Genomic DNA, 59439 nt, shown 5'->3' on the forward strand with positions numbered 1-59439 from the left:
TTGCCGGTCCGTAGGTGAAGAAACGAAACAAAAGGCAGTTAAATAAGTTCTCGTGGTTCGCAACAAGTGAGCAGCAGGGATGGGATTTGTCTGCCAGCGCCCGGTTCTTCCTACTACATTGAGTCTTCAGTGCCCTTATATGCTAATGAAGGGGAACACCAATAAGTCCTGCGTTAACTGCAGTGCCCTCAGTTTGCCCTCAAGCTGCAGAAACTCGAATTCCACAGTCTTGGGGGTCATTTTGATCATCTGCACGTTGTGGTTCCTGGGGGTGGGGGGCTTCTCTGCAGCCTACAGCCTGTAGGTCCCTTTGTTTCGGAGCCTTCTTTCAGCTTCTCCACCATTCAGCCATCCTCCTTCAGAGATTGGTTAGATTGTGCTAATTATCTCCTATTTTCTTCTTCATTATCCTCAGATTTGCCAAACGTTTAAATGTGTATGTACCATCAGCACTCTTTAAGCAGAATCTGAAGATATCATAATAGGTGTGTTTGGTCCTGCCAGATCTCCAGCTAATGCAGGATTTTGTTTCTGAAAATTACTGGAAACAGATGTGTAAGGAAAAGAATAATAAGGCAAAAATGTGATGATACTTCACTGGTATATGCTGAGCATCTGGTGATTTGCAGGTTAAGGGCTTCCTGGTCTAGGATAGAGATCTAACAGCAAATTATTATTTTGGTTCAGTTTCCATGGTATCGTTTTTTTCCACTTGATTTCAGCATGGTGTCTTCATAGTGCTAGAGGTGCTAAATCATCATTTTCTTAGCTCCTTTTCTCTTTGTTTCCCATAAGTAGGAGTAGATAGTAGGTGCCTGTAATGGAAGCTAATCCTTTTCCTTAGTCTTGAGGCTTTGATGATGTGTGCTATTCTTTTGCTTATCACAGTAATGGAGTTGGCAAGCACTAAATATGATATGGTGGCCAGATTAATAAATATGTTTCTATCTCCACAGAAAGTCTTAATGTTGGAGGACATGTCACTGATCCATATTGCCAAGAACAGCGACTGCACATTTTTAGGAAGTCTAACAGGGGGAAAAAGCAAAACAAATAGTCGTCCAAATGATCTTGTTGCTGTTCTGCATGACTAGGAGAGCTTAAACAGCAATACTGGAATAAGAAATAAGGAAGCTCTAGTTTTTAACATTAGAGCCATGATAGACTACTCTTTCCGCTCCATTTTGTATTCCCTACAGAAGTTCTTAACAAAGTAAATGGAGTTTGCAATTGCCATTCAGCACACCAGGGTTAACAGCAACATACCTTGCATGATATGTCCTCACATGTCAGTGCATTAAATTTTATACTGGAAAATTATTAAAAACCTTTGCAATTGATTCTAAGTCTGTATTTTCAGGTTTGCATTTTCTAGGATATGTCTTTCATTAAATGTTAGATTGAAATGCTTTGAATATACTTTGCAAAACACAGTACTCCTGGTTTGTGCTGTGTTCAGAGATGCTTTTGTGATAAAATTTTCTCCTTGTATCTGGCGCTGTGAATGCTGGGAGAGAGGTTTCACAGCTGAAAGCTGGGAAAGGGAGCTGGGGGAATTACAGTGCCTAGTTGTAGCAGAATGAAGTGCTTTCCCACTGACAACAACAGTGTTTCTGGCTGGGCAGCTTGCATTCAGAGTGGAGGAATACAGAATTTATTTGCCTGCATCCATCTAGAACAGCAAGATCCAAATATACAGTTTGTACGGCATTTATCATAGGAGGTAACGCCAGTTTCTTAAAACACAAGCGGACAGAGTGGGTCAAAAGATGGGTGCTTTTACTGCTTAAAGGCTGTAAGGCTGAAAGCCGACTGCAGGATTTTTAGGCTCGTCATGAGGACAGCTCTACTTCAGTGTATTTTAAGCATCAGACCTGCCTCTTGTGTTTTAAAGTGGTCCTGTCTCTTACACAGTTTCTCATGGATCCTGGAGTCCCTCTAATGTTAGGAACATACGATGTTGTAATTTATCACCATTCCATGGTGGTACGTGGTGAACAGCTTGAGTCAAGGTTCCCCAAACATACAGGTAACAAAAGTTACGTGGCTTGGGTTTGGTTTTGTTTTTAACTTTCTCATAGGAAATTCTCAGATTCATCCTTTTGATTTGCCATTGCAGCTGCAGTGCTACCTCTCCTTCTTTCATCTGTGGAAAAAAAATGTCTTTATTGTGCTGTTTCCTCGCAAGCATTTTCTTAATACTCATCTCTCCCTAGAGAGCAAGGTTGTCCGGCTGCTGCACTGGGGAGGCGCACCATGCACGTTGCTGCAGCGTAATGCGTCCTCGTCAGTGACTCGGTGCGTAATTGCAGTGGACTGATCCTGTCATCAGAAGTGCAGAGCGAGAGAGGTCAAGTGAGAGCAATGCCAGGCAGTGTGAGGTGGTTGCCACAGGACGCCCCCCCCCAATACTCCCTTCTGCAAAGAGCACGCGTTAATGCAGCAGGACTTAATGCAAGCTAAAACATGCCGTGTTGAGCAAAGAAATCCCTTACAAGGGTCGTAGCATTTTTGCTTGTCTTGTTGGCTTTCATGGGGGAGAATGGAGAGCAGAGGACGTACAGTGGAACAGAGGCTGTCCATTTCTTATGTCTCTGCTCAGCAGCTAGTATAATAGGTGTTGAATTTTAGATGCTGTTTCAAGACAAATAATTTATTTAAGAATTACAGTGGTTGTTTTGATATGTTCTATTTTCAAGCTCGTTTATCCTCCCTTCCCTGCTCAAACAGTGCCTTCCCCTCTGTCCGATTAGTCAGAACTTGCACTCACATACCCTGTGAATAGGTGCAGCTAGAGAAATAAACAAATAATGTATTTTGAATCGTGCAGGATGTTTTCTGTGCTTTGGGAAAATAAACTTCATTGTCATCACTTATATGCGTACAAGTATTCACAACAAAAGGGTTTCTAAGATCCGGAAAAAATTTGAAAACGATTGGAAGGGAGCCATCTTCAGTCATCAGACTATCACAAGCAATGCATAAACCACATCCTCGCGAGCTGCAAACACCCTAAACTGGTGTTTTGTTTCTGTTATCTTAGCAACGGCAAGTATGAACGGCAGGATATGTGCTCACGATATGCGCTCGTTATTTCTCATGGTGACTCTGTAACAAAGCATTTGTTATATAAAACCTTTCACCTCTTTCAAAATCTGATTGCTCTGATAAAAAAAAGCCAAGTACACAAAACCAAAAATGCATACGCATGTACAGATATGCACTTCACAGAACAGTTTCTTTTAATTATTTGTAGTCTTCATTATCATAATTTCAGTGTTTCCCTAGCACTAACAAAGAGATGAAAACAAGTCTCTCTGTCTCTTGTGTTCCTCCCCAGCCCATAGGATAAATAGCTTGAGTCATCTATAGGGTGTGTGCATGGCCGGGGGAGTGGTGCCTTTGTGTAAAACGAAATTGCTGACAACGAGAAGATGGAAAAACTGAGCGGGCGGGTGCGTGTGATACTTCAGAGTTGACTTTGCAACTCACGTTCCCCTCGAGTGCAACACATAGCAGGCCTTGGTGCGAGAGCAGCAACTTCTGTAGCTTCACAGCAAATCCTTACTGCTGCTCGCTCTGTAAAACGGGCAAAACTTAGTAACAGCTGAAAAAGTTTGTGTTTCTTCCATTTTTTTTTTTTTTGAATGTGGAATTCTCCCTCTTCCAGGAAAATTAAACGTCTTCCCTAGCTCTGCCGTGTTTTGTTGAAGGTCTGTGCATCTTCTACAGTCTCATTTTCTTCTCTTCACACTTGCAGGGGCCATAGCTGAGAAACGTTGGCCCAGCTAAGACTGCCCGCACAGATTCTGCAGTCTTGCAGAGTTTGCTGGAGAAAGAAAAATAAAAGCAACGTTCATTGAATCCCGAGAGACAAATTGTCCAATTTCACAGAGAAAGATAAAAGACCGAATTGAGAAGGAGCGTTATGATGATTGTGCAGTGAGGAGTGGATGCTCTTTCACGTACACCAGTTGTGGACACAGACCTGCGAGCCTTTGAAAGAAGTCCTGACTCGCCCATGCGAGCAACATCAACACACCAGGAGCTGTTACCTGCAGCAAAGATGGCATAGGTTTGTCTTAATTTTCTCAAATCTCCAGGGACAGACACATGAGCAGAGAAAGGAGAGAGATCTGGCAGATTTACCAGTAGTTTAGGAAACATTTTAATCAGAACTATTCCTGTTCTCGAGCATTTTTATTTGTAAAATGATGGTGGCACCTCCAGAAGTAATTTGGACTTTTGGAATGAGTTAAAGCTAGGTCTCTGGTGCGGAAAGACTGTCCTGGAAAAAGAAGAGGGATGGAGGAGACGTGGGGCAGGGTTCCTCACTGAGACAGCGTGGGGAGAAGGCACAACATGCCATGCAGAAGGAGAAAGCCATAAATAGTTATTTGTACATCGCAAGCCCAGCGATGGGAAACATGAACTTGAAGCAGTGGAAGGGGGGATGACCCGGAGGACGGGGAGGCAGCAGGGGAGCATTACGATCAAACTGACTGCTGGAAAAAGTGCTTTGGCAGAGACAGGTTTGTCTTTGCGGATTAATATGAACTGGGAAGGAGAAACAGCATGAGGAGCAAAGCAGCGTTGGTCTTGAATCCTAACAATGGAAAGAAGAAGAATCTTAGGGGGGGATTACGATGCTGAGTATATTAGCATTTAAAAAATATGAATGGTCTGATTTTTATTTTTTTTCATTTTATTACATTTTATGGGGGTTTTGTGCAGTTCCAGTGGTTTTTTTGGGAGGGGTTTTTTTTTTTTTTTTTGTGTGGTTATGAAACTGACCAGTAAAAGCAGCATTATTTCAGCTGAGGGAAACATCACGTATCTTTAAGAAGCTAGCAGTGAACTTGAGTGCACTTACAGGGGCACGTCTAGTAATTAATCAAGGAATGACACAGTTGGTCAGAAATATTTTCTTTTTTAGTCAAATACGGGAATAGGCTTCCAGGCCTCTACACGTTAGAAAGAAATAAAATGTAGAAAACTATTTACAAAAAAAACCCCTCTGTAGGTCTGTATAATTATCTGCAAGTATTCTATGTCATAATTTAAAAGAGTTAAAGTTTTCCAGTATCAAAAAAATCCCTAAATTGCAAAATGACTGTAGTTTATTGGAATGGTTTTAGATAAGACGACAAGCTTCTTAACCTAGATGAAATGCAGCAAGAAGTAAGAGGACACATAATACTACTAAAAATTGAAGCTTAATTGTTATCTCCAGCTACACATCCACAAGCATTCATTCATCTGAAAACCAGCATTCCTTAGAGAGAAAGTAGGTGCAAGCCGGGAAAGAAAGGAAGATTCGCAGAATGACAATGCACTATTTTCCACCTCTAATTGCATCCCATATTTCTGTGCATAGATCAGCACTAAAATGAAATTTGGTATCACGATCTGCCCGGGGTGCTTACGCTTCTCCTCGTTAGGAGCCACTATATATGATAAATAAACCGGCAATGCCACCAGAAGCAGGGTATTTGCAAAAGTTGGACACCAACAAGTAGGGATTAACAACCACATCGGAAATAATGAGCCTTGACAGATCTAGGGTTAAATACTTTAAAATTAGATCCTGCTGAAAGCCGAATCTTGTTGCCTAGCAACGGCTGCATGGGATGCTGCTGTCACTCAGCGGATGCTTCTCGAGGGAGTTAACATTATGCTCGCAGAAAATGGGTTATGATTGGGTCAAGGTGACATCATGCAGCATGGCGCCATCGTTTTGTTTTGTTTTTTTTTTTTTAAGGTAGCGTTACAACACCATCACACTCGAGTTAATACCCAGAATTGTGTAGCCGCTCGGAGATTTAAGGCAACATCATCTCTTTTGAAACAGCTCAGCGCTGCCTACACCTTACCTGCCTGGCGGAAGGTCTCGCAGGGTCCGCGCCAAACAGCAGGTCGTTTCAGCCAGCACACACCAGAGTCAAACCCAACAGGTGGATTTTTCATCTTTTCAAATTGCTCAGAGACAAAAGGAAAAGCAAAATACGTGTAATTTGTGGAGGTCTGACTGCGTTTTCAGAGCATGGAGACCTCCACCAGCAGTTTGGAAAACACGCACAAAGCTCATGAGAGAGAATAAAATGTACCCTTACTGAAAATAACTGAAAATTTATCTTGCTAAGCTGATTTTAGCATTTAAAACAGCTACTGGATCTTAGTAAGAAACCAAGATACCAAGTTAATTAAATCAAAAAAAGCCTTTGAGGCATGAAATCTATTTTTAAAAGCGACGCTGTGTAAAGGTTGATACAGGCACCTACAGAGGATTTTCTGAACACCTGCCTGCCAACTGCAAAGCACATCAGCGCTTCTGAGGTTGGTCTGATAGGAACCAACTTGCATCTCCAGGCGTGAAAACACCCAAGTGCTTAACCCTGCACCTTTGGAATGGATACAGAAATTAGGTATTCAGTCCAATCTAGTGTGCTGCTCGTTAGGGCTCGGAAAGTCAAGATACTACAGAAACGGAGATTACGGCAACCAGCATAAACGCCACACTCAGGTAGATGTACGTAGTTTAGGAAACTGGTTGTCCTTCTCTGAAGTTTGAAAGAGCACAGACAAGTACTTGGTTGAGGGTAGTCATTCCCATGGCTCAAATGAAGCGTGACAATGGCAAACGTAGCATCTCCTATTAAGACATGAGGCAAAGATACCTTTGATCTGTCCCCACTGTTTTAAAGAAAAAACCCCTCAACCCTGTGGATAACTGCAAAATGAGCTGACGAGCAACATGCAGTGATGAAATACGTATCACAGCTCACAAATCTTGCCGTTCTTCCTTTATTTGGGCAGGCTGCATCAGAAGGGAGTTCCTGGTGAGCAGGAAGGTTACTAGGAGAGATCATGAAGAGTCCGGATCAGGACAGATATCATTAAATCAAGTTGCAGGGTACAAACTACCAACTTTTTTGGCTGACTGGGGCCTCACTGTTTGGCAGTGATGGGAAGAGGACAGAGACGTGGACATACTGGGTGATAACAGGATCAGTCGACTGTATGTGACCGTGGTAAAGGCCAGGACAAGCCTAGGACATACACGCAAGAGTGGTGCTGCAAAGTCCAGGAAGGGATTAAGGCCAGGTTACAAAAAGCATCAGTGTTCTACAAGAGTGCCTGTAACTCTTCTCATGCACGTGCCAGCAGGCCGAATTCAAACTGGAATTGACGTACAGACAAGTGGTTAAGAGGAGCGAAGATCATGTCTTCCAAACGAAAACCAAATAATCTTGGTTTGTTTAATAAGTCAAGAGCCTAAGGAGGGAAATGATTGCTTTTGTACTGATGCAATAGGAAAACAAACACTCTGATGTTTAACGACGAGCTGTTTAAACTAACACTGGCAGAGGGTAGTTAATAATCTTACGTTAGCTGGAAGTGTTTATAGCTGTAAAAGCAGGTGGCTTTCAGGAGAGCTTTCTGGAAGAAAAGGGAGAAAAAGAAACCCAGCTGATCTGAAGACACACACACACAAAAAAAAAAAAAAAGGATCAGACGGGATATTGCTTTGCTTTGCTGTCTCAGTCTTTACCTGTGAATGACTCTCACAGGTAAAAACAGGGAAGAGAGTTTCTATGTCCAAATACGCTGGGAAGCTTCACAGGAACACTGCTGGACTAACACTCACATGCGATTACCCTGAAGCACCCCAGGTCGTATATTTACTCAGACTGTGCAAACTAAGAACACTTCCAGCTATCTGGATGCTCAAGATCCCTGAAAAATATAACCGTATTCTGTGTCAAATTTAGACAGCCATTTTTTCAAAATAAATCTAATCCATTAAGTATTTCCTCAACAAATGTCCTTAAAATACAGCTGGTATAAGTGGGTAATTGCTTCAGTTAATGCTTTATTTTGAGAGTTATGGCTCCATACAGAGGGTAATTTCCAGCAAAGTCGTAACAGAGGAAAACACTCTTGGGAAATTTAACAACGAACTTAAGGCTCTCTTAGCACAATATAGCTAATAACAATTAGAAAGATATCATTAACATATGATACAAAGCTGTGATTTTGTCCAAACTAATTAGAACAGTTGTTCTTTTATCAGTGTATGAAGATGAACACTAAATCAAAGATATTAATAGCACATATATATTCTGTAATTTGCGATTTAACTATTATTCAATATGGTGATGAAGGCAAGTCTCTGCTAAAATCTACTGTATCACTTCGAGTATTGCAAAGGAAACTGTTGTATTTCCATCAGATCCTACAGTGATACTGGTAGGTTAAAAAAATAAAAATAGAAGGGATAGACTAACGTCTGCTTTTAAGAGAGAGAAGCGTCGTGTCATACCTTGTTTCCCTCTTCTGGTACTTCTGCCTCTCAGGCACCGGAAGGGTGCGTTTGTGTGCATGCACTCGAGGGGAAAGCTGGCCCGGAAAAGCGGGATGGGGAGTATTTAATTCCCGCTAGCCAAGAGGGGACTTCCATAATAAGGCCTTTCCGTAAGGCCTTATGTATAAAGACCCAAGAGACGCCGTAAATCATATCTAAAGAAAGTAAACGCTGAACAAAACACCAGACAAGATCTATGCAGCTTTTATCCAGGGACACATTTTTTTAAATTACCTGTCCTGTATTATGCTGTCGATCTTTGAGTATCATACAAGCAACTTGGCCGCAGCGATAGGGATACAGAACTGTAAATAATCACGGACGTTTCATCAGAAAAAGATTCGAGTTATTTCTGTTGAAACAAATGCTTTGCACAGGGCAAAAGGCACGCGGTAGTATTTCAGCAATTTCCAAGATGCCAAAACATTCCTGGAGGTCCAAGTTAAAAGGGTGAAGTTTTGGCCTTAGTAAGATGCTCTTCAAATATCATGGGCCAGCTGTGGATGAACCTGACCGTGAGCAAACCCTGCTGTGGATTGGTAGGGTTCTGTTACTGTACAGATGACTTCCACACGCGTGCAACAAGCCTTAACCAAGCCGAGACGTACAACAAATTACACATTTAGCTTTTTTACACTGACTCAGTCTTGTGGAAGAGATTTAAATGGCAAGGGAAGGGACTTGGAGCACCATCACAGACCAGGGTCTGTAGATAAAGAGAGAACACAGCGCTTTTCTGTTTGCAATGCTGTTTATTTTAGAAAAGCCCCTTTGATCATCTGAATGAAAAATGTGGGCAGAAAAGTCACAAATGTTATAAAACAAAGTTTATTCTGCAATATTTTGTCATAATGAATTGCATCTCTTTGGTAAAAATAAACTTTATAAACATTTTAATTAACAGAGATTAGCATACAAAAAACTAAACTTCTGTAAATTGTCTTTAAAACGGATAAAGGACTAAACTGGAGGAATAAGGGTTAGAATTGGTCACCTACTGGCAAAATTATTCTAAACAAACCCAAGGACATTGCTTATGCTACATTAGAAACAAGCTAACGGGAACGGTTTAAAAACAACTCTGGTTCATTTGATCAGAAAGCATTCTTACAATTCACTTTTAAATAAATAATAGTTACAATGACTTGGCAATTATAAAATGTTTTATATCACTATATGGCAGTAACATAATACTTTTAATTATGCACTTTTTAGTTTGAAGAAATGTACACTTATAAAACAGACTTGATAATGGCACTGGCAGTTAGGTGTGAAGAATGTGCTTTAAGATATAATGGCAGGTGCAACATTTAAATTATTCTACCTTTTTCTTTTCAATAAATATTTTGACTACACCGTTATTAACGTGTATGAGAGTACTTTGCTCTAACTGAAGCTTGTACTTACTTTTCAGGCTGATGAAAAGTTGCAAACCATACAACTTCCATTTTACAGTCGGATTTTAAAAACATTTGATGTGACTTTTGCAAAAGCAGTAATTTAGTATTGGAATCCGAAAGGCCAATACAGGTTGGTACAGTATTCACATCAGATTTATCCTCAGCAGAGCAGCCTCTCCCGCGTACATGAGTCTCATACACTTCTTCACTGTTTTTAAAGAATCGAATGTGGTTCATTAATACTTTTCTTGCCAAAATATATCCGAGTCAACCATTGGCATGAACGTTTTACATATGTCACTAAAAAAAAAAAAAACCAAAACAAAACCAAAACCAACCCAAAACCCAACAATCAAAATAACTTTTAATTATACTCCATTTATACTATATACACCAGGGTCTCTAACTGAGGTGGCAAACAAACCCAAACCCAATGCCAGGTACGTAAGTGAAAGGCGGGCTCTTCTCCCACTACCGAGAGGCTGCTCCGCACTCACCTGGCCGCCTTTGCCAGCCAAAACGCACGGGCAGAGGCGTGGGATGACGCGGTGGCACAGGTCAGGGGCACACATCGGCCACCTTCTCCTTCGCAAAGGGGAGACGGAAGGCGGCAAAGCGTGGAGAGCGCGGCCCTGCTTCCCCCCTTCCACAATTCCAGTTCTCCCAGGCTGAAAGCTGTGAGGATGGATGCAGCTTTCACCGTTAACTTCTAGTTAGTATGGTTTTATTGCTCGTTGCATATGGTAATTAAATGCATTGTTAGCATCCCAACCCCATCCCTTCAAGAAATGCTGAAGTCATTATCACCAACTTCAGGGTTAACAGCGGCACAGCCACACTCCTAATAAGTACTAACCTTCTCAAACTTTATCCAAGGCAAAAAAATAATTCAGAACCAAACCAAACCATGGAGCCAACTATGACCGCAATTTCTACAACACTTGGACCTCAATCCAGTTTTCCCTGGAAGCTACAGAGAAGCTGCAACCACCTTCAGTGGGAGGCGGGCAGCAGCCCTCTTCAACAGCGTGCAACAAAATCATGGCACCGAGCAAAATCCCTGATGGCTAACAATATTTCCGCATAGCTGAATCCTCGTTTTTCCGTTGACACAAACTCTGCCCTTTGCAGTTTTCCATCCAAGGTACAAAAGCGACCCATGAGCAAAAAAACCAGTTCCACCAAGCATTCGCATCTCCACATCCCAAAAATCCTAAGAACCACTGCATTGGTACTTAATTTTCCTTTAAATAGCGAGTTTTACCCCTACTATCCATCAGTAACACATCCGGTATCAGGCCTAATTGGCTAATGCACCACTTGTGATATCCAGAAGACATACACGTCTGCATGCACGTTGCCCTGTTACGGGTGTAGGCTAACGGGTGTTCACACACAAAGCAGGAACGCAGCAGAGTATTTTTCTTCCCTTTCAAGAAATTAAACAAATCACGCTTAAAACTGAAATAATTAGAAAAAGGGAAAAAAAAAAACCCAAAACCACTTTTTTTTTTTTTCCTCTCCTAGTGTTTGTGCTTTAAAACAAAACAAAAAAAAATGTTGGCTTTAAATTCCAAAACACAAAGAAGCTCAAATATTTCAGGCTTGATCCAACAGCCATTGAGTCAGCGGGAGCACCACCGTTGTCTTCAAGAGGCACTGGAAGAGGCCCTCAGAGCAACAGACCTTCAGCAGCATGGCTGTGTTCGTATTTAGAGTAGACAGTTTATGGCAGTATTCATGAAGAGACTGACAAATAAGGAAAAAAAAAAAAAAACACAATACAAAAAAAACCCCAAACCCCACACTGAGTGAAGAAAGGCCTCCAGATAGCCAGAAAAATACCCTGTCAGGGAAAGGTTAACTTTTGGCTCAATCCAGCACTGTTTTCAACAACCAGAACAGTAGACATTGGTTTCCTAGGTGGCTCTGCTCCTAATATTCAACCAGCCTGCCCAACACCTGCTGGAAGCAATAGCTTAACGTGTTAGCGAGAACATTTATGGCACATCATGCTACCTTTCTAAAACAGGAAAGATGACCTTTGATAGTTGTATACGATTCGGCAACATACTTAAGGCATCCTTATACTTACAGTACTGTTAAAACCCACTCTAACAGAACTGCTTACTCATTTTTGAACAGAAAACTTTAAAAAAAAAAAAAGCCGTCATCTACAAGAAGATGTAAGCAATCACCACTGATTTTAAAAAAAAAAAAAAAAAAGGGAAAAAAAAGTTCACCATACCACTAAAACATTTTTGGCCAAAGGATGTCTGGGAACTATAGAGAGATTCTTTTATTGCAAAAATGAGTTGTGAAGCATTTTCTTCCCTAAACAGAGAGGTCCTCCTGAGCTACGGTGTACGTCCAAAGGCTAAAGCCTCGCCTTGCCCATTAGATGCCCCGTATGCAGCAGAAGGCTGGTGGGACTCACACAGACAAGGCACAGTGATCTGGGAAACAAAAGGTACAGACAGCCCACGGGACACAAAACAACACGTGTTGAGGGGAAGGGACAAAAAAAAAAAACAACAAAAAACCAAAAAAAAAACCCAAGGCAATTCAGGGTTCACTGATCCAAAAGGAAGCTATTCTATTTTGTTTCAGATTATGGGGTAAGGCGTTCCGTTTTCAGCAGATGTTCACTACCTAAAGCTTCCACCTCGTCCATGTTGTCACCACCATCAACTGTGGCGTTCTTTTCCGCCCCTGAATGGGTACAGGGGAGCAGAAGGGTAGATGTTGCAGGACTGTGCAGGTACTACATGTTCAACAGTGGTGGTAACATGAGGACAACAGCAAACTTGGCAAGTGGCAGCTTTCACTGTTGGCTACATCCAGCTGGTGTGTACGCATGCGTGCATCTGCATGAAAAGGACACCACCACCCCCCGCCTCAAAAAAAGAGACAATTTGTCTTAAGATGAAAAAAACCCAACCCTGTTTTCCTTCAGGAATCTGACCTGCACACAACGTTTTTTGGGGGGGAAGAAGGGGGGAAAAAAAAGAAACCTGCTGGTGGTACCCACCTCAGCTCCTCCTTATCCCCAACTCTTCCAGGGGGCGCTTTGCATCTCGCTGAAGCAGCTCCTGGAGTGCTACAGATTTTCCACCACTGTGTCGGGCTGAAAACTGCAGCCACTTGGGAGCTGCTTCACCGGTGTTTCCACCAGAACCTGTCTCAGAACAGCAAAGAGAGGACAGGTAGGAGGCAACCGAGGCCAGGACCCTTTTTTCCCCCCCTTTCTTTCTTTTTTCTCCTCCTTTTTAATCCTTTACATGGAAGTCAGAGCCCTCAGACAGGGCAAAATTCACCTCTGCAGATGGGGCCAGCAGAGATCCACAATGTGCATCTGAATGAACATATCTCTGGGGAAAAAAAATAAAATCAACTATTAAAAAGAAAAAAAAAAGCGATCATCGAGAAGTATGCTTTCAGGTTTTCACAAGTCATGCATCTCTTCTAATTTGAGAAGATTAAATAATTTTTTTTCTTTTAGGCAGTGATTTAAAAATAAATGGCTAAATTATAGTTAGCGCCAAAAATAAAAAAGCAATGAGTCCTCTTATGGCTTTGATCTCCCTTGTGAAGGGTAAAAGTAGAAGAGTATTGCCACAATTAAAAAAAATATATGTATATATTCAACACTGACAAACACACTATTTTTTCCTTTGCTTGTGACAGTGGGTCTTTGCAGTACTTATTAAGGAACTCAAGCACGTTTGGATGCCAGCAAGGTGGAGCAGAGACCCCGCTGCTTCTTTCAACTCCTCATCGATTTCTTGACATAACTCCTTGAGTGCTTTGTTGCTAGGCTGACTTTCCTCAGAGGTATCTACACAAGGTTGCGATGCATAGCCACTGTCTCCAAGAGGATCATCTTCAGAGTCAACGTCTGTATCCACTTCGCTGTGAAATCCTTCGCTGCCATCGCTTCCGTCGTGGCTGGTCTTGGAGATAAATTCATAGACCTCGTCAAGGGAGGACAAGGAAGACACGCTGGACCTGGATGCGCAGCGCTGGGCGCCCATGCTGCTGGCACTGTAGTTGTGATCCTCCTTCGGATCGATGTTGGTGGCTGTGGAATCGTTTTCCTGCAGATTTATGGAACTGGGAGGATTGAATGCACTGCCATAACTCCTCTTCTTAGGTGTCTTCAGAGGCTGAGGTTTCTCACCTATTAAAAAAAAGATTGTCAGTAAGCAAATACTCTAATGAGATCACGTGCAAAATGAGCACGCTACAACTGGCTGACTGCAAAGCAAGCTGAACGTCAGCGTTTAAGAGTCATAATATCTTGTGCACATTCACTGTCATCCACAGAGGACAACAGTCTTCAGCTAATCACAACTAAGAGCTGGAGAAACAGAGAAGTAGCTAAGAAACCCTTCTCCCAGCTAGCATAAAGAGGGCAGGGGAAGAACTTTGCAGAAAAACAAAATTAACTGGGGGGGGGGTGTGAGGGGTGGGGGAAAGAAGGTGGTTCTCTAAAACTCTAATGCTTGCAGAAGGAATAATCAAACCAGGATTGCTTCCTGACTGCTCTTACTATTTGGAAACTAGACGATACTCATTTCCCAAAACTTTATAAAGAAAACATTTAGCTACTGGGTAGAGAAGAAAAAGCAGAGTAAAATGGCTCATGCTTACAGTCCAACATCCCTTGTTGAATGGAAGTATTTAACAGCATCATTGCAGTAGCAGCATCAATATCAGATTCTGTGAAGGAGAAGCAGCAAAACGTTAGATCTCAGGGAAGCCTGACAAAATGAGGTCCCTAGAACATACGAAGAATATATATCTGCATATATTGTCCTACGATAAGGAGACGGGGGGGGGGGGGAACGTACAAATTTAGACAGAGCAAGACTCTTATACAGTGCAAGCTGGTTACAGAACAGTCTCATATCTTAACTATGATATTCAAAAGCTGAATTCTCACATTGCACTTACCAAAGCTGAAGCCAAGAATCAGCAACATTAATAATGCACTCATACGACGACGCTGTTGCTATACTTATCAACAAGTAGCTTTTGTTTGTACCGGTTGAGAGATTATACATATGGCACAGCAAAGCACGGCAGCAGCTTCATACCCTGGCTATGTGCAGATGCAAGGCTGAGGGACGAAGGTGCCCGCTAACGCAGCACTAATTCGGCACACCTCCCTCCTCCAGCAGCAGTTTTCACACCAACAACAAGCCAAACAAAAGAAATGGAGAAGATGAGGGGAGAAAGGGCACTGAACTGAAAGCAGGAGGATCTAAATAGTAAACAGGCACTTTAAAAGCCTTAGGCAAACGGCGGCGCTTTTAGTGATGGTGGCAAACTCCATCCTTTGGCACGCAGAGTGGATTGCTTACATCTCAAAAAGGGCACCTTGAAGATATTATGGCAAAGAGTGACATTTCCAACCAGAGTCAGATGAAAAGGAAAAGAAACAAGCACACACTTTCCACTTGTTTCAGGACACACTCATGCGTTTTCCAAAAAAAAAAAAAAAACAAAAACAAAAAAAAAAAAAAAAACCAAAAAAAACCCCCAGGAAATCCAAGGTCTTGCTTTGCTCACTTCAGGTATGGATGATGGAAAGACAGGCTAAATAGTCTTCTCCTTATGCAGGAGAGAAATACGTAAGACTATATATATATACACATATGGTGGACTAACCAGGCAAAAGAGAAGCAGACAGACAGTGAGCTCTCACATCAAGAACCTTGGTGTCTCAGAGCAAGAGACCACATCCGAGGTGTGCATATGGATGGATGTGAGTGAGTGGAGACACGGGGCTGGAAGACAACGCGTGGAAGACGCCAGCAGTGAGCACAACAGGCTTTCAGTCCCGCTGAACTGGAACTGGGGTGGGAATTGCTGAAGTTGAAACACCAGCAATGTCATTTTTGATGGCATTTCTTCCCCCACCCCCCCATCTGTCAGTTTGGCTTCCTTATCTTATACAGTTTTCCCCAACGTCATCCCTGGTCAAGGAGGAATTTGAAGAAGGTGTCACCTTGGGAATGTTGTACCAACATGGAAAGGAGACTGAGCTGCTGCTTCCAACACAACTTATAAAACATACACATTCCCCCTTGTTTTCACTGTCATTTTAAAACCAGCACACTTCAAGGTCTATCCCCATTGCACTTATAAGACTTTTATTTTTAATTCTGTCTTGTCTTTCTTGGCAGCAATAGAGCCCCTGAATTTACAAGTCGTATGTATCTCACTGACAAAAAAGAAATTAAAAAAAAAGCATAGAGTTAACTTTCCTCCACTATCATAATCAGAAAGTGAAATATTCCCATTCCTTACTTGCTATCACAGACGTTTTATTTTAACATCTGATGTTGGTATATAAGCACCACCTTGTTAAAATGACAAGCAATTGGAGGCATTAATGCAACACAGAATTACTACCTGCAGATAGCGTTTCTGCATGTTAGTACCCTCAAAGAAACAGGAGAGACACTTCTGCAGCAACTTCTTAGCAGTGCTCCGTGTCACCATTGATGTGCTTTGGTTTCATTTGGCATTGCTCTCCTCAACAGAGCAGTATTTCCCAAATTTATCCTTCCCCAGCAGAATGGCTGAGGAAGCACATTATTACAAGGAATTCTTTCACCTGCACAATGACTGACCTACGCGACCCTGGGAACATTAATGATTTGCCTCTAATGCCAGGGAGATGCTGAAGAGGTTCACCAACATGCGGAAATTAAATGAGAGCAGATATATTTCATTATTTCAGCACCTTCGGTGTAGCAAAATGGAACAGTCAGCATCAGACTGGCAATCTCCAAACCAAAGAATCCTGTCAAAACAGGACACACCAGCAAAATCATTTAAGAGGAGGGGGATTTCTTGTATTCTCTAACAAGCCCTAAGAATCCCAGATCTAGCAGCCCTGCAGCAGCCAGACAAGGATGCTTCCTTGCCACCTGGGTACCGCCAGAAAACCTCTGTCTGGATGCGTGGTAATTATCACCTGCGGATAAGGCAGCTGTCTTTAAAAAAAAGAAAAACCTTGGTTTTGCTGCCTAACTGATGTTTCTGGTTTGTGGCCAAAAACTAAAAATCAAGCTTCTCACCTCAAAGCCTATCGCGCTAGCAAAACCGGAGAGCTAGACGTCTGCTGGGCTGCTCAGGTCCTGCTTCATCGGTGGCCATTTATTACCCTTTTGAAAGAGCTTTAGCAATACTCCTCTACAACAAATTAACACATGCTCACTTTGTCTCAGAATCAGCCCTTTAAAAAAAGTAAGCGTGATTCACTTTTCAGCACTTTTAAAAAAAATTACTATTTTTGATGAGGATAAGCCTTCAGGGGGTTAAACTTTGCTACTGAGGTACAAGACCTGTGCTCAACAGGCTTCTTCAAAAGAAATGCTGGGATACCCCAGCACGCTGTTTAGCCCCCTTTGGATACCAAGGCCCACAAAAAGGTTTTAAAATGAATAAAATTTTTCTAAAAGTACGTATGAGAAAATGAAGTAACCATCTTCTGTTCAACAGAAAAAACAAAAAAAAAAAAAAAGAGAAGAGGTTTCCATCTTAATTTTTTTTTATATTTTTTTTTCTTTAAATCCGAACATTGCCGGCTCTTTTTCCTCATGGAAAGCAAAAGTACAAAGCCACAGGACAGAACTATGGTCGGGTTTGACGCTCATTCCAACCTGTAAGAACAGATATACCCCAGTGGTCTGAGGAAGGGGACGCCAGAAAGACAGCAGTGCTGCTTCAGCAGGGATTCCCCCAATCATCTACAGACAACTACGTTTAACTTGCTAAACGGGGAAGTGTGTCCCGCTACGGGCTTCCTGCCATGGCTAGAAGAGATCACTCACCCGCAGTAATACCCTGAGCGTGACTTGGTGTAATCCAATCTTTCTCCACCAAGTTTTGATGACTACCGTTAAAATAACATTTACGCAACATAAAAGCTTTTGTTGTGGATGCGACTTGTTTTCTCCTGCACCTACTTCATTATTAGTGCAGGAAACACAGAGGGATGTAAACTTGATTGAGGACCAGCACTGCAGCCTACGGTATCAAGACCTGTATTTGGAGTCCACATATTAAATAAACCCAATAAACCCATCCTATCCCCCTCTCCCAAGAGTTAAAATGAAAATTTTGCCATTTTTAAGGCGGTACCTTAAACTAAACAGACATCATGAGGCTGTTCTGTTAACTGGGTTAATATCCAGAACTTGGGTCTTCCTCCATAACTGCGCTGGCAATAACACCGGCTGGTGCCCAATTTTTTGCCAAGTGAGTGAGAAGTACCACACAGCTGTGAAATACTCATCTGAAGTATACGCGTTGTTCCGCGTTCCCCTGCAAATCCTGTCATGCTCTCCCACCCACCTGTATCAAACAACCACCTTTAAGGCACTTCTGTGGCCACATCCCCATGTTTTATACATTAAAATTTGTTGCCTTTTGTTTTTGGTTCTTGGTAACCAATAAAACTGGTGTAGAGATTTGTAGCTTTGAGACTGGCTTTCTACTGAACTATTCATTTTTTAAGTAGGTCATATTTGGGAGTGTCTGCTAAATACCTTGCTGGCAGAACAAGATGGCCCCTATTACATCTTGAAATTAATTTTATGATTTAAATTTAATACACAAGTGGCTAATATAATGAGCATGGTTTCTGCTACATGAGTTTTTTCCATAATCTAGCAGACCCTTCAGAGCAGGTCCCCACACAACATCATCTGGGCTTCAGTACACGCTTGCAACTCAAACCAGGGGAGCAGAGCGAAAGAAAATTAAATGTTTACCTTTGAGAGACCGGCCATGGTTCTGCTGAAGGACTGAAGTTAGGTAGTGAGGGGACGCTGACCTACTGAAAAGAAATTCAACAGGTCAAAGCCAAGCCCAAATTAGCCAAATGATTTGTACAAAATATAGCAGACACAACACTATGATCATAGAAAGGTAAAACCAAAACCAACCCAAACACCAGAGTTTGGTGGACAAGCAATTTCTATTGCCCTCAGTAGATGGTTTGACACATTGGTTGATGGTTTACGTAGCACTGTAAGACATCATTAGCACTTGGAGAACACCTCGAAACACACGCTTTAAGCAAAAGTCTTGTTGGCAAGAGATGATAACTTCTGCAGATTTTATATACCCTCCTAAAGGCTGGATTTTAAATAGAGATAAGTGTTTTTTTAGTAAGTAAAACCTACATGTGAACAAGACATTAGCTTATATAGGGATGCTTGAAGCCCAGGAGCAACAGAATAGGTAAGGACCAGTTGTGTCCGTCCACTCTTCAAAACGGTGGCAGGAGATTAACAAAAACGAAAGGCAGTGTTGTGCGAAAAGCTAGGGAGGAAGAACAACAACAACAACAAAAAAAACCCCAAACCCAAACCAAGATATCTGCTGATTTTAAAGTTATCTGAAGCTGGGCTGTTTTGGTGATGCTGTCTGCTTTTTTGCATTACCAGACCAGCTTTGCACCTGGCAAAGTACCACTTAATACCCTACAGAATGCAGGGCAAGTTAAAGCTTTCACACAGTTTTCTGCCACGCACCCAGTCCTAATTAATCAGTTCATTATAAAGGTACTAGCAAACAGTTTGAAATAAATACAACAGAAATTGTACACAGCTATTAAAATTGCAGGAAACAGAGCAATAGGCATCTTTTATAGTATCGCTAGAAGAATTCAAAGGGGGGACGAGCAGAAGTTTCAAGCCCAACCTGTAACAACCACCTCACGGGATTAATGGGGTGACTTCTACCATTAAGGTATGTTTACCTTTTATAGTCATCATATTTAGGCAGCTTTAATTTCCAAAATAAGGCACAGCCACAAATCCTCCGAAAATCAAAAAGCTGCTAAGTGCTTAATATTTTTATTTTTTTTTTTAATTACTTATTGTCATGGTTTAACCCCAGCCAGCAACTAGAACCACACAGCCGCTTGGTCACATCCCCCCTTCTCTTCCCCAACAAGAAGTGGGGGGTGGGGGGATGTGGGTGAGAGAAAAAGGGGGTTAAAGGGAGGAAAAAACCTTGTGTGTTGAGATAAAGACAATTTAACAGAAACAGTAAGAGAAAAGGAAAAATAACAATAATAAAAGTGACACAGGTCACTCTCAGCACCCGGTGAACTGGCACCATCCCGAGCAGTGATTCTGGATTCTCGCCCCCCCCTTGCCCCAGCTAACTCCCACTTAAACACTTAGCATGACACCTATGGCATGGAATATTCCATTGGCCATTCCATCGTTCTGTCTGTGCTTCTATGGGAAGCTGAAAAAGTCCTTGAATATGGTAAACATCACTTAGCAACAACTAAAAACAATACGTATTATTGACATTCCTTCCACAGCAATCGCTGGAAAGAAAGTTAACTCCTTCCCTGCTGAAACCAGGACAGTTGTCCAGATCATTAACTAAAACCCAGACAATGACTTCAGTTTTTAAAATACCTTTTTAAAACTAAAATCTTACTACATTAGGTTGAATTTTGTCAAAAATATTTTTCTCTGGTCACTGGCCGGTGCTGTGGCTGCATACATCTCAACCACCCTGAGATCAGCTGCTCCGCACAGCTGTTAATGAGGGATGCCCATTTAATACTCTTGCTGCTCCAACTTGCTGTCCTATCACCTAAACTCAGCTGGCCAGTGCTAACAGCTCCATAGTTGGTATAGTGCAGGAGGAAAAAAAGAAAAATCAAAGCAAGGTGGCTTGAAATGCATCATCCGAGCTATGTAAGGAGCTCTTGCAGCACCGCAACCAAACAAAGCTAGTGAAACAGAGAGTAATATTTAAGCATCTCCCAACGTGGTAACCGAAGGGAAGAAGATCCAGTGGAGTTGAATGCAAAGATACGCAAAACTCGAGTTCACTGAGTGGTATGTTTTCTTCTGGAGGTGATGGAGCACAAAAGGAACAGATCCCAAAATGGGGGGAAAAAATAAAAATAATAAAAAAAAAAAGTCACAAGGAAAGCAATGGACCCATCCCAACATGTCTGGCTCTGCAGTCTGCAGGTAAGAGATGCTAAACATCTTCATCCGTTCGTCTGAGCTCAGATCCTTCAAGAGTCATATCCACGTAGAGCTTTCCTACAGCAAGTTAATGCTTAGTATTGATTAAGACAAGCTATGCATATGCATAAGGTATTTGCAAGATGAGGACCACGGCAGTCCCCAGAGCCCGGGGATGTAATACATGTAGTACCAGACACAGAATGCAGCTAGGGGCCTTGCACAGACTTGTTGAACAAGCTGTGCAGGAATAAAACGCACCAGTGATGCCAATCATCTATGATAATACAAGTTTCAGTGTAACTAGACACAGATTACAGTTTTGGAAAGCTTCTGCTCAAAGTAACACCTTAAATTTTATTTTTAAATGCCGCTGAATGATAGGTATATTCCCCGCGAACACACTGTAAAATAATTATGAACACAAGTCCTCCCACAGAAAAATTCAGAAACTCTCGCAGTCAAATTCAAGCATCACCCTGTAGTTAAATTTGGACAGTTTTTCCAGCCTTTCTCCAGCTGCACCTCCGGGCTTTCTCTTTCCCTCCACGCACAAGGCAGCCCCTTGGGGGGCCTTCCCCAAAGTAAAACCAGATTTTAAAGCTAACCCAAGAATTTTTCAACACAGAAGGGAAAAAATAAATCTGTTTTTCTGTGTATGACTGAAAGTCATACAAACGTTCTTTTATTATTAAAGGAAAATAAAGCAGCTTTCATTAGGGAGAAGTCGAGTATCTTGAAATGTTTTTATTTTGTTGCCTTCACACATACAAGCACTGCAAAATCCTTCACGTATTGAAGTCAGTGGGAATTTTGCCATGTGGCTTCATTAGGACCAGGATTTCCTTGTAATTGTGATTGTTGGCAAGTGTGACTAATCCTTCACTGAAGGAAAAAAAGTTGCTGAAAACAACAGCTTCAAATCGAAGTCCTGATCTTGTGAGTACTTCAGTGTTCAGATAAAATCTCTCCTTCCCTACACCTAATGTCAGTATGTTGTGTTTATACACGCTAGGTAAATCATACTTCAGTGCTTGTATCGTTGGACTCATCTTGAAGACCCTGGAGATATTAAAAGCTTAACAGGCCAAGGCTCTGACCGGCCGGCCCTAGGCCCAGTCTGTCTTGATCCTCTGCTCCTCTGGCTGGACAGACAACATCCAGAGGTCCCTTCCCACCTGGATTATTCAGTGACTCTCAATTTTAAAAGTTTGGCCGTGTTAACAAAGCTTTTGAGGATGAAACCTTCACTCGAGTTGTACTGAAAAAAAGAAGTCCGTGCCCTTACGTAGAAACAGTAACGCCTGTAAAAAATTATCATCTAGAGTCCAACTACAGTGCTTTCAACACCTTTGTTCCCATGAAACAAAGCCTGACAGTAGCACCAGCCATCTTGTATTTTCCAATTTGGCTTCAGGGTTATTTTAGTAATGCTCCCATTCCAGCAGAAAGCTGGAAAACAGGATACTTCTGCCTGGCTTGTTCAAAGCCAAGATGATGCAAGACGATCCTTGATCCTGGCTCAAGACAGCTGGAAGGTCAGAGACCACTTTTACATCTCATAGGTGACAAGCCCACCTGGAAGAGCCCATGCCAGGCATCCAGCCGCTGACAGACAGCTATTGCTTCCACGGGGGGCCCGCTCTCAGGGTCAATGCCCGTTGGACCCTTAGAAATGTCTGCTCAATGTTATCAGTTTTACATCCTGCTCCAGTAATCCCAGTTCCTCCTGTTTGTGAGGGAAACTCCTCGCTGTAAGGTTAAGGCGTAGGGGCAATGTGCAGAGACCTTAATTATCTCTTATCTCACTCAAATTCTTTGCTGAACTAGATAAAGCTGCCACGTGCCTACCTAACAACTGAGCTCACCAACAGCAACGTGTTCCTCTCCGCTTTCTGTCCTTCTTTTCTCCATCTCACCTCTACAGGCTGACCCAGCTGCCGTTCCACTTCCTCTACCGAGAACACATGATGTTGACTTCAAATTCTCCAAGATCTATTGCCTAATCTTAAAATGTGTCAGATGAGGAAGCCCTGATTTCAGAAGTCTTGCGCGCTCCACCTCAGAGTGTGTTTATGGTAAAAGGCTGTTCTTCCCATGCCCGCTGCAAAATGCTCTTAACAGCTTCAGAGGAAAACACCCCTTTTAGTGCATCCTCTATAAGCACTTCAGATTGTAGAAGTGTTGATTGTTTTTGACAACAGCACAGAATATATACAATTTATACCCAGATGAGTGACTTACAGGAGAAGACACACCTCTCCTTCCAAGCTAGCAGCACCAGGCACCCCAGATCAGTCCTGGTGTACAGTGCTTGAAGGAAGATTTTGCTCCAGTTCCCAGGACCGCCTCCAGAGAAATTGGGCTCACCAGTAAGCACCCAGCACAGCCTCAACCTTCTTTTAAACTGTCCCAGAGTTACGAAGATGCCTGGGACACAAACCCCAGATGTGCTATCTGGGAAGCCTGAGCTCGTTACATCTCACCGCCTCGTCTAGCCAGCCTCACCTAAGCCCCAGTCAAATTCGTCTCTTGCGTGGCAGCCGGTAACAACCCATCAACATCCGCATGGGCATTTCCTCTGCTGGGTGGAGTAACACAACTGTGCACCATGCTCAGATGAGAAAATTCGCCTACCTTGGTGGTGACGCCGGTGGAGTATAAAAGGCAAGTGCTGAGGGAAACGGCTGCTTTTTCAGTGCTTGGACAAGGTTAGGTTTATATTCTGGGTCAACGCACCACAATGAACCTTTTCCATTCACCTGCAAGAAAAAAGTACTGCAAATTAGAAAAATCCAGGGCCCAGGCTGTTACGGTGATTTCTAATTTAATATTCCCAAAATGCAGCACAGTGTAATGATGTAGGCATCCACCGCGGGACAGCTGATGTACATCATCCTCAGGCAGCTCCGTCACCTGCATGGAAAGCAGACACTCCTAAACTGAGCATATGGTCCCAAGACCCTCGACATACAGGACGGAAGCACCCACCTTGCAGTTTGAGAGAGCATCTCCAAAGCCCCCTCTAAAGCCCCATTTCCATTCATGTTCATTCCACGTTCATGTCCGTTCACTGAAAGCTGTAAGCCTAACTTAAACACTTGTTAAATACAGCTGTGAATTTAAGCGTCTGTCCAAGCATCAGTGAATTGATCAGAAGTCTTTCGATTAACAGGTTTCTAAGTAAGAAACCAAAGTGCCTTTCCTTTTGCTTAGGTACAGCCACATATGCATTTAACTTTACCCCGTCAAAGCAACTTGCTGGATAACCCAGCTACAAAACGGATTATTCCCACTTTTTCCAAAAACCTGAAAACCTAATTTATATATTTTTGGTGCACCTAACAAAGTAAGCACTACTGTGCTAGACATACTTGACATTGAATTTGATATGCCAAAAGTTAAGCAAGATAAAGCACGTCCTGCTCCTCTGAAGGGTTTCTTCACATATTTACCATATAAAGAAAAAAAGCTATTTTTTAAGCCTGCTAGTTCTTGCAACATAAAGAGGAAAATTAACAGGTAAAGTTAAAAAAAATTCTATAATCACTGACCTGATAGATCAGCTAACAGCTTTACAGGTAGCGGTGCCAGGATTTTTGGGGGGAAAAATGTTACAGGGGTGGTCATGCACATAGCAGAAGGACGGGGCACATCTACACCTGAATGGGAAGATCCTTCTATGGGATTTTTTGGGGAAAAGTCTCAGAGCGAAAACCCAAGCTTCGTGAGCACCTCCTGCGAGCCCACAGAGGCCAGCTGGCCTCCTCCTGCCAGTACCAAGGGGTTATGAATACCGTTTTATGGATGGATACTCCATGAATTAAGAATGAAAGGGACCCACAAAGCATGTGAGTCCATAGTCCTATTTAAGTAATGGCACTTTTCCTGAAAAGAGGAAGTATTTTGCTATCAATAGTGAAAAATCAAATCAGGGAGAGCTCCAGCTGAGAAACAGAGGGATGCTGCTCCATAATTTTAGTTGAAGCCACTGCGTTTCATAAAGATCTCTGAGCTGCAGCATCTCTCAGAGATATTTTTTTTTACCTGAATCCTTCTTATACTGACCTTTTCATGCTAAAACTGAGCACAGCCTGCAAGATACCTATCAGGAAGCTTACCTTTAATTAAGCAGACAATTCCTTCACCATGGTGACTGGCAGGATGATTTAGCCAGCTAGCTGCTAATGGGGGGGTATCCTCCCAACTGGCCGTATCCCTCATCTCAACATCAGACTAATGGCCTGATCCCTTCCCTACAACTCTCCTGGAGCCAGACCCTTTCCCTAGCCAGCCAGCTCATTGCTTTTGCCCCGTAAAAGACCCTGCCTAACTTTGGCTTCCCCCCCACCCCCCTTCAGTAGCTTTGAGGTTCTCACCCTCAGGGAGCAGCAGGAACTCCCCCCATCAGCACACCACTGCTCTACGCTGTTTTATCTGCCACTTCAGGTGAGCACTTCCACTTGATGCCTAACTCAGTTCAGCTGTGGGCTGCAGCCAGAATGGGGGTAGTTCCCCCCTTTCACCTTCCCAGCCACTCACCCCCACCAGCTTGCTGCCCTGATAATACAACACAGTGATTTTGGGTGGGTATCGCAAGAGCGAGCTGAACCGGGGCATACCCCAGGGCCGTACAGACACTCAATCCCATGCGAGAGGTGACCAACAGGGCGACTTCTTCTTTGGGTAGGAAACCACACTTCCACCCACCGTTACTTGTCCTAAAAGCAGACATTGAGCAAAAGAGAGGATGCCCAAGGGGCTGCTCCTGTGCGCTGCGTCACTCGCATCTGCTGCTCAGCAAAGACGCGAGGTGGGGAAAGCCAACACAGGTCTGAAGTCAGTGCCACGCTTTAGGGGAAAGCTGTGCTCAACTGGAGCTGAAAACCCCATAGAGCAACAGGTACATCCAGCTTTAAAACAAACCAGCGGTCTAACCGCAGCAATAAAAAAAAAAAAAAAAAAAAGACTGTGCCATTTCTCCTAGCAAAGACAAAACCTAAATGATCCAAAATGCTAAACTGCCTTTGGAGGTTACCATTTCACATCAACAGTGGGGCAACTGTTGATGAGCTAGATGAAATGCAGATGTAACTTTTAGTTACTATATGCCAAAACATCCCTCCAGATTCAGTGCAGAGCAGCCACCAGATGGTTTTGACTCTCCATCTCAAAATAAAATTGTTTGGTCTGACTATCATCTCTTTTGCGTCTTTCTAACATTTCATATTTGACTTGCAGGATTTTATCTAGCCAAATAAAGAAAAGTAGGAAGGAAAACAATTCCTGCATTTGGAAGCGTTGGACTATTTCATAACAACAATAAGTTTCCAGTTCCCAGCATTTTGGAGCTTGATTACAGCAACTTGGGTTGAAAACAAGATGCCCTCCGTGGTGCAAGCCTTGTCCTTTACCTTTACTACCACCCTGCCACGGTCTGTTCCCTGGTAGCAGTGAAGTACAACCACTGAGTATGACCAGACCAGCAAGGAAAGCCCAAGGAGCGACCAACCAAAACGGAGCAACTCAGCCGGCACCAGTGGCTTGGGCTCACTGCGGAGGCAGACACCCATCCCCACGCTGCAGAAGACCCTCCAAGAGCTTCAGCCCCAGGCAGCGACCCCAGCTCCACCTGGTATGGGCAGTTCTCACCAGCTGCTTCCACCTGAGCTGGGCGAACCACTGGAAAATACTCTTGTTTGTGTGCACGGAGGTATATTGTATATTCACCAGGAGGTTTATCAGATAACAGACATCTCTCTCCTATCTCTACAGGCCTATAGGTGGGACCTGCTGTTTGCCGAAACATTTCAATAGCCACACAGATTGTTTAGCACCCTCTCTTGTCAAAAAAAAAAAAAAAAAAAAAAAAAAAAAAGAACAAAAAACCACCTAAAACACATATCTACCAAGAAGAGGAAAGGGAGATCTGTTGAAGGTATGCAAGCCCTGTCCCTCCTGACCTCCAGAGGAGGCAGCGGCAGGGCCACATCCATGCGAGCAGTGGAATGCCAAAGTGATGCTTGACACTGATGCCTCTCCTGCCTCCTCACACCTTTTCTCCCCAGTGGTATCGATTCATAAAAAATCCACAAACACATAATCGTAAAAACAAGTCTAGCAAAGAGCAGGGAGACTCTTCAGGGTTTCCAACTCCAAACCGCTTTTCACTTCAGGTCCCCCTGTGCCGAATATCAGACGCTGCTCCCTCAAAACAAGCCATCTCCCACTGTAGACCTCTGTCCCCCCTAACCCAAAGGCTGCATGACAGCGCTCAAGATGCAAAGAGCACTAGCCATATCTTCTGAGGATCGCTGGCCCACAGACACACCTCCACATCTCCAGGGGCACCAGGGCCACAGCAGGTACACGGGAAGGCAAGCAGGTGTCCCAGGGACCGGCTCCAGCATCATCCCCTTGCTGTTCATCAGCTCCGGCTCCCAACTGCCATTACCAGAGAACCACTGAAGTCTCGTCTGTCTGGATGACACAAGCTCAACTGCAGCTCTAATAAGAAAGGGTATTTCAGCTCCTAAGTCTATCACTTGGGGTAAACCTTGGCAAACCACTTAGATACAGCAGCATCACAACAGACGCATACAGTAAGGATAATGTATATTTTAGCAGACATCTGACGTATCTACATCCTGTTTCCATGGTGTGAGAAGCTCCTCCGCTCAACTGTGGTGCTGGCTCATAAGACATCTCAAAGCAGTTACTTTCCCTTCAGCGCCCTTCAACTCATTAGAAGAAAAGCGTAACATGCAGTATTTTTCAGTGATCCAAGCAAGGACAGCCTTCGCTCTATCTCTGCCGAGCACCATCCCAGGCTCCTGAACGCCCGCAGCCTGCTGCGAGAGGCAGGGTAAAGGTATTTAGCTGGCTGATATGAATGTACGTGCAGAGAGAACGTTCATCCATGGCTACGTCTGCAGCACGATGTGGCTGGCGCGGCTCGGTGGAAATAGCTCTGCGGAGTGAGAGAGCTGGTGCTGGGGGATCGCCTGCGCGTGCCTTGGAGGGTTTTTAACTCCAGATCTGATACAGCAGGGTCTTGTGGACAACGTCTGGGAGCAGTCAGGGCACGGCAAGCCCGCTCCTGCGGCACCTCCTCCAGGTTAGCACCAGCCAAAACGAATCCAGTTCGTGCATCCCAAAACTGCCCTGCAGTGCCAGCTCACGTGGGTAAGCCGGGGAGAAAATCAGGAGATCTGCTTCGAAACATGAAGTCCAAACCGAAATATTAGCTTTATGGCAAACATGAGGAAGAACTCTTCCCACTTTTGCTGCCAGACCTCTAAGAGATGATTCCGTAGCTGACAGCCGGCAGCAATAGGCAGGGAGGTGTCTGAAAGCAGCCTGCCCCAGGATGGGGGTGGGGGGCACAGACCCTCCCCACCTGTCAAACATTTCCACTCCTCCAAATACAAGAGCCGAGATTCATTTGAAAGTTTTTAAAACCCTTCTTACCCTGATGTTACAAAATAGAACATGTCCCTCTCATGGAACATGCCATGGGCACCTCTGCTTCCATGGACGCATGGGATAGAAGAAACCTACTATGTGCTCCCTTCGAGACGCAATTAAGATGCCAGTAACAAAGAAAAAGTGAAGGAAAATACAAAATTACCTTGCTCTCTCAGAGAAGCACCCAGGGACATTGCTAGCGCATGGTTACAGGCAACATGATCAGCAAGACAAGCTTGCAAGCTACGGCCACTCGCTGCAAGATACCTGAGGAGCTCATCCGAAGGAGTGTGCAGCATTCCTGTTACCCCCTGCGGAATCCGTGCGTGCCACGGACTTATTTTGCAGGAAGAATTTGGAGCAGTACCCTCATCCGGTCCTTTTCTAAGCAGGGTAGAGGGCAAAGATTTAACTACTGTGTGTTGGAAATGGGGAAACTCTGGCAAAGCTGCAGGAGGGGCTTTTTTTTTTGGTAAACGCAGTTTCTGTTCTTAAGAATTAGAGAGTTGTGCAGTCTCTAGAGCCTTGGGAAAACCCTGACAGAGCACATCAGCATCACCTTACTGGCAGTGGTGGTACCTACCCTACGTTTTGTTTTTCCTACTAGAGGAGTCTCACCTAGCAGCAGCAAGCCATCCTTTGGCTTTCCTTCAGCCACTCTGAGCCCAGCAACACTGGTGGAGCCAGCAGGGTAAGCAGAGGACCGGGCAGTCCTGCTGCCCATGTGCCAAGAACAAGGGTTGACTGGTAATTCCTAGATAGCAAGGGTTTCCAGGCTAGAAACAGCTGGGTTCACAGATAGCAGGAAATTATACACTGATTTAGGAGATTTCCCTCCCCTGCCCCAATTCTTCTGAAACTCATGTGTCCCTTCCCGGATAGGGCCACCCACTCCTTTGAGGGTAACCTTGCCATCTGCAGCAGCATGTGGTTGCTGCTTAGGTCCATGTCTGTCACACAGGGACACCTTCCAGCATCTCAGTTACTCCATTACAGCACCTGGAGCCGCATTAAAAGCCCATCCTAACACTCGGCAGGGCTTGGCTATGGGGCAGTTGGACCGGACTTGCCACGCAGCAGCAAAAAGCCTTTTTTTTTTTTTTTTCCCAGGGCAAAGCTGCTGCTTGGGAAAACACCACCCTAAGAATTTAATGTAAAAGCAGGGATATTGAGAAGTGGTGACGCTCAGTCCTACCGGTCCAAGGCAGTCCTTCCCGACGCCCGCTCAGCTCCAGGACCTCTATCTACAGCGAGAGGCTGTCAAGCACGCCAGGCATTGCGTGCATTTCTGATAACAAGCCTCTTACCACGTAGGCCGACCTCCAAGCACAGGGGTCCAGAATTTGTTTGTTGACTTTCGGTATGTGGTTTGTTGGTTTATTTAAGTCGGAGACAGCTCTTTGAGGCATGGGATGGGAAAGGAGAGCGGGAGGAAGGAAGTCACTAGTAAAATCATACAAGTGAGAAAAAGAATTTGTACAGGAAAGAGTATCCTTGACTTTAAGAAGCGAAGCTCGTGTCTGCACCACGCAGAGAGACACGCTGTTATGTTATGACAGAGGTTAAAGCAAGTACATTAACACATATTAAGCATATCACAGTATACTAAATGCAAGAATTAAGATGGAGAAGCTGTGCTAAGTGTAAAAGAAGATCACGAGGGCAAGAGTCACTTTAATATCCAAGACAGCTGTTATACTGAGAAACAGCCACGTACGTACAGCATGCCTGCAAGCAAGGGTGCCCTGCAGAAGACCACATCTGCACCCAAACAGGCAACACCTGTGCCAGCCAAGCTGGGAAGCTGCTTGGCATCCCACCATCTCTTCTGCTTCCCGCTGCAGTCATAGCTGTGGCCAAGCCGGGAAAGCAGGGGAAGGAGGAACACACCCCAGAATTTCAGCGTTGGAAAACAGAGAGAGCACCAGTTTAAGAAGCTTCAGCAAAAAGGCATCCTAAGACAGATATCTGAAATTTCAGGCTGGGTACTGCAGGCTAACAAAATTATGAATAATGGAAACAGGTCCCTTCGCAATAGCACGTTAGCCAGCTTTAAAAAGGATGCATGACAGCTACCTCTACCCAGGTCAGCACTAAATAACAAAACCAAGTGACTTTTGTCATCCTGTGATTTGTCAGAAGTAGGATTCCCAAACCACCTACAGCTGCAAATAAAGCGTTAAGAGGACATGGAGGGGGAAAAAAAAAACCAACTACCCAACCCCAAAAGTCCTTGAGAGCAAGTGCCTTCTCCATTTCCCCCTGAATTTCAAAGTCGATCCCCCTCCCTCCCACCAGGTCTCACCTTGCCATGGCTTCTCTCCACCTTCCGGAAACACTTGTTCAAGGAGAGATTGTGTCGGACCGAGTTCTTCCAGCCGGTGGGTGCCGTGGCAAAGTAGGGGAAGCGCTCCAGGATCCAGCTGTAGATTTCTTTGACTGGCAAGCTCTTGTTGGGGGAATGCTCGATCGCCATGTAAATGAGAAGGCTGAAAGAGTAAGGGGGCTTGGAAGAGGAGGATTTTTTTGCGGGGTTCTGGTAGCAGGACGGCGAGAAAGATGGCACGCTGTCGCCCTCAATGTCATACAAGGGGCTAACGATGGGCAGACCCTCACTTCCGAGGCTGAAGTTTGTTAGAAGGTTAGTATTTTCGTGCAGCCAGTTCAAATTTGTGAGCTCGTCGTCCGCAGAATCTTTGTCCACCACAGTGGCCTTTGGCCTGCCGGCATCGCCTGCGTCGGGCAAGCTTCCCATCCCGTGACACTGCCGTAGTCCTGCAGCTTTTTCTGCTCCTGGCGTTTCAGCTTTCTTATCCGGAGTCATTCCAGTGACTGGACCCATTTAGCTTTATTGCTCTGCAACAAAGGAGGCGGTCAGAAATCAACGCAAACCTTCAAAACCACGCTCAGTTTGGCAGCCCACCAAACCCAAATGCAGTGCTGCACCATCCCTGCACCGTGCAGGGATACTGATAAGAGCCAGGGTCCAACATGAGTCCCCCAGGAATCTCACAAGCACATGTTAACTCCCCCTCCCAGTTTATAACCAGAACTTATGGTAAGCGCTTATATTTATCTTGAAACACCATTTTGGAAACAGAAAAAATAGCTATTTTGAAGTCAACAGCTGAAATCTGAAAAAGACCTTAACAGGTAGGATCTAATCCATTCAGCTCTCACATTAACTCTTTACTTATAATCAATATTTTGTAAATTGACCCTATTTAGAAGTGTTTGCCTTTTGTGCCCAAAGAGTTTCAAAAAAAAATTGCAGAACTTAAATCAGCATAAAGTGAATTAGCGGTCTCAGCACAAATGAACTCTTTACAACTCCCTACAAGTCACAGTCATTCCCAAGTACTGCCTCCCCTTTCCACCAGGGAAAGATCTGGCCAGCCCATCAGTTCAGCTGGGTCCCATGGAGCCGCCCAGGTCCAGAAGACCTTCTTTCCCCTCCCACAGCTCTCAATGGGAAGGGACCATCTGCTGGGGTGGCAGCTCAGACCTGCTGTAGCAAAAAAAATTTAAAAATTAAAAAAACTAACTAAATAAAATTAGTATCTATGAAAAATTGCCACCCAGAATGCACGGTCTAACAGGGTACCCATGGTTTAGAGGCATTACACTAACAAAACCCATCTTCTTGCTCGTAGAGTTTTAATAGGGGTCATCCAGCAAACTATCTATGATGCTAACAGCTGTTTTTCCTGCCGGTGTGACCATGTTAGAGCTTCATTGCACCTTGAGCTTGGGCCAGCATGACTGCACCAGAAGTACAGGCCAACAAAACCACGCTAAAGGTGTGGTGTGTGTATCTATCTCTCTCTATATATATACAGGAGCTATACCAGCCTGCTATAAACGTAAGGCGCTCTGAATATGGATGCAGTTTACCAGCAATGCTGAGGTTTGTATTAACTGTAAAAAAAAAACCAAAAAACCAAATAAATAAAAAAAAAGCAACCCAGTTCCCTGTCCCAATACATGTACTGTCGTTCTGGTTTCACGCTCCAGGTCCTAATGCAAGAGCTCAGCTGCAAGACTCAGACAGTTTCCGTATCATATCTCACCAGGCGGCTCTATGCAGTTACTGGATGTTTCCTTACAACCGTTTTTAGTAAACACATGGCTTCGTGTGCTTCCATCTTCTCCTGAAAAGTGGAAGCATGGAGTTGGCCAGCTTGCATACACCGTCTGGCTGTCCCAGCTACAAAACCACACCACCCGCTGGCTCCCACCTGACAGCCTCACCATGTCCCTGCAATTACACTGCCCACCGCATCAACCTGCGAGGACAGGCTGGGAGAGCTGGCATTATTCAGCCTGGAGAAGAGAAGGCTCTGGGGAGACCTTACAGCAGCCTTCTAGTACCTAAAGGGAGCCTACAGGAGAGATGGGGAGGGACTCTCTATCAGGGGATGTAATGATAGGACACAGGGTAACAGTTTTAAACTGAAAGAGGGTAGATTTAGATTGGATATCAGGAAGAAATTCTTTACTGTGAGGATGGTGAGGCACTGGAATAGGTTGCCCAGGGAGGTTGTGGCTGCCCCATCCCTGGAGGTGTTCAAGGCCAGGCTGGATGGGGCTTGGAGCAACCTGGGCTGGTGGGAGGTGTCCCTGCCCAGGGCAGGGCGGGTGGGAACGAGATGATCTTTAAGGTGCCTTCCAAACCCAACCATTCTATGAACCTGCCCAGAGATGTATTTGCCCAGCCTCCTCATTTTGGAGGAGGGGAGTGATGTATGCGATGGACGCATGACATGGTGATGCAGAAAGGCAACAGGACACCTCCACATTTTATGCTCCCCAACAGGAGCCAGAGCCCTGCCAGCCTCGGGCAGGCGTGGGGTGCAGAATTTGCGCCTCCCCCAGAAAACGCACTGGGTCTCCCACCAGCAATTTCTTCTCCTCTCTTCATCTGCTCATACACTTCCGCACCAGCTATTTGCAAGGCTGTTTTGACAGCAACACCTGCACCTATCCTTACCAGTACTAGTGCTGGAAACCATCCCCAAATTTTCTATTTAAGTGCAGGGGTGGGCGTGATTAACTACCAGCTTAGTCATTAAAAAAAAAAAAAAAATTAAAGGAAAGCAAACTGCTCAAACAGCTGGTCAAAAATAGCTTTGCTCTCCCTACCATTTACTTCTCCCCCAAGCCATCAGAGCAGATTTATATTGGCAGTCAGTGATTGCTGGCTTTAAGCACAGCGATATATACATATGCTTATGTCACTTTTTTCAATCCTTCCCGCAGTTAAAAAACAAACAAAGAGCTAGTGATGAAATTCATAAAGTCAGACAAACCCAAATCCTCGCCGCAACGTGGGTTGCACCGTTTTCCTTATAACAACTAACTTCACCTCCTTGTTCAGCGCCTCTTTAGGCAGCTACGTACCAGCTTACACCTCTCCGCTGCGTATTGGTAATTTTAGCACTCGGTTCATGTTGCATGAAATATCCCTTTGCAAATCTTCGGTCAGTGCAGCAGATCAAGATCAAGAACATTCACACACACACACGCAAGTTTTAGGTCGCTGTATTCATTCCTTCGGTGAACATGGGGCAATAAAGTCTGTTTTACGACACAGACATGGCGCGTGCACTCCCACAGTCTTCTCAAAAATACAGAGGGAAGAAAAACATATTAACTTATTAAACCAGCACTTAAAATCACGTCGGTATTGTGGTGTCGACACGCTATTTGTTTGCATGCTATTATGTCTTAGCAGAGAATCATTAGAATAATTAATGCCCTACTTAAAAATATAATTCGTTGCATGCATGATACAGTAAATAATGTAGGCTAGTGCCATGTTTCTCTTAGTAGATGCATTACAAAAATTCACATCTCATATTACCTCCTTGGTGCCTAGTTCACCACCTCACACATCTTCTACATGAACACATCAGCAGAAATGAAAATATTTTTTCTAGAAAGCTATAAAGGCCATTATTAGACTATTATTGTCTAATAAATAAGAAAAAAAAAAATCACAGTTCTGTAACTACTGCAGTTTTCGAAGAGTGTTCTCCAGTGCTCTGAATTGAACGCTGCATCAAGGGTGATTTAAATATAGAAACAGCAGAGTTATTTTAATGATGTAATACTTAACTCCATTGCTATGGCAGTAACGAGATCAGTAACATTGAGGACCATCAACTGATAATTTTGGCGCTGCCTTTCTGGAGATAGCCACTGTTCCTAGACAGCATCGCCTCAGCCCCAATGACATAACGTGCTTTGTACCAGGCTATCCTACATTTGCTTCCCTTGGGGTCAGAATATGGTAACCTCTAATTCTGTCCAGCTTACTCTGGCCTGCTGCAGCACCCGTCCAAAGAAGAAACCAACACTGGCAGCCTCCCTACTGCAAAGCCATCAAACGCTTGCTCTTTCCCTAGACAAAGATCAACCATGGCAGTTCCAAGGGGTACCCCGCAGATAGGCTCATTAACAGACATGTCTCGCCTCTCAAGCTCCCAAGGGCCATGCAGACCATAGGACCTCCTCACCATGCAAGCACCCAAGGACCACGTGGACCACAGGATCTCCTCACCCCTTAAGAACCAAAGGACCGTGTAGCCCATAGGACCTTCTCACCTCTCAAGCTCCTAAGAGCCATGCAGACCATAGGACCTCCTCACCACTCAAGCTCCCAAGGGCCATGCAGACCATAGGACCTCCTCACCACTCAAGCAACCAAGGACCATGCAGCCCATAGGGCCTCCTTACCTCTCAAGCACCCAAGGGCCACGCAGACCATAGGACCTCCTCACCACTCAAGCAACCAAGGACCATGCAGCCCATAGGGCCTCCTTACCTCTCAAGCACCCAAGGGCCACGCAGACCATAGGACCTCCTCACCACTCAAGCACCCAAGGACCATGCAGCCCATAGGGCCTCCTTACCTCTCAAGCACCCAAGGGCCACGCAGACCGTCTCTAACTATTCAGCTGAGACAGCACTGCTTTCTGCCTGTAGCAGCCTGGTGGGGAGTGACAGCGGTGTCACTGGAGTGTACCTGAAGGCACACAAGTGGTCAGCTTGCGTGCTCTCCAAAGCCCCTCTTCATTCACACGGACCCTTAATGACATCCAAAATCCACAATTTCTTTTCCTCCATATGTGCTCTGCTTGGCCATAAGCAGATGGGACTGTAAAAACACAACTTCCAAGCTGTTGTTTTCAAGATTACCACTTCCAGTATTTGGGGTTTAGTATTTTATGTAAGGGCCATACCACCCAAAGCCGCCTTTGCTGTAAGCTAGCAGGGTGTTGTGGACAGGGATGACGCAGCGGGAATGCCACAGTAAGAGCAAGGGAAGCAGACTGCGAGAAGAAACGGATGCGGAAGAAGCTCTCCAATGCAGATATCGTGATAAAACCGTATACGCTTGGAACCTCAGATTTTTTTCCTAACGTTACCGGCTAGAAAGCTTGATGCAAACAAGGTTAGTGGTAGGCACTAGGACTTGCTCTCCACAGAGGAGGCAGATGGCCACCATTTAACCGAGCTCTCCGGCTGGCACAGCCAATGCCCAGAGACTGGCTGCAATTCCCACGGGGACATCCCCAGCCCCACACGCAGAGCCAGAAGGCAACCTCCAGCTGTGCAAATGCAGAAATAACGTGCTTCAAGAACATCTCTGAAAAACGTGCAACAGTTTATGCTCTGTCCCACGTGCTTTGCCTTACCAATAAGTACACAGTAACACAGCACGCTGCTGTTAATTAGAATCAACACTTGCAACTGAAAGCAGAGCATCAGGCATCCAAACCCTAAGAAACTCGAGCATCTATCTCCTGCAAGCACCTCCAAAAGAAAAGCCAACCAAACATCTACTCCTCAAATATGAAGTACTGCAGCGGAGGTGCACATTCTTCTGCATGGTAATTAGAGACAGAGGACGATGATTCTAGGGTTAGGATTAAAAGGCACATCAGAAAGTAGGCGAGAGAGATGACTTTCTTTCCAGCAGTCTTGTGATTTCTGGCATGGCTCAGGAGCACACATAAAAGCCAGGAGAGGACCTCCCTGCTGATAAATGCTGATCCCAGCACCCAAAGCCCAGTGAAGTCCTGCCCTTCCAGGCCGCTTGTGACCCGAACAGCACAGCCCAGGTCCAAAGGGGCTGATTAAGGCTGCAGGTGTATTCGGATAGCAGTCAGGTTCACAGAAGCCTCAACAGATTGGAGGAGATTCAGTGTCGCAAGACCAGATAATATTTCTGCAATCTTCTTTCAAACTCAGTGAAGAGCTAAGTTTGGGAAAGGTTATGGGGGCTGGGAGGTCCTCAGCCTAGCACAGCACATCTGGGGTTAAACCAGGTTTGCATGCTGCCATATGCATCCCCAGCTACAACTTCATTTTCACAGAAGACCTTGAGCAGCGCTGTGTTCTGCCACAGAAGCGAATGGTTTGATGAATGAGCATTTTATGAACACAAAGCTGCTTTAAACCTGGGCCAACTGTTTAACAACGCTGGAAGTCCGCTTGAGCATACCCTCAGGCAAGCAGGGAAGCACAATTTTTTTGCAGCAGCCCTTCTTGAAGAAGTCTCAGCTTCAGCAGAGTCCAGGGGACAAAGCCATAGCAGATACCTCCAACCCACCAAAAGTGACCTTCTCCAAAACCAGCAGCGTTGCAGGTAGCAGTGCACAGACATCGTGTCAGTACTATGGCCACCGTGCCTGGACTCACCAACCCAGCAAGAAAGAATTCAGCCTTTTCATTAAAAGATGCCACAGCCTTGTTCGTGCCAGGTTATCGTGTGAGCAGAGCTGCTGCTTGACCCTTCTTTACTCTCCAGTGGCATCGGATGAAAGGTGCCATTTGGCATCTGTACAACATCGGCGCCCCAGGTTAGGACAACCTCCTCCGCAACTAAACGTACCTATTTATTCCTGTAGGACCAGCCAAGCAACTAGGTCACCTCTGCCAGTAGTGGGAGGACGTAGAACCTGCTAACAGTGCAGTAATTTCCCTCCAGATTTAAAAAAAAAAAAAAAAATTTAAAAAAAAAATCTTACCATGCATTGTCTAAGTCTGTGGAATAGAATGTGATTTTAATCCAGGAGAAGGGATTTTTAGCCATGTCACACTTAGACTAATGAGAGCGGATCTGCAACCATGCTCTGCAAGAAGCTCGGGGTGTGCAGCCTTAATTACAGAGCTGGGGCATTTGTGTGTTCTACACACAACTTTTGTACTAACATATACAAGCTCTGAGAGAATATTTTAAAAGACTGGTGTACGTGCCTTTGCATGCAAGCAACTATACCAATAGCAAACTCTTCTGTTGATTTTTGATATTCCCTTGCATTGACGGGAAGCGCATCGACACCGGGGACCGTTCTGACTTAAATGCATCAATGCAGGTATCGTGTCGTTAAAGCAGCCCAAGAATTACACAAATAAATGACTGTCACCCCTCGCCTACACAAATTTAGCATAAATTTCCAAGCCATCATGCCCGCAGCACAGGACAAGTTTTTGTGCGTTAGAGCGAAGAGCAACAAAAAAAAAATCTTGGCACAACTAGTGAAAACCCATTGATAAAAAGCACCGCATCCGCTTGACCGGCAGCAGTAAAAGCATGACACCAGACCATTTTCCCCCCCATTAATTTAACCTCCCCCCTCCTTCCTTCATCTCCTTTGTGTGGGGCTGCCCTGCTCCATCCCCTGCCCACCCCACAGGGGCGGCTCGGCGGGGCTGGAGGTCAGACTGAAATCCTCCCCACCCCGCCCTCCCAGGCCCCGCAAAAGGCCTATATTTGATTACAACGCTATATGATGTCACGTATCCAAGACAACTAAAGGCATTACGGTCTCCTGGGGACAAAACCGCCTCTTGGCCATAGATTTCGGCAAGCCGGAACCCGTTGTCTGCAGAGGAGAAGAGGGGGAAGCTGCGCACCCCCCTCCCTCCCCGGCCACAAAAGGCACCAGAGATGCTCCCAGGGCAGCACCCATGGCATTCGGGGCCCTTCCCGCTCCTCTTGGCTGGCAAAGGCAGGGGGAAATTAAAAATAATTGTTTAAAAACCCATTTAAAAATTGCGTATTGGCTTCTTGAAGCCAGCCTGAAAAAAAAACCAACAGAAACAACAAAACAACTAAGGACCAGACAAGCCATAAGCATTTTTTTTAACAAAAAAAAAAAAAAAAAAAAAAAAGAACAAAATGAAACCCAATGAAAAGGTCCAATATTACGAAAATTTATGAAGTTCTGCAAAATTTAAAAAAGGGAAGGGAATAAACCCTTATCATAGCTTGGGGAAGGGCAGGGAGTGAGAGAAAGAGATTTCATCTGAGATATAATTTGTATGAAAAAAGTTTTCATTTTTTTATGAAGTACACATATATACACACACACACAAGTGGGTTTATGATTGAAATAAATATCCGAAACGAAACTGATACGTAAACTCAGACATGCCCGGACACCAATCCAGACCCTGTGCACGGCCCTTAGCCTTTGGGACATTTATTCCAGTGCTGCCTGCAGGGCCTTTGCAATCGTGAAGCCTTTCCAAAGGTTACAGTCACTATCGGACAAGGTTCCCTGTGCCTCAGTTTTAAAACACGCACATGAAAACAGTCTAACAGAGAAATTGGGAAATGAAAAAAAAACCAAATCCAGCAGCGAAATCTAAACTATTAAGAAAATCCCTTGGTGTCACAGAAAGGAGGGGGGGAAGCGCTTTCAAGAAAAATGCTTTATTGCCAATAGTAGCTTTTCAAAAGACGCCTTCAAGTCATGTTCCTTAAATTCAGTACGTTGCTTGCTAAATGAACTAAGATGCAAAAAAATGTAAGCCATTGATATGTTCACAAGCCAGCCATTTGAGCAAATGCCTTCCAAAATAATTCTGATGCTAATTCCCTTTTCCAGGGTAACCGTTCCACGTGTTTCTCCACCATCCTCTTGAAACAGAAGTGAATATAGCTACATTTCAGCTGGTGTCAGTGACAATTTACCAACACTAGAAAACATAATGCTATCTTTTCCCTCCAGCCTTTCTGCCTTCTTCAGCCTTAAAGTGCCAGAACTCCCGATTTTCAGCTGAAAACCGAACACTTTGCCCCACGTGACCCTTCTGCAAGATTTAATTTAAAAGCATCATTGGAGCCGTACCACAAAGACACCGCCGTATTACCAGTAAAATCTCATCATCGCAAAGCTGTCCCCGGTTGCAGTTTCCCAGCTCCTGCTCCCGAAGCTCAAGTCTTCCTCCAGAGCCCCGGGCACAGCAAAGTGATGCTCTTCACCGTGCTGGCCTCCCTGGCCAACTTCCTCTTAATTTTACTCCACAACTGGTGAACTTGGCTTTCTGTTTCAAAAAAACCTATCTTTTCTTCTACATGGAGATCCCACGCTGGAACAATTGGACCAAGCAGGTTTCTCGGACACAAAAATGGCCCAGTTTAATCATACAGGGTCTGTATGCTGAGGTAAACCTTCAGATGGAAGGCCACAGAAGATACCAGTTTCTCTGAACACAGAAGAAAGGCATCTGTGCTAGCAAAACTAGACCGTCAAAGTACAAGAACCCATCCGACACTTCTCATATGGCATGGTCAAAAAGCCCAAAAGCATATTAGCTCATACTTTTGACTGCTCAGCATCCCTAAACCAAACCAAACCAGCTGATAACCCATCTGGTGATGGTCCTCACAGGCCAGAGGATGAGGGATGAGGGACTGCAGCTGCTGCCTGGCACCAAGCTTCCCAGCTCCCGCTCACTTGGCTCTACTTTGTGCAAGTTTTCCAGTCATTGGACTCTCTCCACATCCAGTAGTTAGCTTTCAGGTGACCAGATACTTGCCACAAATTTAAGCACAATGCAATCCAGTGACAGTGTTAAAAAGGAAGCCAGCAAGTCAACCGGGAAACTAAAAGTAGCTGCAAACTGCGAGACAGGAATGCACTGGAAATAATCTGAGAGAAGAAACAAAGCCTGAGCGTGGTATCAAGATAAGCTGCTCCAGGAGATGGGCTTTGGGAATACAACCAGTCACACATCACGAAGTCCACGCTAAAAAAACGCGATGGCAACTGGTACGATGCACGCTGGTGGGGCGCCCAGATGCATAAACAAAGTAACGCGAGGATCGAGCAGCATCGCCCGCATACCACCCATCCAGCTCTTCATAGCTGGAAAATACGGTCACCTCGATCAAGCCCAAGGTCCCCAACGATGCCGCTCAGAGACAGGCATGTGAGCCTGTGGGGCTGTAATGAAGAGACCGGCTTCGCCACCGGCTGTCAAGCTGATCTCAGCCCAGCGCCGCGCTTCAAACCCATCCCATCAGCCAGTTCACAGAACTCATTAGCCACCGTGGACCACAACCGCCACGCTGCAAGGCTGCCCACCTACTCGAGTACCACTGACCCACGTAAATCGCATCAGGATTTTCCGCCAGTGGGAATTGGGTGAAAACACTCCCAACTCATAATCTAATCCTTACAGAAGGGTGCAGGAGGGGTGGGGGGGTGATTTCTGCAGCACTACTAGCCAATTTAATGGAGTCCCTAACACACCCTAACCTTTGAGGAAAAAAATAGGGAGCTCTAAGTCTAGTTTGAGCATAACAGAAAATAATTTGAGCGCACTAGGGCGAAAAAAAAAGTAAAAATTTGCATCATTGACTTTTGGTATAAATCTTCTTATTCCAGGTTTCTCTTAAAATGGTCCTGGTACGCCAGCAGCCATTTAGTAGCATGGGTATTCCCACCCCAGACACGGCAGTGAGACTTCCCGGTTACAGACCACGCAGACCTCCGGGCACTCGGTGCCGAGGAGCTCTCAGCATGGTCCAACCCTCGTCCTTCCATAGCCGTGGTGTTTCAGAGGGAGGAGGCAGAGAACCAGGCCATAAAGATGCTGGCTGGCACCAGACAGCGCTTCTTCCCTACCACCTCATTTATTACTGAAGCACAGGCGAGCTGTGTGCCGCTTGCTGACTTCACTTCTATTTTGCAAGTACCCTGGAGCCTCGCTGAGTGCTTTTGCGCAGCACAGAATCATACAATCACCTAGGTTGGAAGGGACCTTTCAGATCATCGAGCCTAACCATCAACCTAACACTGACAAAAAACATGACTAAACCACATCACTAAGCACTACGTCCACCCATCTTCTAAATACCTCCAGGGACAGCAATTCCACCACTTCCCTGGGCAGCCTGTTCCAATGTTTGATAACCCTCTTGGTGTAGAAATTTTCCCTAATATCCAATCTAAACCTCTCCTGGAGCAACTTATGGCCATTTCCTCTTGTCCTATCACTTGTTACTTGGGAGAAGGGCATGGTGAGGATGGGACAGAGAGTTCATCATCACGCGGCCTGCACTAAGTCAGAAGGCAGGTGTAACATCATAGAATCATAGAACCATAGGGTTGGAAGGGACCTCTGGAGATCATCTAGTCCAACCCCTGCCAGAGCAGGGTCACCCAGAGCAGGTGGCACAGGAACGCGTCCAGGCGGGTTTGGAATGTCTCCAGAGACGGAGACTCCACCACCTCTCTGGGCAGCCTGTGCCAGGGCTCTGCCACCCTCAGGGTAAAGAAGTTCCTCCTCATGTTTAGGTGGAACTTCCTATGCTCAAGTTTATGCCCGTTACCTCTTGTCCTGTCACTGGGCACCACTGAAAAGAGCCTGGCCCCATCCTCCTGACACCCACCCTTTAAGTATTTATAAGGGAACGAATATGACAGGGAACGAATAAACACAGGAAAAAAAAGTGAAGCAACATCTCAGGGTTTTCTTGTTTTACCTGCGGGTGTCTCCTCTGGGAGCCAAGGAAGCTGCTGGATCCAGGAAGAGACACCCCACAGGCGCCCGGACCGACACTCTCAGCTGCTGGGCTGGGATGCGGATGGGTGTTTGCAGCCTGCGACCGTGCGCTTGTCGAGAGCCGCCGCCGCCGCGCTGCCCTGAGTCACTGAGCGCCGCCGACAGCAGCGCCCGGACGCAGGAAGTTGCCCAACACCATTGCACTTGTCGAGCGGCGGGATGAGGCACTCGCCGCCTCCATCTACTTCCCTCAAAGAGGCCATAACCGAGGCAGTGACATCCCATACACAAGCTTACACACAACGCACCTCGTTAACAGGAGGGGAAGGAGCGGCAACAGCCATAAAAAGAAAACTCGAGGAGCCAAATGGAATAAAAGGGGCAGAATTCACACCTGTGCTGAAAAGGCAGTGAGTACACACCACTCCAGCTACGACCTTCACTTACAAAAAGGCCGCTTCGCATTGATTTACGGCCGGGAGAGGAAAGCTATATTTTGCGGAGCTGGTTTTGCACGGCGGCGGTGCAGTCGGAGCACCCCATGGAAGGGGGTGGTGCAAGAGATGCACCGCGGCAGCAGCTGTGGGCACACCATCCCAACACCCCCACTTTCTGCCACCCCGCCGGCTGTAATCCCACTACCCAGCTCGTTCTGATAAGGTAACATGAATCTGCATTTGGAAAAAGTCTTCCGAGTGCCTAGGGTATCTCCTTCCGTACCTTCCTTTGAACCCCAACAACCAGTAGCCAAGGAGCGACGACGGGGGAGGAAGGTGGAATTACAACCCTGGTGAAACCAGCGTCAAAACTCCCACTGTTCTTATGGGAACAGACATTCCAGCACATGCACCGCATCGCTTTCTCACCAGCTTGAACTAAACCCGTACACAGCATCTGCAGGCGGAAACTATCTCACTCACCAAAAGAGTTTGCCTTTGCCGAACGCGTCAGGTTTTCAAGACAACTATGTTGAGGGGGCAGAGCCTGTGCTTAATAAAGATGGTAAAAAGGAGCCTGACATGCCCCTAAGCCTCTGTTGTCTTTCCCGGGCATTGCACTCGCTCTCCAGGCAGTCCTTTTTCTCGTTTGACGGGACCATGACACGTCCCTGTATCTGCTCCGTTACTTACTGGACTGGCATGTCCTGACACTGAGATAGCTGCTGGCAATGCTGGCGCCTTCCATCCCGAGCTCCCCAGAGGACACGGGAAGGCTCCTCAAGCAGAAAACCTGTGCTGGTTGGAGCTGGTGAGGCAGCGCGCTCCTCGGCTGGTGTCTCTTTTGGATAAAAAAAGATATCTTACTTCTCGGGCTGAGCGATCCCCGCGGAGCTCCTTCGGTGCGGCCTCGGCAGCAGCACCCAAAGGGGTCACAAATTCATCCTCTGGTCAAGACGCTGACAAGGGAGACATCAACGGAGTTTTATTCCGGCAAGGTCCCAGGGAGGACAGCACGCCTGAAGCGATACAGGGTTGGTGCTACAGCCAAGGCAGCATCTCCAGCCACCGCAGCATCTCCACCACGTTCTGCAAGCCTAAACACCATGTACAGCGACACCGCTCAGCTTACGGGGCATTCGGGGGCAAAAAACAACACTAAGACCACAGAAAAGTCCTATATTTTAGGCCCCTCAAACATACAAAGCGAGAATTACTGTCTTCTCCCTATTTCTACAAAACTCCAATGACGCAGCTGGACACAAGGAGCCCCCCCAGCAGCACCCGAACCGCTGCGGCAGCAGGAGGCCCAGCTCCGAAACAACACAGCCTGGCACTCAGCTAAGTTCATTAGGCTCAAGGTCTGCGCCAGGTTAATTGATACCACGTAGCTCTCAGTTCAGAGCTGATGCGTCCCAGCTATCTTCTGCAGAGCTTGGAAAATGTGAGCTGGCACCTGCCAAGGAGAAAGAGAAGAAAAAAAAAAACAAAACAAAAAAAAAAAAAAACCACAACAACTGCAAACTAGTTCCAGTTTTCTGATAGAAGATAATGCCAGCCTAATTTATCGTGCATAGATGTAGCATCACAACAGACTTCTAGGAGGTAAAAAAGACCCCCAGACCAAGAAGCCCAACAGAAGTGAAGTGATTCACACAATATATTAAAACCCACCCGTTACCAAAGTCATATTTAAATGCAAGTCCGCCAATAACAAGATTTGGAGAGTATAGCATATATAAAATTATCTTGATTTCACAGGTTAGTCCCAAACCTAACCAAGTCACCTTCACAGCATTCAAGTCAAACCTAATTCCGCATTTTTAACTTCACATTTCGTGCATGACGCCCATCCCCAGGCAGGCACCACGGCGGGGATGTGAGTTTACTGGGCCCCGACTCAAGGTTACTCCTTATTTTCTGGTTTTTACTCTTTGTCCTCTTTACTCTTTGTTTGGGCCTTTCCAGAACCCAAACCTTTACGAACAAAAGCCGGTTTCCGCGCCCCCGTCAACTGGGAGACCGGGAGCACCCGCGTACCCGAGCGGGACTCGGCCCGGCGGGCAACGGGACGCGGCTCCTCAGCGGCCACCGCGCTTCCCTGCCCAACTCCGCCAACCCCCCCCCCCCCCCCCAAAAAAAAAGCCGGGACACCCCCAAGGGCCACGTGCAGATCCCGGCCTTGCCTCCAGCACCTCGCGAGCCGTTTCCAGTGTTTTTACCCCCAAAACGAGGGTAACGCGTCTCCAGCTTCCCCCCGCCCCGCTCACCTCTGCAACCCACGGACCCTTCGCGCACCCGTGGCGGGGTGTCCCACCCGTTTCGGGGACAAGGGGGCGCAGCGGAATAAGGCCAAAAAAAAAAAAAAAGGGGGGGGGGGGGTGTGTGGTGGAATGGAGGGGTGTTTTATCTAATTCAATAAACCGCCGGAGGGTTCGATGGCGCTGGCCCGGCGGCGAGGGGCACGGCGCGGCCGCGCTGCCGCCCACCCCCCGCCGCGGGCGGAACCCGCCTCCATCACCTCCGCGTAAGAAGCGCGGCCCTGCGCCGGGAGGTCACCCCGCGTAAAAAACCGCGGGCGGAAGCTCCGCGGAGCCGCGCCGGGAGGAGGAGCTGGGGGGGGGGGCGGAAAGGAGGGGGCAGAAGGAGGTCGCTCCCGCCGCGGCGTGGGGACGAGGTTCCCCACGCACCGTGCGCCCCCCACGCACCCTCATGGAAGAGGAAGCGCCGCGCGTTGTCCCCATGCGTGGGGGGGGGGGGGAGGGGAGGGGATGTCGCTTTGCCCCCTCTATGCGTGGGGCGCACCCCCCCTTCCCCCCCCCCCCCCCCGAAGCACCACCGAGACCCACCGCTCTTCCCCACTCTCCTCCCCCCGTCCTCAAACCCTTAAAAACCAAAAAAAAAAAAAAAAAAACCCCAACCCCCCCGCAAAACGCGAGAACTAAACAACAAAAAAAAAAAAAGGGGGGGGGGGGGGAAGCAACCAAAAGAGGCGTGGGGAAAAACGGGGGTGGGGGGGGGGGGGGTGGAAAGAAGGCCGGCTCCCACTCACCGCGGTCATGAAGCCGTGCGGCCGGCGGCGCGGACACAATATGGCAGCGGGGGGATGTGTCAGGGAGCAGCTGCTCCCTGCGCAGCGGCGGCGGCACCGCCCTCCCCGCCTCCCCATGGCAACGGGGAACAAATTCACACACACACCCCCCGCCTTTTCCTCGTCTTCGTCGCCGGTACCGCCTCCCCGCGCCGCCCCGACGGCCCCGGGGTGGCGGCGGTGCCTCCGGGCACCGCCGCCACCCCGGGGCCGTCGGGGCGGCGCGGGGAGGCGAGCGGGTTCCCCGGCTCCTCATCCTTCCCCGAACCATCCTCGCTCACCCCAATTCCCCCCCCACAACACCCCCCCGAAAAAAAACCCATCAATTTCAAAAATAAACCCTCCTTCCCATTCCCCTTCCCCAAAACGCTGGTGCCGTTTTGCCAACATTCTCCCCCCACCCCTCCCATTTCTCCTCCGACGCTAAACCTTCGTTGTTATTATTATTTTTTAAAAAAAAAATTTTTTTTTTTTTTTTTTTTTTAATCCTCTCAACAAAGATGAAACCGCCGCCGTGTTTGCTCGGCCTTGTGGCGCAATTGTCCTCCGCTCGAAGCTTTTCCCGGGCGAGAACTTTGCTGTTTGCTCAGCGCTGCGTGCGCTCGCAGTTTTACCAGCATCATAAAAAAAGACCTCGGGAAGTTACGGGCACGGAGGAATTTTTCTTTCCCGGCCGATCCGCTGCTGGGGGGGGAAAAAAAAAAAGTTTGTTCGCCCTTTCCAAGGTTTCCTTTTCCCTGCCTCATGATGCGTTGCAGTAATTTTATTTACAAGGGAGGATGGGAACGTGTTTCAAATGAAATTCCACCACTCCACATTAGCTGGAACAAGTTGTTCTTTTTTTTCTTTTTATTTTTTTTAATGGAAATAATTTCAGTTCAGAGAGAAACCTCTTGGGTTTTTTAAGAGCAAGGATGAATCGGGCCCAGGGTTTTAGCAGGCAGAATATTCTCCCAAGGGCAGAGAATCGAATCCAGCTCAGCCCGGCTCCTTCTGCTGCGCCGTGAAGCACGACCAGCGTCAGAAGCAGAGTCCATCCACACAGATTTGACCAGAATAAATTGTTCTCAGCAACTTTCATTTTGCTCCTACCTAATTTCCACTGATTGAATACGTTATGAATCATTCAACCTTTTATTTTTCCAGCTTCAGAAGTTATCCGGGGCCCTTCCTACCCTCTTGGCGGACAACGGAAGTGCACTTATATTAATTGTGTATTGCTAAAGCCATCTAATGCTGAAAGCACCTTCCATTCCTAAACCATTAAAAATAGACCTAGCACTGCTGGTACCAGCAATACTTTTGCCTGTAAGAGGCTCTTTTGCCTAAATTCCCGTCCCTCTGCCTCCCAGAAAGCAAGGGCTGCAGCTTGCCCGGATGGCTACCACACCTCAGCTGCTTCAGAGGGAGGAGCGGTGCCTGAGCTGAACCTTGTTTCCCTGTAGGACCAGGTTGTGTTGCTTTGCCTTTTGCCCTGGCTGGGCGGCAACCTGAGAGAGAGACGTTTGAATCCCGGATCCATTTGGCTTCAATATGCTACGTGAAAAGTTCAGCGCGGGCCACCGAGAGTGGTAGCCACTCTCAGCCCTTGACTGCCTTTACGCCCTGGCCTTTAAAGCGGAGCTGCTCACAGATATTTTTCCACTTACCCTTTCAAAACACAAGCTGAGTTCAGCAGGAACGTACGCCCTCTCACCCTGTCTATTTTAGTGGAAGAGAAAAAAAAAAAAAAAAACAGAACACAAACCAAACAAAACCTAAAAAGATAAAAGCTGAAAGTGCCCTGAAGTCGCCACCCCTTCACGGAAACAAAAAATAAAACTTGGCCTTTGGATGGGCATTTGATTTCAACCAGGGTGTAGCGCAACACTTCAAATGAAATAAAATGTTTCTACACCTCCTGAAAAATGTCACCTTTATCTTCCTGGGTCCTCTCTGCTCCTCAACATGCCCAGGTTAGGTTTTTTTGGCTTTAAACCATACTATGTTGTTAAAAATCCAGCAACTCTGTATCAATAAAGTCAGTAAGGGAGATCTGATGCTTTCTAGAGTGTCTATTTCATCAGGCCCTCACCTCCAACACCAACCAGGGCCACCTTTGGTCTTCTACTGCCTGTGAAGTGACTGGTGGCTGCAGCAGTGGATTTGGGGAGGGGGGCACAGGAGGCCGAAGAAAGCCCAGCGCAATCCCTAGAAAGGCTTCAGCATTCCACCTCATATCGTAGTCATCTTGATAATGGGCCATAGGCAGAATTTACGTCTTCTAGAGGAACACATGTAGTTGCAATTCTGCAACAGCTCCTCCGTGCGCTGTTGGAGGAGCCGGAGCTGACCCAGCCCAGCTGGGGCACAGAGCATTTTGAACGGGCATTGCCAGGTCGGGTAGCAGGTACAGGACAGGCGGGTGCCACAGATATGTGATTCAGCATCCCTAGCATTACAGCGGCGGTGGCAGGTCACTCCTCAAGGACCTTTGCTTTCCCACCAGCCCCAGCCCCCAGGAGCAGCGCTGCAAAAACCAGCACGTTCCCGCTGGAGCACCATTTGCACCCCGGGGCGATGCTTCATTTCCACACTGTCTTCAGCAGCGGCACAGATCCGTGACGGATCTGTGTCAGATCTCACACAGGAGCTGGGGCACACCAGGGCTCCAGGCTCTCCTGGTCCCCTCTGAACACACAGCGGGAGAGAAGGGTATGCACCCTTCAAGGGCAGGCGGGGACAGGGCTCCACCACAGGTCTTTTCAGGTCATCATGGGGGCACTGACACTTCTCCTGATGTTTGCTTGTTCTGCTTGTCCCTGCCTGGTTTGACTCCTGACATCCTTGGCAGGCATCAGGATGCCTTCACTTAGTGCCCAGGCAGCTGCTGGATGATCGAGGAACCTGTGTTTGTCTCTCTTTGCTGTCCATGCTCAGTTTGATCCCTGCTTCCTTACCATGATCCAGTTTGCCTGCTAAATCCTGCATGCGATTTGTGGGAGCAGGTGGGGGAGGGCTGGGAGCAACAGCATCAGATGGAGCCAAGGCCACCAGTGTTATCTGCTGCACGTTTGCTCACTCCCCAGAAGCTGGAGAGCCACAGGTGGAGGACGCCCTGCCAGGATGCTTTGTGCAGAATCCCTGAAAGCTGCTTGCTCCCAAATCTCAGATTAAAGGCATTCAACCATTCTTACAATGTAACCTGTCCCGCAACGGAGACCTGCGGCTGCTGGCAGTCCAAGCCCACACGCCGCCTTGGTCTCCTCTTGCTCCATCCCAGCCTTCTACTGCAGGCAGGACAAGCACCAGAGCTACTGAAGGGAACCTATAGCAAAATGCCACCAAGCAAAGCAGAAGTCATCCACTAAACATGACAAGGACATGGTGCTATTTCCCAACACAGACCTCGAAAATAGGTGGGACAGACATTAGCCATGGTGCTACACCACAGGTCTCCACACGGTTCCCCAGGGTGCCCATGCAGCACCTCCTGCAGTCCCCAAGGCAGGGGGCATGGGGAAGACATGCTGCAGAGGCGGGGGAAGGTGATGAAGAGATGGCAGGAGGTGCCCTTCACCCTACTCTTGTCACCTCCTGCTCAGAGCCAAGACAGACTCAGCAGAGGCTGCTGGTGCCTCCTGGCCCGGCTCCAGGGCTGTCCTTGAAGGTGCTGACCACTCAAGGACACACCGTGACTGCTTTGCCAAAGCCGCTCTCGTCACTGCAGCTCTCCCACCCGGCTCCCACGTGGTTTCTGCCAGAGGCTGGCTGTCCTCTCCCCTTCAGGGCACCGTCACGGCTCTGCTTGTCTTGCTCTCACCACAGGTGGTGAAATGCAAGCAAAAAGAAAAATAAAAAAGAAGCAGTTTGGGGTGGTGTTTTTCTGCTCTGGGTGGAATATAGGCCTCTCCCATGTCAGGGTCAACTTCCTCAGACCTTCTTTCTTATTTCAATCCGAGGTCTCACTAGTAGGTGGCATTTATACATGCATCCTGGTGTAAGGCTTTCCCCAGACAGCGAGGACAGTCATCCAGACCCAGTAAGTGGAGGACAATACCACTGGGAAGATGAAACCCAGCAGTTGCAACCTGCCTCTCTGGAGGGGAGAGGACACAGCAGGGACTCTCCACGGGACACATCAGCCTGGGCTGATCTGTGCTACCCAGCACCATGAAAGCACCTCCTCACCCAAGCCCATCACCCATCCTGCTGCCTAAAGTACCGCACATCATCGGTGGTCTTAGGTGTGACCTAAGAGCATGGAGAGTGGGCAAGGCCAAGAAGGGAACTGCTAAAAAGCAGAAGGGCAAGTGCTGGAGGTCCAGTGGCATGGATGTGTGATACGAGGGCCAGCGAGGCCCAGCTGCTGTGCTGGAATTTCTGCCACACCTGTGTATGGTCAGCTGGGCTTTGCAGTGCCTCAGCACTTTGCGTTGTGAAACCACAGGCGCTTTGATCCCGGTGACCTACAACCGGTGTATCACCCTGCGGAAAGCCAGCTTAAGAAGAGTTTGTCAGGTTAAGCCACCCAGGAATGGCGTTGTCTCCTCCAGAGGAGCAAAATAGGGTGCTCTTTGCAGGATCAGGTTAACCTTTGTTTCTGCCCAGTGATGCCATGAGAGAAATGCTGGTCCAGCACCGGTTGGACACCTGGTTCTCCTAGGACTTCTTGTTCCAAGCGGGATCTCCGATTTGCATTGTCAGGTTGTTTGAAGAAATAACTTCAAAGGGACTTCCTATTTCTCCAGGTTGGTGCATCTGCCTGTTTGGCTCCCACCCCATAACTTTCGCTTGTGGTATCTGTCTGGGAATGTCTCCCTTTTGCTCTCTCCTACCACCAGTCTTGTCTAGCATTTGGCCTCTTCCCTCACCCTAGGCAAAGCCCCGAGGGATGCTGTGCAGTGCGTGATTAGTAGCATTTCTACTCCCACCATCCTGCCGCCTGCCACACTTGCTCTCCCTGGCGTCTCTTGCTATGTCCTAAATGGGACTCGGTGCTGAAGTTCTTGTTCAGATCTGGTTGTAGCGATATACCCACAGGTCCGAAGTCCCTTGTTATAGGAACTGAACATGCACTCTGTTTCTGCCTGCCCCCCGTAACAGTTCCTCCTAAGATCGAGGGTCTGTTAACATCTCCTGAGACCCACACTTCTCCACTGAACATCTCTGCAGTGTAGATCCAGAGCTCAGACAAGCAGGTCACTACAAAGGAAGTCTTAGGGACAATATTACCTGGCAAAATGAACAAGTAGGTGCTTTCCCAACCATACAACCAAAGCCACCACACTGGTTGGGAAGATGTTCAATGCTGGTTGTAGTATTCCTCCCGCACTGCGTGTTGCATGTCCAAGAACTGAAATACACGTGTTGAACCACCAAAGAAACATTACGACTCTACGATATTCGATATCCAAAACCATTTGCAAAGCTAAGAAGTTACCTGTGTTAGAAAGAGTTTGACATTACCGCTACGCTGGGAAACACTTTGGGTGGCAATATTGATCGTACTTGTATCTGGTTGTTTGGTATAGCTTATGCTAGCTCAGTAAATGAGGTAAACCCAAACCTGCATGAGGTGGTTCTGCCAAAACAGAATAGTGAACATTTTGCCACTTTAGCTATGCCACTTAAGGGTGACATTATTTTTCAGACTCCTAAATCATACAGCTGGAAAATCATCACCAAGAAACCAGGCTGATACAGCTCGGTTTGAAAGCTCAGGCAGAAGTACGATAAGTATGGATAAATCAACCCCCGAGTAAAGCAAATGTGTCTTCCTTAGCAATGCATTTGGATTATATATTTAGCACCATCATCTCTTTACTCTCAAGCAGGAGGAAGTTTATCTGTAGACTTGCTATCCTCAACAACGGATGAGGAATAAAACCAGCATTTTTACCACTGGAAAGAATCTTGCATTCTTAAGAGATGCCTTACCTCCCTCTCTTCATGGGTAATACAAATACCTTACAGAAAATAGGAGCAATTTCCTAAATAAGACCAAGTCAATTGTTTCTGTTGTGCACAAACAAAAAGATTCATGCCTTTTAGTAGATAGCCCGCTATGTAATCTGCCAGGCTGAATTACCCAGAGATACTTTGTTTTGAAAGGAGCGCAGAAATCCTGCAGGTTTAATTGCCAATAAATCAGCATGACCTCCACCCCCTGACACTTTTTTTTTCACAATGATCTTTTCAAGCAGAAAATGAAGAGACTGATTTTTACAGTGTGTGCATACTGCCTTTGGAGAGATAAGAGCAATGACACACACGCAGGTTCCTCCATTAAAAGCTATCCTAGATAATGAAGGACTCAATCAATGGTGTGTTCTGTTTGCTTTCTGGTTATTTTCACCTTGTGTTATGGCGCTCTCTTTTTGTTATGATGAGGAGAGTACTTGCTTGTTTAACAATGGGCTTTCAACTCTGTGTCCATGGATTCTGCTAGACTCAAAATGAATTTTTCATGGTTTATTTTTATACTGATGCTTAGAATTTTAAAGCAAGTGGCAACAGTTCAAGTTCTGATCTGGGGCTAAATATCTGACTAAGGACTTGGCAGTTTAAAGAGGGCTTGAGTATTTTTAAAAGAAACTATTTTGATTTCAATACAAAACGCTTATTACGGTGCCTCTCAGTAACAAAGATTTTATGGTTTCACATTATTATTCAAAAGAAGAGGTGTGATTTAAAGCCCAGTGGAAAACCTGAAAGCTAGCCCTTCGTCTTACCACACGTTATAAGCTTTACTTCTCAGATCAGCTTTTATTTAGCCCATCTATAATCCAAATATCTTCAAGCATTTGCAAGTGCTCAGCTTCAAAACACCATCTGAGGCAGCTGGTTATTATAATCTCCTCTAATAGATAGGTGGGTTGATACAGGGAGGGACCCAGAGGTGAACAGCATCTCGTCAATGCACGGTGGTGGGCTGGGGCTCAGCAGCTCTGAAATAATCCCCAGAGAGATTTGCTTTCGTCCTGCCATCCTGGTTTGGGCTGAATTAGGAACAGGGCAGAAGAGCTGTGGCTCTGCTGTAGGATGTTTTTGGACTCGCCTGACACAGGCCAGTGAGGCCAAGGTGACGCCATCCTAACGTTCAGCCCAACAGCAGGAGGAATGCCCAAGCTCTGGGGACTCCGATGGCAGTAAGGGCATAGCTCAGACACACGTGCTTAGTTCCCTGGCTCTCCCGCCCCTTGTCCTCTGTTGCCTGTAACACGTAATTCAAGGGATTCCAGACAGGACCCAAAGACTGCACACAGAACTGGCACTTCATTCTTATGAAGCTCGAAGTGTTTACAAAAATATATAAAGGGGAAAGAAAAGAAATCAAGACAAGAAGTGGGATGACGGATGGGACAAGCAGGAGCGCCTATTTCTTATCAATATTTCTTATGCATATTATACATGAGGGTCTTTGTGCAACACTTCCATGTCAAGAGATTGCCATAGAGTTATGCCATCACTGGTATCGAAGCGTTGACCCAGGCAGTCCAAGTTATCAGTTCCAGGGGCTTCACGGTATGATAAGAGCCCATAAGGAGAGCAGTGGTGAGTTCCTGATCCCCTCTGTCTAGGGCCTATATGATTTGACACTCCAGGTGCGTCGATAATCATGGTTTTGCCGCCTGGTTCTGCAGGTAAGTTACCCTTCGTCTGAATCTCCCTCCATTCCTGAACGAAGTTGATTGGTAATCTCTTCATACAAGAGAAGTGTTAGGTATGTGGTCCTTGTACAAGGCAAATAGCAACGGCTGGTTTGGTACCTGCAGACTAATTCTTCCTTTTGAGCTTTTCAAGCAAGCTAAGAAAAGTCACTGTCCCATGGATGATATCCCAGCACCAAGCTGGAAAACTCACAGCCTGTTCCAGTCAAGGATTTCAAACAGGCTCCCTGGCTGGAAGTATTAGGAAGATAATGGCCAAAGACCTTGTGTCTGGTTGCCGCACTGTCTCTGACAACCAAAACTGCATTTTCGCAAAACTTTCTTTTTCAGCTAATGAACTCTGAAATCCTTATCACCGTGTGTCTGGGAGCTGGCATGGCTCCTGCTAGCTGTTTCTGAAGGGCTGATGTGTAGAAATGAAATTAAGGCATACGTAGCAGATAAAACTATCAACCTGTGACCTTGCCTTTACTCAGAATATAAAAGGCATGGGAGAGAAGGGCGATTGAAACGGTCTTTGTTATTCTGTAGACAAAAAATACTCTTTCACCTTTTCATTGCCTGGGCAGGATGTGCTGGTCTGAAGGATCAACCGTGTTGAAACTCACGGCTGTGGAATAAAACTTGTTCTCCTCAGTGCACTGACACTGGGTATAATCTCATGAGTGAGAGCGGGAGATGGATGAGGACTTGGAAAATAAGCCTGGACTCAGATGTCCTGTTGATTACGGCCTTATTTGGAGACAAGAAAGACTATCCAACACCAGCTGGTGCATTTCTCTGTGGCATTCAGCAAGGTGCCTTCCAGTTGATTAAGGGCAGTATAATGATCACGCAGCATTTTCTTTGGTTGATATAGTCACGTACTCACTGTGGCCAGCAAACCTTATGCCACTACTGGTCCTGGTTGAGCACGGGAAGTCTTTTCTCTCAAAGCCAGTCCTTTTAGGCACATCCACAATACCCATCACTCGTGGATTACCAAGGTTTTAATCCACTTCGCTATCAAAAGCACCAACAGCTGGCTTGCCAACATTAAACCTGTTGATTGTGGATCTGCTGGGTATCTGAGGCAGTCGAGCTAATAATGACATCCTTTGGGACTGGTGGTGGAGGCCTTTACGCAGGCTAATATGTCCTGCTGGGAATGGCCCTTGCGATGCTTGAGTGGCATCTCTAGCTCTTCAGCTGGGTAGTTTTGGCACCTGACGCAGCTCGAGCAGGGCTGGCGGGTCCCTCTGCAGCATAGTGCCTCTTAGACACACATCACCATGGCATCCAAGTATACGCGGCGGATGGAAGCTCCCTGGGGATGTTTCCAGATGTGAGTGGGAATTTACAACCCGTTGAAAAGCAGCTAAAATGATGGATGGGCTGAACGTGGAAAGGACAGAAATCAGTTCTGTGCAGGGTCACATGTGTCTGTGCACACACATCTGGAAAATGTCCTAATCCTCATCTAAGGCTGGTTTTAGTCAGGAACCAAAGAATAGGAGCAAAATAATGTTACCAAATTTCTGTACATTTATTTCAACTCGAAACCCTGGTAACAAAAGAGAGACTTCTAAGTTTGAACCACAGCAAAGCGACACTTTGAGACAGGTTCTTTCGTTCTTTGGACAGGTTCTTTGCTCAGGTTCTTTGGACCCCTGAGCGTCACAGCCAGGTTTGGCTTTGGCTCCAGCTGTGCCACGCATGCTGCTGTTGTGCATCTCACCCCTCGTTGCCCCCTCCAGTTGTTCCGTCCTCCTCCATCTGCCCCTGCCACTTCAGTGGCTCTATCCTCTTGTCCTCCATTCATATTCACTCCTGCAGCTGCTTCTTCAGCCTTATTCCCCGTTCAGCCACACCAGAACAATTTCAGACTTTCACATGGTCCGTCTCCCTCTCCTTCCCCAGGTTATTATTGTTGTTTGTCTTTTGGGGCAGACAAAATATTGGTGAGCGGACAAAACCAGTCCTTAAACTGTTTGCTTTGTTCAATGAGCACGGTCTGTGTAGAACATGCGATGGAGAGAATCAGCAGAAAAGACGGTACAAGATCCAGTTATGAGCCCGGCATTGCCTTAAGTTGGTGGCTTTGACTGGAGCTGCTCAGTGCAGGGATGAGACCATAGACTTGATTAAAACATCAGGAATTAGCAATGTATGTTCCCCACATTCTGTTACTTTTCATTTTTACTTTTAAAAAACGAAATGTTTTTTCCTTGTATGAATCAGGGGTGGAAGAGGACCGAATTAGAAATTGTTCCTGCAAATGCATCTGATAACTGGGAAATGCCTGGCGAGGGAGGAAGACAACTAAATGAACAGTGCTGGCTCCCGAGCCTGAATCTGGTGTGGGAGAGGGGACAAGGTGGGAGGAGACAGAGACTCTCCTCCAGCACATAAATTGTAAGCAAATCCAGTTTTAAGAGGCTGGTTTGCACAGAGCTGGTGCCCAGCAGAAAGACTCAATGCCATGCCCCAGCAAGCTTGCTCTCTGAGCTGTGCAGGTCTCGCCCTTGTCAGAAGACAGCCTTGGGAAAAAGTTGGGTTTTATGACCAGGATTTCATTTGCTTTTTCTAGTGTAAGACGAGAGTTCAGCCAATGAAGCTGCCGGCTGAGTTTCAGAGAGCTGGTGGTGGGTCCTCCCTGCCTACACCTGCCGGCGGGGTGGGTCTGCACTCTGGCTTTCACAGGCTTTAAACAGGCTGTTGTCCTGATCTTGCTTTCACCTGTAAAACTCCAAATAATTCAGAATGATCTGAAACTTGAAGCTATACAGGAGGGAAAAGTTTTCCCTACCTCCCACCAGACCCAAGGTTTGAGATAATTAAAAGGTGGAATTAAGATTCCTTTGATCTTGCTGCTGCCATAGATCAGACTTCCCTAAAACAACCGTAACCAAAACACTTATCACCGAACATTACACTTAACAAGCAATTTGGCATTTGCACATGGCACTGGTTACCTCTCAGCGGCAATTTACAACTCTTTAATCATTGCAAGGAATTTTCTCTATATGCCACTCAAAATATCAGCAAAACTGATGTTCCTGAGCTGGACTGTCCTACATAGTCAGGAATGTTCTCATATAAGTATTTCAGAAACACTGTGAGTTACTGATTTGTGTTCCACCTCTACATTTTTTCATCTTTTGAAGTTTAGATCATTGTATGCGTGTATATATATTTATTTATAAACAATGTGTACACACATATATTTTATCTGCAAATATATATGTATAATTTTGTATATATATAATTTAACTGTAAGGTTATATCTAAATATTGAATATAAACCTACTTTCGTTATGGGTGTGCTTCAAGTGAAGCAAAAGAGAGCATCTGGAGGTACAACGAGGTGAAGAAGAGTAGTAAGAAATGGCTGGGCTCAATCACAGTAATCCTCATTTGAATAAACTTCCCTGGATTTTGCTGAGCATCTGGCTTGGTTGAGGATGACAGAATTTGCCCCAGAGTAAATTCTTTCCTCTCTGGAGTCTGTGAGAACCTCTCCAGTTGGGCGCACAAAGTCAAAAGCGCCTTCTGCACACCTATTCCCCGTGTGCGATAGGGACTGCCCCTGCCAGTGCGACGTGGGGGGCTTCCTCTGCCCCTTCCAAGGAGGCAGAAGGGACCAGAGGGGAGTTCAGGCTCCAGCACCTTTTCTCCCAGTCAGCCTGAGCCTGGGCTCCCAGGAGGGTCACTGGAGAGCCTTTCAGAGGTCTTTTTCCCCTGGCACAGGAGCGGTTGCTGTAAAACCCATCATAAATCATTTGCAGAGAGGTGACCACGACCATGACCCCACTCTGCAGAGCACCTGCACTTTTCCTAGCAATCCTGGCGGCAAACCTGCATGCCCTGCCTGCTCGGTGTGCTGCTTCCCACCTCCTTTCTCTGTCGTATCTCTCCTCAAAGTCGCTCCAGATTCACAGCAGCGTAACTTAGGTCAAAATCAGGCTCTGAGGCACGCACCAGCTCTTCACTTCCATAGATCATTACGCTTTATCACCAGAAATCTTTTAGATTTGTATTATTCAGTGTTAGTTAGAAATCAACAGTTTGGTGCTACAGCCCACTGGAGGGGCTGTGCCCTGGGCAAAGAGAGGAGGAATTTCTTAGATGGTGCTTGTTGAGTTTCACAAAATATAAATGCTTCCAACAGGCACATCTGTGAACAGCTGGCTGGGATCACTGCCTGGACCCGATTCCAGCTGTCCGGAGGACTCATACTTTCTGGCATCTGCATGGGGATAGCCTCTTCCATAGCTGAGGATCCATCTATTTCTATTTAATACATACATAAAAGATGTTGCATCAACAAAATGGCATTGTTTGCCTTCCTCCAGAGAGCCTGAGGCCTCCAGCCATCGTAGCGGCCTTGGACAAAACCTGGGGGTGGAGGAAAGCCTCCAGCCTGCACAGAGAGCACACACTCGTCCTGAGAGAGGCAGTGGGGAGATGGGAACCTGATGAGAAATGTGATGAGAAACAAACATGTTCATGTTACATTGGTATACTTGACATCAGTTCTGGCTCTCACCCCCTTGGTGCACCAGAGAGAAAAACCTCAGACAAACTCAGCTGACTGAGGGAAACACAAGTTTTAATTAATTAATTATCACAATGAACAAAAGTGGTATTTAATGCTCTCTGAACTGATGTCTTGCTCAAATCGGATTTGATCTGGAAACATGGAATGAGATCATCAGTGGATGAAATGAAGGTTATTCCACTGGCATCTCTGAGGCGGTGTGAAACCATGCTGCTTGTTTTCCTCTCTTTACTGCAACTTGGATTTTGGAGTTCCAATGGATTGGGATGAAGTACGGAAACTGCTACCCCTTACTGAAGGGTTCATTTGATCCCAGGAAAGATAAGGTGTACAAACCAATATACTATACATAATACTACATAACCTAAAGAAGCATTGCACGTCAGTAAATTACAGTTAAAGGAGGGTTAGGCTTTTGTGTAGATCTTTGTTCATAGATCTATAAGCACACCCACCAACAACAAGTAGTTTTGCTCTGTTAACTTTGAAAGATCACTTCTAATTAATTACGATGATGAATTTACTTAATGTTTAAGCAGAAATTCAGTCAAATAAAGTGAAAAATTACTTTTGCTGTTATTCACTGTCCCTATATCCAAAGGTTTGAGCCACCAATAAGGCAATCGATCCAAATCAATCACCAACAAACCACCTCATGTTGCTCAGGATCCACATGAGAACGCTGCAGTGTTGCCCCAAACCCTACTATTTTGAAGACTAAAGCATTAAGCACGGAAATGCAATAACTTCTCCTCTGCAGAGGCAGGACTTCAGCAAGGGGTAATTTCTGCCTGTGAACCACCATTCAGAGGCTAAGTCTTGCTCCTGAAAGCCACCGATTAGGTGACAAGGTGGTCATGGCTCACTCCAACCAAAGATCCTTCTGGCACATCTTTCTGTACCCAGCCGTGGCCATAAGTGGACAGTGGACCATAAAAGGGCAGGAGCAACACAAGTGTACGTAACCCCTCTGCCCCCTAATATTCTCCGAACCTCTGCTTATGTTCAGCTCAGGGGCTTCCTGAGCCTGGTGCGTTTTGTCTTTTGACAGGCAAAAGGTCTCTCCTCCAAGCACTTTTCCATCTTCCCTTTGAACTCATAAAAACATCTTGCATCCAAACACCACCCTTTAGAAAAGGCTTCCTAAGGTCCATCACTTCTTTCGTGGAGCACCACCTCCTTTTGTCTTGAACCTGGTTTACTTGTTTACCTACGTGTAATTTGGTAGTTTGAGTAAAGGTCACCCTGTTCACTGTACAAAATTCCAACATCTTTCTCTGTAAAGACCATATCTACATGACAAATGTTGGCCAGTTCCCCAATTAGACTGAAAATAAAGTACTCTGAACGATCTGAACCAAACTTTTGCTTTTTAACAAAGGGAGGCTAGGACGAATTGCTCAAGAGATGAAGGCGGGTGGCCATGCCAGGGATCTGTTTGGTGATGGGAAAGGTGGCCCCACATCGTGGGTCCACGACCAGATGGGGACATCCCGCCAGCAAGTGAGGAGCAGCCAGGGATGGGAATGGAGTGCCTGGGGGTCCTGGAAGCAAGGCAACGGGTACACCCAGGGCCCTGGCAGCCAACAGCAAAGGTCAGACACGCTGCTTAGGAGTTTTTGGCTCATTTTCCAGTTCCAGGAGGAAGGAGGTTGTGGCA

The 59439-nt window shown here is 46.2% G+C and overlaps 1 protein-coding gene and 1 long non-coding RNA gene across 6 annotated transcripts; one reads left to right on the plus strand and one right to left on the minus strand.

Annotated features, from left to right (window-relative positions):
* Positions 1-743: 743 nt before the first annotated feature.
* Positions 744-6794, plus strand: LOC128907417 (uncharacterized). The gene is made up of 3 exons (XR_008465580.1): positions 744-2298; positions 3761-4075; positions 5762-6794. It is a non-coding gene; the product is annotated as an uncharacterized LOC128907417 (long non-coding RNA).
* A 403-nt stretch (positions 6795-7197) lies between these two features.
* Positions 7198-45717, minus strand: FOXN2 (forkhead box N2). Of its 5 annotated transcripts, XM_054196272.1 has the most exons (7): positions 45549-45717; positions 43364-43952; positions 30559-31109; positions 23424-23548; positions 18555-18619; positions 14419-14487; positions 7198-13945 (listed from the first exon to the last, which is right to left on the minus strand). In XM_054196272.1, exons 3-7 carry the CDS (start codon positions 31093-31095, stop codon positions 13428-13430), a joined length of 1314 nt encoding a protein of 437 aa, XP_054052247.1. In that variant the 5' UTR covers positions 31096-31109; positions 43364-43952; positions 45549-45717; the 3' UTR covers positions 7198-13427. The 5 variants fall into 5 exon arrangements, with proteins under 5 accessions (XP_054052247.1, XP_054052250.1, XP_054052245.1 ...); XM_054196275.1 differs by lacking the exon at positions 43364-43952 and having other exon boundaries at positions 18555-18616; XM_054196270.1 differs by lacking the exon at positions 43364-43952.
* Between the last annotated feature and the right edge of the window lie 13722 nt (positions 45718-59439).

Source organism: Rissa tridactyla, chromosome 3, assembly GCF_028500815.1.
Source record: "Rissa tridactyla isolate bRisTri1 chromosome 3, bRisTri1.patW.cur.20221130, whole genome shotgun sequence".
Taxonomy (NCBI): domain Eukaryota; kingdom Metazoa; phylum Chordata; class Aves; order Charadriiformes; family Laridae; genus Rissa; species Rissa tridactyla.

Coding starts and splice junctions, on each gene's coding strand:
- FOXN2 (XM_054196270.1), bottom strand. CDS start 31,095: ATGGGTCCAGTCACTGGAATGACTCCGGATAAGAAAGCTGAAACGCCA. Junction 18,620..23,423: donor CCACCGGCGTCACCACCAAG/GTAGGCGAATTT, acceptor ATTTCTTTTCAG/TAGGTCAGCGTCCCCTCACT. Junction 13,946..14,418: donor TCAACAAGGGATGTTGGACT/GTAAGCATGAGC, acceptor TTTTTTTAATAG/GTGAGAAACCTCAGCCTCTG.